Source organism: Leptodactylus fuscus, chromosome 9 (genome assembly GCF_031893055.1).
Source record: "Leptodactylus fuscus isolate aLepFus1 chromosome 9, aLepFus1.hap2, whole genome shotgun sequence".
Lineage (NCBI taxonomy): Eukaryota > Metazoa > Chordata > Amphibia > Anura > Leptodactylidae > Leptodactylus > Leptodactylus fuscus.
The window spans coordinates 24,159,934-24,232,022 of NC_134273.1; the positions used below are offsets into that span (position 1 = coordinate 24,159,934).

Sequence of the window (72,089 nt, forward strand, 5' to 3'; positions counted from 1 at the left end):
AGGTGTATTGTCACTGTGGGATGCTGTGGCCCTGACATCCAGTCATTAAAAAAAAAAAAAAAAAAAAAAAAAAAAGCTTGATTTTTCTGTAACTAGAAATCGCAACCCCAGTGTTTGTATATAATGAATGCCTCTACAAACATGGACGCCTCAAACTCCCAGCTTTGCTACGTAGCCACGTTGTTTTACTATTCTCCTCTCCCATTGGTTGACTGAAGAGCCGAGAACGTCCATTGGTTCTTACGCTGAATATTTGAAACACTCTCTCTGATTGGCTGCAATGTCATGTGATCTGGTCGCTTCGTGTGACGCCTATGCATTGCCCGGGGCGGGGATTGGCTGTGAGTGGCCAGCGCCTCGGCTGCTCATTGGTCGGGGTGACAGTTCCGCCGTAAGCTGCACCGTGTCCTGGTTGGGAGGGAGAGTGTGATGTTGGCAACCGGAGGCAGAGCACCGTGTGAGGGAGGAGAGAGGCGGAGGAGGGACGGCGGCTGTGGAGTAGTGTGAGCAGGTGAGACAAGTCCATAGTGTTATATGTATATGGTGTACCGTGTAGTGCTGGAGACTCCATGAATGGCTGCTCACATCTATCAGGCAATGGCAGGAACAGCCCGAATGTGGCCATTACCCCTGTACTGGGGCAGTGTTATGTGTCATACAGGTGCAGGGGTAGCAGCTCCCTGCCACAGTGTAGTATGGGATGGTAGTGGCGCCCTGGCATCACATACCTGTCTATTAGAGGTGCTCGGGGGCCCCCCATATGTGCCCTGTCTGTGATGTCATATATGCACATTACTGCCCCATTGCACCCCGAGCTTGGAGCGCCGGCCACCTCCTGCAGCCTCATAGACATGAATGGAGCGACGTGCACTGTCCCACCTGACGTCCATTCAGACATGGGGTGCACACGTGATCGGGGGGTCTTAGGGGTCAGACCTTCCATTACGTTATCTCTTATCCTTGGGGTTGGAGCGTGAGTCACTGTGTTATGACCGTATTAATAAATATATATGTATAGTCAGCGAGAGTTTATTTCCCTCCGCTCCAAGATATTCTTCATAGATAAGAGAACCGGTTTGCCAGGCCATAAAGAGAAGTCTTATTAAAAGAGTTAACCCTTGAGAAACATTTGATGTATGCAAGATAGGGGGCAAATGTAGAATTCCTGAGGGTCCCATGGCTGACTAATGCACAGTCTATGGGACTGATGGAGATGGCCGAGCACTGCACTCAACTAGTCCCTTATAGACTGAAGGTGTAGCACACGTGTGACCACTACTCAGTTTCATTAGGAGACATGGGACCTACGTTCTCATTATTAGAGGACATTACAGCGGTCAGACCCCAGTCATCATCTATATGGTGCAGCCACTTAAAGACATAACCACAGTGTCAGACTGCCAGAGGATCCTCTAATACAGGGGTAGGGAACGTACGGCTCTCCAGCTGTTGCAAAACTACAACTCCCAGCATGCATACTCGCTCTGCTGTTCTTGGTACTCCCATGGAAGTGAATGGAGCATGCTGGGAGTTGTAGTTTCACAGCAGCTGGAGAGACAAAGGTTCCCTACCCCTGGTCTAATAGGTCCAGGCTCTAACACAGTCCAGTCCAGTGAAGACACCCAAATTTTAAGTGTATGGTCTATTTAATAGGGGTTATCCGGATGGCCACAGAGTCTTATGTAGTGGGCCAAAGCATCATCAACCCCACTATACACTACCACGTGCTCCTTTATCGTCCTCTCATTTAATTTTATTAAAAACACCATAATCACAAAGGACATTGACCTGACTAACACATACTCAGTGGTATAGGTGACTGATGACACCCCAAGGCTGAAGCCATGTTACTGGGACATGTGCAGAATCCAATCCTGAGTTTCCTAACAAATGATGCACTAGGAATATCTTATCTGTAAGGCCAGTTTCAGGCAGCCACAATGTATCGATGTCACAAGACTCTCACCTCCTAGAGTTCTGCTGAACCCAGCTTAAGTCCCCATAGCACAGGATTGGTCCTTGTATTATATAAGCACTCCAGCTTCAGCACTGTATAATGGAAAGTTACTCAGTTTTTTGTGTCTGGTGTCTCAAAGTTTTAGGTGAAGGCTCCTATTAAACAGGAAGACTTTGAGAGTAAGTGTACTGGAAACTGTACAATTCTTCTCTATGTAAAAAAAAACCCCATAGATTTGCTGATATTAGAAAAACCCCTCTAGGATTTGTCCATAAAAGATGGATTTTCTGCAGATTTTTCACACCATTCACACCCAGATCCTCTGTCCTGCAGCTGCGGAGTTTGCAAGAATGTTTAGGCAGAGTTTCTATGTTCAGGTTTTTTGTAAATGTAGATAGTGAGCCCCATATAGAGATCACAATGTACATTTCTTTTCCCATCAGTATGTCTTTGTAGAATGGGAGGAAATCCATGCAAACACGGGGAGAACATACAAACTCCTTGCAGATGTTATTCCTGGCGGGATTCGAACCCAGGACTCCAGCGCTGCAAGACTGCAGTACTAACCACTGAGCCACCGTGTTGTCTCCAGGTTTTTTTTTTGTTTTTTTTTTGCTGTTTTTGAAGCCAGAATAAGATGTGGATCATAAAAGAGAGAAATATAATGGACAGAAGTTGCATGTAGCTCTAACCTTAACCTTTGAAGGGGCATCTCCACACCCTTCTGCCCTGCCGTGGGTATCTGTCAAGGCCACTGTCCCTCATTTTTAAAATACTTTTATTTCTAGGACCCCAAAGGCCAATGGTCAGCCATTTAGTGTATTGGAAACCTTTCCCAATCTTTGCATTTTTTTGGCAGTGAGAATACAGAAGACTACTAGTGACATGAATGCAGCCTTCTGATTGTAACCTGAACTTGCTGGACATGGGCAGTCTGCCTGCCGCTACTTATCTGTGACCTGCTCCAGTATGTGGATCCATTATATTACTATATGTGACTATTGGAAGACTGAATCTAGTCATCACACAAAACCTACAAATCATACAATCAACCTAGAAGTGCATGACATCTGTATAAAGGAATTTGCTACAGGGCTCTGCAGCTCGTAGTTACGTTCCTGCACGTAGATATTGCCCTGGAAGGGGATTGAACTTGTAACCTCAGCCATGCACTGCAGCGGTGCTGTACAGATGAATGGAGCGTGTGGTATCATAGGACATTACTGTATGATTCTGAGCTTAAGAACTGCCTGTACTAAAAATCCTGAAATTGTGTCTGGTCAGGGAACATGGTCAGTCTTGAACTGGTTAAACAGATCTCTTAGACCTATAGGGCTGGTGTACTATACTTTGTAAATCGGAGCCAGAATGGCGGTGTAATCCTACTGATAACGCTCCTCGTCTGCAGCTGCTTGTTTTAATATCACATTATACCGCCATTTTGACATAGGTTTTTGGAGTGAGTCGGTCAGCTGCGTCAGGCCTGTGATCTGTTTAGTATTGTATGTCATTTATATTGTGATATCTGATCACCGGTCCTCTTTTAGGGGGAATATCTGGCTGGCCAAAGCTTCCCCTGACTAAATCGGCTGTGGTGCCTGAAAACCAGGTTCATAGGGATTGTCTCAGATGAAACCGTCCCTTTAAGTAATAGTAACACTAGGTGTAATTGAAGGTTTGGCAGGTTGTATTAGAATTTCACCCAAAATCCAACCAGATCTGACCACCTCTAAGTAAAGGGTGAAATTTGACAACGGCCCTCCAGTACTGTCATTGAGGTATAAAAATTCAGAAATCTAGCATCCACCTATCTAGTTCCATGTGCACTTAGCAGTATGTACATACATCAGTCTCAAGTGTTTCTCTTGGTCTTTTCTATAGGTACTACTGAGGGTCCAGCACGGTGATGTCCTGTATGTGTACCGTCGGCTTCTCTCAGTCTTAGCCCACATCTTCGGGTCACCATGAAGTTGAAGCAGCGAGTTGTGGTCCTGGCTTTGCTGCTGGTCATTTTAGTCCTCACTAAGCTTCTGCTGCTGGACAGACTGGAGACCTCGGCAGCACAAAGACAAGACCAGCTGTCCTTCCAGCGGATGATGTCTGGCCTGAGGCTTACCATGGACTCGCGACTGGAGCACACTTTACAGTCCCCCTGGGAAATTGCATCTCAATGGGTTGTCCCTAGAGAGGTGTATCCTGAAGATACTCCGGAAATGGGCGCTGTCCTGCATGCCATGGCCACCAAGAAGATCATAAGAGCGGACGTGGGGTACAAAGGTACACAGCTCAAAGCCTTGTTAGTCCTGGATGGAGGACAGAAGGTGGTGTTCAAACCAAAAAGGTAAGTGCTCAGTGGAGGAGTGGATGACAGTACAACCCTCCTTACCCTTAAAGGGGTTTTCGAGGAAATATATTGATAAGTTATCTGTAGGACAGGTGACCAGTGGGGGTCCTGATGCCTGGAACCATTAACAATCAAGTGGTTGAGGATCCATAGTGTTTGGATGAGCGCTGCAGTCTCCAAGCACATCCCTGTGTGTATCTTAGGGTCTATGTTCAGGCTCATTCACTTGGGATTTGTACCTTGTGACTGAGAGTGTGAAATTATCACCACATGGTGCTCTTGAGCGACGCAGTTTCTTCCGACAGCTGATTGGTGAGGATCCCAGATGTCTGTCCCGTATTGATGACCTATCTCCTGTGCCCTGCTCCTCTTGAGGCTACGAAAAGTCAGATAGCAAAATTGTCATTGCCAGTTGTGTCCAGCTCAGGCATAAGACAACTGCCTGGACACAACTGAATCGGTTTTATATAGTCTTCCACCACTTAGCTACAATACATTGCATTTAGCTGGAAGCGAAGAGTTGGATCCATCATCCTTATATGGGAGGTCTGAGCCCGTGATAGGATTATAGTGCCATAACTGCTAACTATGGTTGATGTAGCCAATCCCTGGAGGTAGTGGAGGATGGGCATAGCTGGCTGATATAAGAAGACAACAGCACACACATTGATTATGATCCTCTGTAATGTGTGTGACCACCTATAGACATTGCTGAGATATCATCACTGACTGAGACAATAGAAATGATGTATCTGCTGCAGGTGAACCTACCTATAGAGCCGGTTAGTATCCGCGGTACAGTGGACATCTCTGCTCCTGTCAGTCAGAAGGGAAGTTACTGTGATGGGATAGTATAGCATTTCTATGTATTATTTATAGTGTATTATTCAATCGTTTCATGGCTGGGTATATTCCGCTTTCATGTGCAGTTTTTCTGACCCTGCATTTATGGGATTACAGATACAGCAGAGACTACGTGGTAGAGGGAGAACCCTATGCGGGCTATGATCGGCATAACGCAGAAGTGGCTGCCTTTCACCTAGATAGGTAAGTGACTATTGTCTCTTCTCTGTAACCATTCTTACATCCAGTAAGAGTGTAACACACGGACACCCTGAGAGTGCCAGAGAAGAAAATTGTGTCAGAAGACCTGGACTGAAATGAACAGAACACAATAGCGCACAGACTGCTTTTAAAGCGGACCTTTCACCACCTCCACCACTTCTATACATTTTGACACCATTGGAATTTTTTCTCTAGCCCCTACAGTTCCTGAGTAGTCACAGCTACTAGCTGCAGCGCTCTAAATTGTACTGTCAAATGGGTGGTCCTGGTCTGGAGCAGACACTCAGGAACCGCCCACTTGTTAGAGAACAATTAGCATATTGGATTCTGATATTAAGAGGGCAGATGGCTCGGGAACAGTAGGGGCTAGAGAAATTCTTTGAAGAATCAATGACGTGGCATCTACTGAATGATGCAAAGAGGTGGAGGTGGTGTAAGGTCCTTTTTTTACGTCATGTGGAGCCTCAGCCGTAAAGTGGTCGTCACATCAGAGACAATTCCTTTCAGAATGTGGGTGCTGGATAATAAGATGGTCCTGCACCCCCAGCAAACAGCGGATTTTGGCAGGGATAGCCAGGATTAGCAATCACATGAATACTCAACCATGTAAGACATGACCAGCTCAAGTCCTCAAAATGGGGGGGATACTCTCCATATCACCATTTTTACTCCTAGAAGGGTTTCTTAGGGGCAACACAGTGGCTCAGTGGTTAGCACTGTAGCCTTGCAGCGCTGGAGTCCTGGGTTCGAATCTTGCCATGAACAACATCTGCAAGGAGTTTGTATGTTTTCCGCGTGTTTGTGTGGATTTCTTCCCATTCTACAAAGACATACTGATAGGAAAAAAAATGTACATTGTGATCCCTATATGGGGCTCACTATCTACAGTAAAAAAAGAAGGGTTTCTTGAGCAAAGCACGCACCTCTGACGTCCATGTGCCCTATATGAGCAGGTTGTCTCCACCACTTCGGCTCACACAATGTTTCAGTTCATTCCAGAACATTTCTTAAGACAACAAAGTGATCTAACCTGGGGTGTTATCCATACAGTGCCCAATTGTTTGTGATGCGTGCCACACCTTTGCTGTATTGAGCAACTTTGGCACAGCACAGGCTTATAGAACTCCAAATATTAAACCAGAAAACTCTTTCTGCCTTTTTCCATTTCTTACAGGATTCTCGGCTTCAGACGAGCCCCTTTGGTCGTTGGGCGCTACGTGAATCTTATCACAGAGATCAAACCTGTAGCGACGGAGCAGCTGCTTAGCACCTTTCTAAAGCAAGGTGAGTATGAAGGGAGTCATTGTGTGCCATAAGACTGACGTCTTCCCTTCTTGCATGTAATGTGGCACCAATGAGCCACAAGGCCACTCAGCCATTGTTGTTTCCTTCTCGGTCTCCCACAGGGAACAATACCTGCTTCTATGGGAAGTGTTACTACTGCCGAGAAACCGAGCCTGCCTGTGCAGAGAGGGAAGTCATGGAGGGCTCAGTTACCCTCTGGCTTCCTGATGTGTGGCCTCTTCAGAAGCACAGACACCCCTGGGGCAGAACGTATCGGGAAGGCAAGTTGGCAAGGTAAGACATAAGATGGGCGTCTTTACTTTCTTAGTATTTCTGAAGTCTTCCGTAGCTGACGTACGTGTTACTGGCAGGTGGGAATATGATGAAAGTTACTGCGATGCTGTGAAGAAGACCCCTCCTTATGATGCTGGGCCCCGCCTCCTCGATATTATTGATACAGCCATCTTTGATTATCTGATTGGAAATGCAGATCGGCATCACTATGAAAGTTTCCAGGATGACGAAGGAGCCAGCATGCTTATACTACTGGACAATGCCAAGAGGTCAGTGTACGCCGCCATCTCTGCTCCCATCATAGATATCTCTACTTACAAAGAGCAGGCTTACAGTGGGGCAAAAAAGTATTTAGTCAGTCACCAATAGTGCAAGTTCCACCACTTAAAAAGATGAGAGGCGTCTGTAATTTACATCATAGGTAGACCTCAACTATGAGAGACAAAATGAGAAAACAAATCCAGAAAATCACATTGTCTGATTTTGTAAGAATTTATTTGCAATTTATGGTGGAAAATAAGTATTTGGTCAGTAACAAAATTTCATCTCAATACTTTGTTATATATCCTTTGTTGGCAATGACAGAGGTCAAACGTTTTCTGTAAGTCTTCACAAGGTTGGCACACACTGTTTCTGGTATGTTGGCCCATTCCTCCATGCAGATCTCCTCTAGAGCAGTGATGTTTTGGGGCTGTCGCTTGGCAACACGGACTTTCAACTCCCTCCAAAGGTTTTCTATAGGGTTGAGATCTGGAGACTGGCTAGGCCACTCCAGGACCTTGAAATGCTTCTTACAAAGCCACTCCTTCGTTGCCCTGGCGGTGTGCTTTGGATCATTGTCATGTTGAAAGACCCAGCCACGTTTCATCTTCAATGCCCTTGCTGATGGAAGGAGGTTTTCACTCAAAATCTCACGATACATGGCCCCATTCATTCTTTCATGTACCCGGATCAGTCGTCCTGGCCCCTTTGCAGAGAAACAGCCCCAAAGCATGATGTTTCCACCCCCATGCTTTACAGTAGGTATGGTGTTTGATGGATGCAACTCAGTATTCTTTTTCCTCCAAACACGTAAAGTTGTGTTTCTACCAAACAGTTCCAGTTTGGTTTCATCAGACCATAGGACATTCTCCCAATACTCTTCTGGATCATCCTAATGCTCTCTAGCAAACTTCAGGCAGACCCGGACATGTACTGGCTTAAGCAGTGGGACACGTCTGGCACTGCAGGATCTGAGTCCCTGGCGGCGTAGTGTGTTACTGATGGTAGGCTTTGTTACATTGGTCCCAGCTCTCTGCAGTTCATTCACTAGGTCCCCCCGCGTGGTTCTGGGATTTTTGTTCACTGTTCTTGTGATCATTTTGACCCCATGGGGTGAGATTTTGCGTGGAGCCCCAGATCGAGGGAGATTATCAGTGGTCTTGTATGTCTTCCATTTTCTAATTATTGCTCCCACAGTTGATTTCTTCAATCCAAGCTGGTTGCCTATTGCAGATTCAGTCTTCCCAGCCTGGTGCAGGGCTACAATTTTGTTTCTGGTGTCCTTTGACAGCTCTTTGGTCTTCACCATAGTGGAGTTTGGAGTCTGACTGTTTGAGGGTGTGCACAGGTGTCTTTTTATACTGATAACAAGTTTAAACAGGTGCCATTACTACAGGTAATGAGTGGAGGAAAGAGGAGACTCTTAAAGAAGAAGTTACAGGTCTGTGAGAGCCAGAAATCTTGATTGTTTGTAGGTGACCAAATACTTATTTTCCACCATAATTTGCAAATAAATTCTTACAAAATAAGACAATGTGATTTTCTGGATTTGTTTTCTCATTTTGTCTCTCATAGTTGAGGTCTACCTATGATGTAAATTACAGACGCCTCTCATCTGTTTAAGTGGTGGAACTTGCACTATTGGTGACTGACTAAATACTTTTTTGCCCCACTGTATCTAAAGCCCCATATACACAGGAGGGCATGTTCACACTTCAGCCAATCAGTGGTCTGTGTGAACATGCCCCGATCGTCCGGCTAATGAACTGTAATGGGAGCCATGTAGTACACCACATGACCATTGCTTTGTTGACATGCTGCATAGACCTGGGGGCTCGCTGGAGGGTCTGTGTTATCAGAAAGCTGCCCTAAGTGAACAATGTTTCAGGTCCAATAGAATAGTCTATACTAGTGACGAGTATAAGAAAACAACTCTCCGTGACACGTGCGATCACAGCTTTGGTTGTGTAAAAAGCACCAGTGTATTATTAAGCCCCCCTTACCCCTTATATATCTACCCTGCTGTCAGTTCTGAGGAGTCACAACTGCTCACAGATTCTGTTTAACATCCGTCTATTGTCATTATCTTATTGTTTTTTTCCACTATTTTGCAATGACCTGGAATCAGTGGAAACATTTCTTAGCACTGATCTATGACAAAGCTGGATGTCTTAGGTGCTGGATGTCTTACACTACAGGTGTATTGTCAAGGTTGTAGTCATACGAGCGTCTTATCCTGTGTAATTGCTGCCTGTGACCTAAGTCCATGGGGTGAGGTTCGGGAAGGAATTTGTGAACGCAGGTAACTTGGGTTCACACGGCTATGAGAAGGAGATGAATAACCTGCATTAGGTCATCTTCACTGGTCTGAGGCCATTTCTACCATTCCCATTGATTTGTATACAGAGTTGACTGCCCTGCTGGGTTTACTGCGCCAATCTTACCAAATGAGTCAGTTGGGAGGAGTCTGCTAAATGACAAACACAGGATATAGGTCATGTGATTGGGTAGAGTTTGCTGTATATCATTTACCAATAATACTCTGTATTATTTTGTCTTTCAGTTTTGGCAATCCCTCAATGGATGAGCGCAGTATCCTCGCCCCCCTGTACCAGTGCTGCATGTAAGTCTATGGGCTCTGCTACATTTTAGTGGAATAAGTGACTGATCACAAGAACATGGGGCCCAATTCCTTCTGTTTGAATGGAGTGGTGGGTCGCACATGCACACTGGCACTCTGTTCTTTCTATGGGGTAAAAATATAAAATAAAAACTGGGATACAGAAGAGCGCCACTGACTGAAGAGCGAGTCCAACGGTTAATTGGTATCATCACTATATTGGTTCTAAATGACAGGAGTAAAATAGGCTACGCGTTTCGACACTGGTCTAGCGTCATCTTCAGGTCAATGTGTAGTCCACTGTCAGAGTGTGGGAACCTACCCAGTGGCGCTCTCTCAGTATCCCGGTTTTTATTTTATATTTTTTCCTGTATATGTCCACCACCTTCCAGGTTGCAACTGCGAACATATTAGTGTCTGTACACAGGCGCCAGTTTTTTTAATTTTTTTTCCCTTCTCTGGGGTCGCAGTATTTAGCTTTCTGTTAGCAATCCCATAGAGGTGAATGGAGTGTCGGAGTGCATGTGCCAATGCTGCTCAGTGCAAGCTCAGGAATTTGGGATTTTGTTCTCATAATTAGTGGTTTTGGGGATGTTAAAGAAGTTGTCCAGAAATAATAATAAATATTATTAATATGTATATGTGTGTATAATATATATATATATATATATATATATATATTTTTTTATTTTTAAATGGCCTTTCCTTAGGATAAGCCATAAATGTCTGATCAGTCAGGGAGGAAAGATGGCTCCCACATGGATCAGCGGGACGAGGCTGCTATTACCTACCTGTACTAACCACAACACTGTGCTGGAAGCAGTTGTCTCTGTGCCCTTTATCAGTCCTGCTGCTCAGCTCCCATTGACTACGGCCCCCATGATCAGTTATTTATGGCCTATCCTAAAATAATTGCTGGACATTCTCTGTCAATGAATGAATTCCTTTCATGCCATATATCTTTGTAACATTGCATTCTGGTTTGCAGCATTCGTGTCTCCACCTGGAACCGTCTCTCTCACCTGAAGCATGGCACCCTGCGCTCCGCTCTGCTCTCTGCCACAAGTCATGACCCAATCTACCCTATCCTATCTGAAGCTCATTTAGAAGCCTTGGAGCGCCGCCTGCAGGGCATAATAGGAACCGTCCAACAGTGTATAGATCAGTTTGGCACAGACGTAGTGATGGTGGAGGACCGCATGACCCTTTCTCATGTGTAACGCTGGCATTATCCGGAAGAGACTATATACAGCAGTGCCCAGTTGGTGTGAATATTTTTTACCGTACACCTACAAAACTGGTATAAAACAGCACAGTGCCCCCACAGACTGCAGCTGGTATCAGCGGAGGGCTGTACACTGGGGAGGACTCCTGAATGATGTAGACGTCTACAGATAATGACTTTTATTAGGGTTAAGGGACAACACAAGCCCTTAAAGTTTACGTTGCGACATGAACGGAGGAGGGAAATGTTTTCAAATTCTAATTTATTCTGTTGCAAATCTTGTCTCTCTTTTCTTGACGGTTATTTGCTTTTTTATTTTATTTTTTAAAGAGAAAAAAAAAATCTTTATGGGTTGGTTTCCAACCAAACAATTTGCACAGTGTCCACATGGTGGCGCTGCTACGTCTCACAGGAACCATGTGGTGCAGAGTCTCTATAGCCGGTCCTGCCGAGCTCCTGCTAATCCTGGAAAGCGATTGGACGTCTCCTTTATAGCGCTGGCATTAGAAACGCAACGGGACATTGTTTTACCGTCAGTCTTTTAGTTTTTAAGTGGCAGCTGCAGAAAAGATCCCATTAACCCCTTCCTTACTTGAGTCCTGGAACATGTTGATTCACTGTATTCTGTTCATCTACTTTACTTCGGTTGACTCTAAACGCTCTCACCCCGCTAAATTATAACTCTTATTTCTGTAAGCAGCCCAGAGTGTTCCTCCCTTATAAATAGAGGACGGGGACAGACACAGAGCAATATTTTTGGTGCAAACGTTTTTACCGCCCCGGTTTGAGTCCTGCCAGTAGATGGAAGATAAAGTGTCATGTGTATGCCAATGTCTTTTATTTTATATTGTTATTGAGCTTAAGCGCTAAACTGAGGACAGAAAGCTAGGCTCAAATGTATTGCAATGGGCCTGAGCTGCACAACCCCCATATGTCTTGTGGGGAGGAGGAGTGCCATAGTTTTTGGATTAAAGCAGCCATGCTATTCCAATTCTAGACAACCCCTTACCTATAAGGACTCCGATTACAGTATTTGGTTGCCGTTACTGCAGGGACCTTCCATTCCATTAGCTATGCCAGTCATGTTTATGGCTATGACCCAAACCGGGACAATTTATAATGGGAGAGCCAACCAGAATGCTTGTGTGTTCACTATATACTAGTGCCGGCTTTACATGGTTATATAACAATCACTTAGGTGACCATAGAGTTCTGAAGTGTTAAGCATTACCCCTATGGCCGGTTTATTATTACTACTAGCGGACGGAGTATTGAGGCCATTATGTAGATGCTAAATTGTCCTGATTTTCCCGCATGATGGTTGCCTATAGCGGGAGGTATAACCTACCTCATGGCTCAATCCTTCCAGTTTTTAATGAACTGGATATTATTATTGATAATAGAATTTGGGAGGCCGCTGATGTCTTGGCTACTGCACAGTATGGAGATGTATATGATGGATATAGGATCTGCTTTCTGAATACGGTGAGCCATTACGTCATGAGTGTCAATACAGGGGGGCAGATTTATTAAGACTGGGGTGAGTTAGAATGGATATGTTGCACCAAGGCATCCCCATCTCACCCACATTTGTACACTGTGGTAAGCGAATGGGGGTTGAGGTGCACATTTGGAATAACAACGGACCTTGTATCGAAATATGCAGAAAACTGAGTCTATTGGCAAGTTGTGTACTGTGCCCGCTGATGGTCCGTGAGTAATAACTGTGTAAAATGACATATTCATTACTTATGGACAGACTATACTGGCCGCAGCTTAGATGAAAGCTACAGGTTAGGGTGGCCGTACACATTAGACGTATAGGGGCGCCCTAACATCACAGCATGCCTCATAATCTTGTTCTTAGGAGATGAGCTGCTGTCAGTGTGTCTGGCTGTAGCTTATCTATTCACAGGGCACATGCATACTTGGCTGAGCTGAGGATGCATGTGTGTGATATGAGCAGGAGTGATAGCTGAACAAGGATTTAGTTGACATAGAATAGAAGGAAAGTAGAAAATGGCAGACATGTTGGCTCATGATATCTCAGTAGAAAATAAAGTATGTGCAACCTTTTCTACCACAATAGCTGGCGCCTCTCCCAGGTGATAAGTCACCGTGCACGCAGTATTATTCATAGGTGAAGTGGAGCATGCCAACCACATGTCTATTGTGCAGTGTGTTAGTGTTTCACATTCATCTTGAAGGGGTCGTCCACAACCCAACAAAGTTGGATATTGATGACCTAGCCACAGGAATATGAAATACAATTTCTGTATTTGGGATCAATAGAATCTCAGATTATTTAGGGCCCTACACCAGGCCCCCGATCAGTGAGCAGAAATTATTTACAAGGTATGTGTCCCTGTGCAGTGCTCTGCTCCTATAAAAGTGAATGAGACAGAGCGGCCGTTCTAGGCTCACTGCTATAGCGTATGGACAGGGAGTTGTATGGAGTCTTAGGCAGAGTTCACACGGAGTAAACGCGCTGCGCATTGTGGCGCGTTTACGGCACGTGTACGCCGCGTTATTTTACGGTGCGCGATTACGCCGCGTTAACGCCGTGTTTACGCGGCGCTAACGCGGCGTAATCGCGCACCGTAAAAAAACGCGGCGTACACGCGCCGTAAACGCGCCACAATGCGCGGCGCGTTTACTCCGTGTGAGCTCTGCCTTAGAGGGGGCGCCAGGAAGGCACCTGAGTACTTATACATATATGAACAGCTCTGTTCCTAATATATATATATGGCTTCCAGCAACCTAAACAGCTGATTTGCTTGGGATCCAGGTGTCAGACCTATCCTGATATCCAACTTTGCAGGGTTGTGGACAACCCCTTTAAGTGAATGTGCTCTCCTACCTGTACAAGGCCTCATTTTCTGTTGCATGTCTTTTTCACCAGCACAAATCAGGAGGGAATATGTTTTCTTTGTTTTTTTTTTCCTTTTCCCATTATGTGTTATGGAAACTTCATCGTGTCTGCACCTTCTATACTGAGGGTAGTTCGTCTTATTCATACAACCCCTTAACACAAGGAATACAATGTGACAATCTTCTTTTTTTAGATTTTATATGTAGCATGAAACAATGCAGTGTCACCCCCTAAGTTGCCCCTGTAACTGTCTCTGTGCCATGTTCCTCTGTTTTCTTGCAGGTCCTCAGTCACACCACCATTTTGCACGATTCTGTACCTTTTTGCGGTAGTTCTTAAGTACAAAGCCAGAAATAGATCCCAAATGAAGGAAATGTATAAAGGAAGACCAGTCCCCGCTCCTCTCTGACCCGGTCTCTGTTTAAAAACTTCTTAAAGAAATGTAGGATTACCGTCTTAGGAGCCCGTTCACATGGTGGAAAGTGAAGAGGAATTTGAAGTGGACTTCTGCCTCAACTTCCTCTCCACTTTGTGGCCCTCGGCTTTCACTCGCTGATTTAGCCCCAGATGACTAGGACTAGTCAGCGGAGTGTCTTGTGCCACAGATTTTGTGGCCGATTCAACTGCGGCATCCACAGCAAGATTGAGAAGGGTTGTTTTTGTTTTTTTTGGTATAGCATTCTGTTTTTGTCTCTACTGCATACAATGGGAGGTAGATTCAGTATGGAATGAACAGCGCCACTCTGGTCTGTAGACCGTCTGTGGTATTACAGCACAGCTCTATATAAGTGCAGCACTAGCAGATACAGGCCATACACCAGAGTGGCACTGATCCTATAACATAAAACCCCACTTTTCTAATCCTACAGAACACCTTTATTTGGTAGCACGTGCATTGAGTATGATTGGTTGTCCTACAAGATAACATCCTGATGGCCGTACGGTATAGATGGTTTTGTCACACAGACCCCCGCCCGCCCCTTGTGCTCCTCCTTACCTATGGACTCCGCTTTTAGCACCCTCACATGGTCTTGTACTTTCTTCCCCTCTCACTGGCAGTCTCTCCAGACTTGTTAACCTCAGTGTGCACTTCTGTTCCAGATCTGACTTCTGCCATATTGCTCTGTGTCTCCTTGCGTGCAGACGTTTACATGTCACGTGTAGTACAGTACGTGTCACGACTCAGTAACGGTTCTATTATTGTGAAAAAAAAGCTGCTATGTTCTTACAAAGTTCAATATAAGAGGATTTCTATACTTGTGCTCCGGACTAGACGGAGTTAGCAAGACTGGGATAGACTATAAAATAAAATGCTATCAACACAAAGTGACTTTTTGTAAGTATATAATGTATTATCTGATGTCTAAGGAGGAGACGCCTGGTCAGAATGTTCTAATGTCATAGGTACCCTACATGTGAAGAGGCGACATGGATGAGGTCTATGGTCTTACAGCCATTGATCTCCAGGGTGAAAATGCTGTGTACAAAGCTCCCACCAGCTGTATGTGTGGTACGTGTCCCCGCAGCTGCTGTAGGTGGGGTACGTGTCCCCGCAGCTGCTGTAGGTGGGGTACGTGTCCCCGCAGCTGCTGTAGGTGGGGTACGTGTCCCCGCAGCTGCTGTAGGTGTGGTACGTGTCCCCGCAGCTGCTGTAGGTGGGGTACGTGTCCCCGCAGCTGCTGTAGGTGTGGTACGTGTCCCCGCAGCTGCTGTAGGTGTGGTACGTGTCCCCGCAGCTGCTGTAGGTGGGGTACGTGTCCCCGCAGCTGCTGTAGGTGTGGTACGTGTCCCCGCAGCTGCTGTAGGTGGGGTACGTGTCCCCGCAGCTGCTGTAGGTGTGGTACGTGTCCCCGCAGCTGCTGTAGGTGTGGTACGTGTCCCCGCAGCTGCTGTAGGTGGGGTACGTGTCCCCGCATCTGCTGTAGGTGGGGTACGTGTCCCCGCAGCTGCTGTTTGTATGATGATACATGTCCCTGCAGCTGCTATATGTGTGGTATGTGTCCCATCAGTTTACCGCCAATACACAGAACACCGCACCACCCTAAGTAACTGACAGAAAATCAGAAATTCTGATATTAAAATAGAAAAAAAACAACATCTCAAAAGCTAAAGTAAATGCAGACATTATTGCGACATGGTATATTTCGATTGAAGATAAAATATATTTCTCCATCTTAAAGATATTCGAGAGACAGAACCCAACCGAAACCACATGGCTAGTAATCCAGATCAGACGGGAACAATCTATCCAATAATGCATATAGGTTATATAGTAAGACATATCAAAAACAAATACCATGGCAATATATATGATAGATAGATAGATAGATAGATAGATAGATAGATAGATAGATAGATAGATATTATATCAAGGGGAGTACTGACCATGGAGCAGCAAGGGGTTAAGATCGGTGTATTAGGGATTATGTGTTTATAACCTTTTTATGGGCCCCTATTATATCTCTGTGTCCCCCACATTTTATACAGGCGGGGTTCACATCCACGTTGGGGGGGTCACCGCACCTAATCAGTTTCTGGGATCCGTCAAAAGATTGTAAAATCTCATTAGAACAGTCCATGTGAGAACCCATTGATCAAGATGTGCGTTTGGAGCATTTCTATCATGTATCAGCTTTTTGGACAGAGACAATAGTCGATCCCGGTGACCTCCATTACATGCCATGTGGAAGAGGTTTTTGTCCTTTAAAAGCATTACTGGCAAGAAAAAGGTTAAAGGGGTCCAGGAATGACAGGAATTGGGCAGAGTCCCAGGGAAGGTAAAATATGGGAAAAGTCATACCTGTTATGGGTTGCTACCCATTCCTGTATGAGCTAACAGAAGTCCAGGTTAATGGATCCAATGATGTGACGCCATCTGACCCTCATGTCTTGCTCAGGACCATTGACCTCGCGCCATCATGTTCCCAGCACCTCACGGGTCACAGGTGGAGAGAAGGCCGGCAACGCAAGGCAGAATATCTAATGGCCATCTGCTCCACCAGGACCCTGGAGCCTGAGGGGGCCAAAGACCTCTCTACAACATAAGAAGACTCCATGATTAGTGATGAGCAAACCAATTCCTTTAGAACTGGATTCAACACAAAACTTTTGGAGTTTTTCACCCACGATACACTATATTATACTCAGGAGACCCCAAAGTATAAGAATAGCACCTCGTACTGAGGGATATGCTAAGTAAGAATGAAGCAAAAAGTAAAATGATTAAAAAAAAATAAATCCCTAATTATGTTGAGCCAACACAGGAAAATTCTTAGCCCCATCCCTTATGTCTAGGTCATACTGGATATATTAAAATAAATGTTCTAAACAAATAGAAATCTATCTGTATATATACAAGGGGTTGGTAAGAAGGAGAAGAGAGACGTGATGTGTAGAGAATGAATAGAAGGGAACCAAGGAAATGCTGGGACTTATAGTTCTCTCACACCCCTTCCCTGCAATGTCCTCTGATCTCTTATAATAACAGCGGCGATGCTATGACATCATCATGCCTCCTGTGCTGAGATACAGAGGTCCTATGCACAGGTCAAGAAGAAGAAGAGGAGGTGGCGACGGGGGCTTCATCAAGGCATCAAAGGTAGGTGAGTATAATGAGCCCTATTTACTTACCTATCCCCGTCCCTGCTCCTGGTCGCCTCCATTTCCCCAGTGGCGGATCCAGGCTTTGTGGGGCCCTGGGCAATTGACTTTGGCTGGGCCCTACTTACTGGGGGGTATGGAAAAAATTAGCCCTAAAAATGCATTTTTCATATTTTCTGCCATTACATTCTGACATTACAATAAATACAATGCAGTAATACTCACAGGAGACATCTCCCCACGTTTCCCGTCTCTTCCCTTTGGACCGCCATGACCACTTCTTTCAGCTGTGACTTGACTCTGTAAAGTTTGAAACACAGACATCTTTGACTCCTCACTTCTCCACGCACCCAAACCCTACCACAGCGGCCCCTGCAGCCTATATTATACTCCACAGTGGCAAAATAGACTGTGGGGCATAATAGAGGTTACAGGGGCCACAGTGGACCCTTCAAGCTCTATTATCATACTCAGTGGTCTTTTCAGACCCCCCGAGTATAATAATCAGAGCCCCAGGGGAGGTGAGGGAACATAATAAACAATGTTACTTACCTCTCCGGGATCCGATGTTAATCCTAGCTGGCTTTGGGCCTATATGATAATGCCCAGACGTCACGTGGTCTGGTATATTACCAGCGGTAGCTCTCCTGCACTGGTTCAAAGAAAAAAAAAAGAAAAAAAAAAATCGCCCGGGCTGCCGCCCACATTAGAGGTGCGGCGCTGGGTCTGGGCTGCGCCGCGGGGCCCCGGGTGGTTGCCCGGCTCGCCTGGCCCTGGATCCGCCCCATGCATATCTCCTTCTGCTATATGATGCAGAAGCTGTTGTGAGCAGGAATGGGGATCAGTAACTGAGGCTGTGAACCCTGACATATACAGTGGGGCAAAAAAGTATTTAGTCAGTCACCAATAGTGCAAGTTCCACCACTTAAAAAGATGAGAGGCGTCTGTAATTTACATCATAGGTAGACCTCAACTATGAGAGACAAAATGAGAAAACAAATCCAGAAAATCACATTGTCTGATTTTGTAAGAATTTATTTGCAAATTATGGTGGAAAATAAGTATTTGGCCAGTAACAAAATTTCATCTCAATACTTTGTTATACAGTCCTATGAAAAAGTTTGGGCACCCCTATTAATCTTAATCATTTTTAGTTCTAAATATTTTGGTGTTTGCAACAGCCATGTCAGTTTGATATATCTAATAACTGATGGACACAGTAATATTTCAGGATTGAAATGAGGTTTATTGTACTAACAGAAAATGCGCAATATGCATTAAACCAAAATTTGATCGGTGCAAAAATATGGGCACCTCAACAGAAAAGTGACATTAATATTTAGTAGATCCTCCTTTTGCAAAGATAACAGCCTCTAGTCGCTTCCTGTAGCTTTTAACCAGTTCCTGGATGAAGGTATTTTGGACCATTTCTTTCTACAAAACAATTCAAGTTCAGTTAAGTTTGATGGTCGCCGAACATGGACAGCCCGCTCTCAAATGATCTGAAAACAAAGATTGTTCAACATAGTTGTTCAGGGGAAGGATACAAAACGTTGTCTCAGAGATTGAACCTGTCAGTTTCCACTGTGAGGAACATAGTAAGGAAATGGAAGACCACAGGGACAGTTCTTGTTAAGCCCAGAAGTGGCAGGCCAAGAAAAATATCAGAAAGGCAGAGAAGAAGAATGGTGAGAACAGTCAAGGACAATCCACAGACCACCTCCAAAGAGCTGCAGCATCATCTTGCTGCAGATGGTGTCACTGTGCATCAGTCATCAATACAGCGCACTTTGCACAAGGAGAAGCTGTCAGGGAGAGTGATGAGAAAGAAGCCGTTTCTGCAAGCACGCCACAAACAGAGTCACCTGAGGTATGCAAAAGCACATTTGGAGAAGCCAACTTCATTTTGGAAACAAAGATTGAGTTGTTTGGTTATAAAAAAAGGCGTTATGCATGGCGTCCAAAAAGAAACAGCATTCCAAGAAAAACACTTGCTACCCACTGTAAAATTTGGTGGAGGTTCCATCATGCTTTGGGGCTGTGTGGCCAATGCCGGCACCGGGAATCTTGTTAAAGTTGAGGGTCGCATGGATTCCACTCAGTATCAGCAGATTCTTGAGAATAATGTTCAAGAATCAGTGACGAAGTTGAAGTTACGCCGGGGATGGATATTTCAGCAAGACAATGATCCAAAACACCGCTCCAAATCCTCAGGCATTCATGCAGAGGAACAATTACAATGTTCTGGAATGGCCATCCCAGTCCCCAGACCTGAATATCATTGAACATCTGTGGGATGATTGGAAGCGGGCTGTCCATGCTCGACGACCATCAAACTTAACTGAACTTGAATTGTTTGTCCAAAATACCTTTATCCAGGATCCAGGAACTGATTAAAAGCTACAGGAAGCGACTAGAGGCTGTTATCTTTGCAAAAGGAGGATCTACTAAATATTAATGTCACTTTTCTGTTGAGGTGCCCATACTTTTGCACCGGTCAAATTTTGGTTTAATGCATATTGCACATTTTCTGTTAGTACAATAAACCTCATTTCAATCCTGAAATATTACTGTGTCCATCAGTTATTAGATATATCAAACTGAAATGGCTGCTGCAAAACACCAAAATATTTAGAACTAAAAATGATTAAGATTAATAGGGGTGCCCAAACTTTTTCATAGGACTGTATATCCTTTGTTGGCAATGACAGAGGTCAAACGTTTTCTGTAAGTCTTCACAAGGTTGGCACACACTGTTGTTGGTATGTTGGCCCATTCCTCCATGCAGATCTCCTCCAGAGCAGTGATGTTTTGGGGCTGTCGCTTGGCAACACGGACTTTCAACTCCCTCCAAAGGTTTTCTATAGGGTTGAGATCTGGAGACTGGCTAGGCCACTCCAGGACCTTGAAATGCTTCTTACAAAGCCACTCCTTCGTTGCCCTGGCGGTGTGCTTTGGATCATTGTCATGTTGAAAGACCCAGCCACGTTTCATCTTCAATGCCCTTGCTGATGGAAGGAGGTTTGCACACAAAGCTCACGATACATGGCCCCATTCATCCCCAGTCGTCCTGGCCCCTTTGCAGAGAAACAGCCCCAAAGCATGATGTTTCCACCCCCATGCTTTACAGTAGGTATAGTGTTTGATGGATGCAACTCAGTATTCTTTTTCCTCCAAACACAAAAAGTTGTGTTTCTACCAAACCGTTCCAGTTTGGTTTCATCAGACCATAGGACATTCTCCCAATACTCTTCTGGATCATCCAAATGCTCTCTAGCAAACTTCAGGCAGACCCGGACATGTACTGGCTATAGCAGGGGGACACGTCTAGCACTGCAGGATCTGAGTCCCTGGCGGCGTAGTGTGTTACTGATGGTAGGCTTTGTTACATTGGTCCCAGCTCTCTGCAGTTCATTCACTAGGTCCCCCCGCGTGGTTCTGGGATTTTTGCTCACCGTTCTTGTGATCATTTTGACCCCACGGGGTGAGATTTTGCGTGGAGCCCCAGATCGAGGGAGATTATCAGTGGTCTTGTATGTCTTCCATTTTCTAATTATTGCTCCCACAGTTGATTTCTTCAATCCAAGCTGGTTGCCTATTGCAGATTCAGTCTTCCCAGCCTGGTGCAGGGCTACAATTTTGTTTCTGGTGTCCTTTGACAGCTCTTTGGTCTTCACCATAGTGGAGTTTGGAGTCTGACTGTTTGAGGGTGTGCACAGGTGTCTTTTTATACTGATAACAAGTTTAAACAGGTGCCATTACTACAGGTAATGAGTGGAGGAAAGAGGAGACTCTTAAAGAAGAAGTTACAGGTCTGTGAGAGCCAGAAATCTTGATTGTTTGTAGGTGACCAAATACTTATTTTCCACCATAATTTGCAAATAAATTCTTACAAAATCAGACAATGTGATTTTCTGGATTTGTTTTCTCATTTTGTCTCTCATAGTTGAAGTCTACCTATGATGTAAATTACAGACGCCTCTCATCTTTTTAAGTGGTGGAACTTGCACTATTGGTGACTGACTAAATACTTTTTTGCCCCACTGTACTACTATTACTATAATAATAATAATCGGAGACCCACCTCGCCTGCAATCTGGTGCTACTCCCAGCAGGCTTCAGGCCTCTATGGTGACGTCCCAGATGACATGTGGGCCAGGCTGCCGTCATTGTGCATCACCATGCCACCAGCAGGCTCCACCCTACTAGGCCGTGGCTGCCCACAGCAGTATACCAGCCATTCTGCAAGAGGTTTTCCTTCATTTGATTTATTCTTTTCACCGTTCACTAAGCTTATGGAGAGTTCCAGCAAAGGCTGCTGGGAAATTATGCCAATTTTCAAGTTTCTATTGGCCAATACACTTCACATAAGTAAATTATTCAAAATGGCTGCCAGGTAGGATGTGCATGTCAGAAGACAATACAGCTCAGCACCAGGAGAATGGTCTTCTGTGATACACAGGCTGCTCCTTGCTGGCCATCATCCGGTTCTCGGCTGGCGATGGTAGCACAGATCACTGATCGCAGGGATCACTTAAAAGGATGCCATTGTCAGATTAGTCTGAGCATCTATAGATCTTTAAGGGAGTTATTTAGGTTTGGAGAAACATGGCTGCATACTTCTAAAAACAGCGCCACTCCTGTCCATGGGTCATGCCTGGTATTGCAGGTTTCATTTATTACCAGACATGATAAGGAGGACTCTGATTCTGGAAGAAAGCAGCCATGTTTTTACAATCCCTCTAAATTTTTATCTCTCCATGGTTGTTTAAACCTAAAATCAGAGACTCTGACCTCGTGATCGTCCAGAAGCGGCGACCCCTAAATAAGTAAATAAGGGGTCATACTTTTATTTTGGTGATAATTTGATCATATCTTATTGTAATACTCTATATCAGTGATGGCGAACCTATGGCACGCGTGCCAGAGAGGGCACGCAGAGCCCTCCATGCTGGCACGCGTGCGGTCGCCCGGATCGCTCACCAACAGGGAATCCGGTACAGGATTCCCCGTTGATGAGCGATCACTGCCTTCAGTTGTATGTGCAAATGCACATACAGCTGAAAGCTGTCAGGGTAGGCCGCGGATCGCGCGACCGCGGCCTACACTAGCTGCAGAGTTTGACCTCTGCCCCGACGCGGGCGCGATGACGTCATCAGCGCCGCCAGTGACAAGAAGGTGGATGCCGGCGGCTCTTCAGGGGTGAGTATGAGAGTGGCTCACTGTGTATATGATGTTGGGGGGAGCGCTTATAATACTTGGTGGGGTGTATGATACTGGGGGGGAGTGTATAATACTGGGGGGGCTTATAATACTGGGTGGGGTGTTTAATACTGGGGGGAGTGTATAATACTGGGGGGAGTGTATAATACTGAGGGGGCTTATAATACTGGGGGGAGTGTATAATACTGGGGGGGCTTATAATACTGGGGTGGCTTATAATACTGGGGGGTGTACTAAAGAGCATATAATACTGGGGGGGGCCCATTTATAAGCACACAATACTGTGTGTGGATGCCACTGTGGAGTATATAATCCTGGGGGGGGGACACCTACTGCGGAGCATATAACACTGGGGGGCTACTGTGGTACTGTGGAGAATATAATATTGTGTGGTGGGCCCACTGCAGAGCATATAATACTGTCTGGGGTCCCCTCACTATTTATATCACACAATATCTGTTTTATAGCAGACGTGATATTAGTACAGGATGTAAGAATATTACACGGTAACTATAAAACAGATCCTGTGCGATGTAAATAGTGAAAATTAATTGTTCAAAGTACCAAATGCCGAGACCTTTACATTTCAGTACAACGTTGTTTGTATTATTGAAAGCTCTGTAAAGCCCCACATGACTGTAATTTTTGGTCAGTAACTGTCCGCAATTGTGGATCCGCATAGTATTAAGTCTATATTGTCGTGTTGGCACTCCGCGAAAATTTTGTGGGTTTTGGGTTGCAGTTTGGGCACTCGGTCTCTAAAAGGTTCGCCATCACTGCTCTATATGGTTTTTCACTTGCAGTACCGCTCTCCACCACTGACAACAGCACATTCTTATCATGAACACAATGCAATAGCGCCCCCTGTTATAATCTAGCTATAACACTATAGTATAGATTTATTCTTGTTATAGTTATTGTCATACAACTTTTCAAGCCTCCTGAATGGCATGGGTATTTCCTAAACAGCTCATCACATGTGTTGTCACCCAACTTTTCTAGAATCTTGAATGGTAAATCTGTCCTGTTATATGATCACTAAACTAGGCACAACTTTCATTCAGGATTCTAGAAACACTAGTTGACAACCAATATAGTGTCCATCACAGCTCACCCAGCTTTCCTAGTACTCTGAACAACATATATAGCTTGTTTTACATGAATACAGAACACGCACTGGACAAGTAGACCGTGTTGCCATTCAGTACTGTAGAAAGCTGAGTGAAAACCTCTGCGGGAGCTATTACTGTAACCAAATTGGTTGTAATTCAGCTGTCCTGAATGGTAAGTCTGCCTCTGTTATAAATGTATACATTCCCTATCACTGTATAACTCTCTTTTACCATTCAGGACTCAAGGAAAGCTGTGAAAGGTCTCGGCTGCCACTGGGGTCTGCACAAAAAAAGGTCTTGCCATACAGTGATTTATTTATGTCGTTCAGGATTCCAGAAAAGCTGGGTGACAACCATAAAAGGGGGTTGTATACTATGTGGGGATCTTTTGGCTGTATTTTTTTTTTTTTTGGGGGGGGACGGGGACGCCTTTATAGTTGGCCTCAGGCAGCAGACCAGCTAGGGTCACCCCTGACTATAAACTACCGCTACCTCCTGTTCTTTCTTGTCCCGGCTGTCAGGATCTTGTCAGCTAACACTAAGTAAACTTTCACCGTCGCTATCCTGTTATGTAAGATGTGTCGGAGAAATGTCTTCCTTGCCTTGCTTTTAAACAATTCCTAAAAATCCTTTCCCACTGAAGGGTTAATCGCTGATGTTGAGTCACAGAAATATCCGGAGCACAAGTGACAGCCAGAGAGATGGCGACACTACTACAGAGGGGAGTGACAGTAACAAACTGAGCGAGAAGGAAAATGTGACACACTTAATGCAGAGGGAGGAGAGAGACTGCGGACCTGGCGAGGGAGGAGACGGAGTGAGGACGTATTATATAAGACACAGACACATGGATGCAGGGATATAGAGGCAGATGTCAGACGAGACAGGACATTGCACCAAATAAGATCTCCGAGGATCTGATCCTACCCCAGGGATGGTCAGGGCTGCTCCACTCTTACTACTCCTACTGATCAGTCCCAGCGTACATGGCAGTCTGGATGTTTTGGGCCTAGCAGAACTAAAAGGGGAAGACACAGAAGAGAAGAAAGATGGCCTGTGGCTATCGGGTGCCCAAGAAGTGCAAGACCTGGCACAACTTTCTTGGGAGTATATGCAGGACCTGCAGTGCTGGCTGTGGCCGGACAAGTGTGACGATAAAAGAAGCCATACGGGTAAGTGTGCAAAGTGCCAATATGTGCAAGATCTTGGGGTCCCCTCTCATTGATTATAGGGGACGGTTGTGAAGGGATCAATGCCTAAGGATAGTTTCTAAATACTAGAATATACCAGTACAAGTGGTTGTGGCCGCACACAATGACATCAGGGGCCATAGTCTGAGCAGACGACCTGTAGGTGCCTTGTTACTATAGACCCTACAGCCAGGGCTCTATACCAGGGATGTAGTGTCCTTACCTCGGGCGACCTCAGCAAGATGTCTTGTCTTTTTCTCAAGTATTATCCTGTATTAACCCATGGTGTTGTATTCCAGAGTGGAGCTGGCGCAGCTTTGGATGGGACTCCCTGCACCTCCTGACGGACTTGTATGCCAAAGTACTGGAGAGCAGAGAATATACACGCGTGTCCATTACTAACAATTTCACAGGTAAGGAAGAACATGGCTGAGCATCTTATTGCCAAAATAAGGAAATGGATTAAGTCAAATAAGTTTTTTAAATATCACAGTTAGAGATGGGTGAATAACTTGTACCAAGTCGGGTTCTACTCGAATATTCCAAATTGTTATGTTTTTTACAAAACCTAACACTTTGAAATTTGTCTTGGGTGAACTAAAAATAGCCGCCTTAGTTATACCCTGGGGGTCTAAGAAGAACCGAGAGTACAACAGGTGGAGGTCCAGGGGAGGAGAAAGAAATAATAATAAAAAAAAAACATTCATACTCCCCTTCCCTCACCTCTTTTAGGTCTGCAGTGCTCTTCTAGTGATATCATGTGCCCAGGGTCACTGCTGAGGCCTATGTTTGGGCTATCAGTGGTCACACAGGCAAACCGAATCCCAGTGGTGACCCCAGGCGCATGACGTCAGTGAGGAGGCCCAAAAGATGTAAGGGAAGGCGAGCATGATTTTTTTTATTATATTTTTTTTGTCCACCTCCTCTAGGCCTCCATCTTCATACACTGAGGTATGAAGATAACCCAGAGTATAATACTGACACTTTCACAATAACATAACTTTGGCTGTATTTGCAGATAAAATAGTTAAGATTAGATAGATAGATAGATAGATAGATAGATAGATAGATAGATACCTGAGAACCCTAAGAGTATTCTACACTATGTTTTATAGATAGGTTCCTAGGAGCCCTGACAGTGTCATACACTATGTTTTATAGATAGGTTCTTAGGAGCCCTGACAGTATTCTACACTATGTTTTAAGTCAATACATGGTGTGGTTCATACCAAACCAGACACGAAACGAATCCTGAGAGGTTCGCCTATCACTATTTATAATAGAACATTTCCTCTTAACCTTTTCTAGGTCTGCAGTTTGACTTGGACAGGAGAGTTCATGGGCAGCACTTGGCTGTGAAGCAGATTTTAACTTCTCTAAAGAGGTTTCTAAAGGAAGATAGCCAGAAAACGACATTGGCGCTGGCATTCCATGGGTGGACTGGTACGGGGAAGAACTTGGCTGCCAGGATAATTGCAGAGAACTTATACTGGGATGGGCAGCGGAGCCTGTGTACCAGAGTGTTCATCCCACAGCTGCACTTCCCTCACCTCTCACATGTGGAGGCCTACAAGGTAAATGTCTCCCACACCGCCCGATCACACAGCTTTAGCCATGAGTTTTGTAGTACAGCTAAACACCTATCCCTAACTTAAAGAGGACATTTCACCACCTCCACCTCTTTGCATTCTTCTATAGTGGTTACGCCACTGATTCTGATGCAGTTGGAGTTTCTTCTCCAGTCTCCTGCATTCCCAAACAATCATGTTATTTTCAGCACAATTATATGTCAAGGGGGCGGTCCCCACCGGTCTGCTCCAGGCCAGGACCACCCACTTAACAGTAGAGTCTAAGTAGCATATTAGGTATAAACTTAAAGCACTGATTGCTCAGGAACGGTGAGGGCTAGAGAAAAAATTCCAACTGCATCAGACTCAGTGGAGCAGTCACTATTGAAGGAGTTGAATTTGGTGGAGATGGTGAAAGTTTATCAATACATTACACTACCACCGTTAGTGGATGCAATTGGTTATAGTCACCACTTCATACAGCTTTGCAGCATTGATACAGAACACTACTGCAATGTGAAGGACTGTACTAAGATACTAAGAAATCATACTTCTTTCCAGGTCCAGTTAAGGAATCAGATCCAGGCGGTCTCCTTGGCCTGTTCGCAGCCCTTGTTTGTGTTCGATGAGGCGGACAAGCTGCCGGAAGCTCTTCTCCAGTCCCTCTTCCCTCTTATAAGCCCGGAGGAGACACAGGACACCAGAAGCATCTTTATATTCCTCAGGTAAGAGATTGCAATTGTTAGTATTTACACACCAATATTAATATACCATGTTGGCTATGGCATAAAGCACAATCCTGATATACAGTCCTTAGCCAAACTAGCCCTGCCGCCAGACTGTACTGAACTGCAGAAATGCCATGGTCTACTAGACAGCTATGACATTGTTAGTTTGGGCCATTAGACCTGTGATGTGGCTGTAATATGCGCACTAGTGTGGTCAATTTATAGTCATGAGACTATGGCCTTAGGGTGCATGCAGACTACGTAACGCCGGGCGTGTATGAGAGCCGTACACGCCGGCATTACGGCAGACTGCCGAACACTTCCCATTCACTTCAATGGGAGCGCTCGTAACAGCGGCGTTTACGAGCGCTCCCATTGAAGTGAATGGGAAGTGTTCGGCAGCCCTGCTGTAACGCCGGCGTGTACGGCTCTCATACACGCCCGGCGTTACGTAGTGTGAATGCACCCTTAGGGCTTAAAGGCGTTTTCTGGTCCCCCAACGAACACAAAGACCCCACATTGATCAGCTGCTCCAGGCTGACTTGGGCGCTAAAATCTACACAGGGGAAACAGAAGGCGCCATCCCCTGAATCTAGGCTATGCTGTAGTACTGTAACTCTGGTCCTATTCACTACAGTGACCCCTTACAGGATTCCAGAGCAGATTCGGCCAAAAACATGTCCATAGGGATTTAGGTTGTCCCATCTTCTGGTTATATTGAGCTATTTATGACTGCTATGACGCTGTTATTCTCCATGCATCATGTACATGATATGTAACACCTGACATACTTCCTGCTTACCTCTTACACAGTGGAGTCGGTGCCAGCATGATCAATGAGGTGGCGCTCAACTTCTGGCGAGCCGGGCGTCATCGTGAGGAGATTACATTGGATGATTTACATCGTCCATTGAGAGCGGCAATATACCAGAGCAAAGGTAAAGATAACCCTGTGAAGTACAGCCATTACACAAGCGTCTGTTTATATCAGTGTTATCTGCGAGTATACAGCAATACAGACACCTCTGGGACACTTTATCGTGAGAGGCTTCTCCGGCGCTGATCACGTGATCTCCTGATCCGATTTATGATCAGATGTGATCAGCTAAAAGGTGAAGGTGCAATGACCGTATTATAGCACCAGCCATGAGAATTTAACAGCCTAGTCTGATCTGCAGCGCCAGGGCAATTTATGATGCAGGTTTTAACCCTTTCAATATATAGGGGTGAAATGCACATGGTGGATAAGTGGATTTACTACTGTAAAATCCCATCTTTATGAAGTGCCCTGTAATGACTATACTCACATACGGATTTGTTGCAGACAATGTGGCGACTGAATATAATATTTAGTGACTTAGATGGAATTGGTTTGGTGCTTTTCTGAAAGCCCCTTTAAAGGGAATGGGAGAGACTCAGAAATTTTCTGCAATAAACCTGTCTTGAGTGAATATACCCCAATAGATCAAGACCCATATCTGCCAGTTTTTTGGACCAATAGTCCTCCAATGTGAAGGGTTTGTACGGGGATACTATTATGACTTATAAGCGCTTTTAGATACTGTACCTGGGTTTAGAGATGAGCGAGTACTGTTCGGATCAGCCGATCCGAACAGCACGCTCGCATAGAAATGAATGGACGTAGCCGGCATGCGGGGGGTTAAGCGGCCGGCCGACGTCAAAGCGGAAGTACCAGGTGCATCCATTCATTTCTATGGAGCGTGCTGTTCGGATCGGCTGATCCGAACAGTACTCGCTCATCTCTACCTGGGTTCCAGGTTGGTGTTGACCCGAGCCCCAAGTCATTCCACCTTCTTCTGCCTTCACACCTGTGGTATGGGGGCTGGTAATTGTAGTACAGCCAGCCCCCTATAGCACAGGTGAAGTGACTCAGGTGCTGATCCGATCATATGATGGATCAGCATTGTACATGCACAACCATTTCATTTACTTCTATGGGACTGATGGAGTGCTGGTCTTATAGGTGTGAATGTGCACCACTGGCTCCATCCATACTGAGGATCCTCTTTCTCATAATTAGTAGGGGTCCTAATATACAGCCCCCAGTCAAACACCTTGTTGCATGTGGGAAAAGAGGAGTCTTCAAGGAGGAACGCCTGTAATGAAGACGCTGCAGCAATAGATAGCACTCGGGCCCTCGTTCTCTTGAGTTGTGTGGGTCCCAGCAGTCAGCCCTCCGCAAATCTATTATAGCTTATCCTATGGATAGGGGATAACTGGTTATTACTAGAATACTCCTTTACGTCTGATAACACCAAAACCTTTGTGTGACCACTGTCTTAGTTATCCTACAGTATATAGGGTATTCCTCCATTACATCTAATGTCACCGTGGTTGTTCCCTACAGATCAGTCCCTGACACATCAGCTCTGGACTCAGGATCTCATCGATGAATTTGTGCCTTTTCTGCCCTTGGAGCGTAGCCATGTAAAGCGGTGTGCCCAAGATGCTATAGAGGCCCAAGGCCTACCCTACAGCGAGAACGCCCTCGAATCTGTTATCCAAGAACTTCTGTTTGTGCCAAAGGAGGAGAAGATTTTCTCAGCACAAGGTTGCAAACAAGTGGCCCAAAGAATTAACTTCATGAAGCTTTAAGTCAATGGCAAGAGACTCTAAGGAACTTAGCGAGAACTGACCAAACAGAAGAGGATCCTTGGCATCGGTGGTGGTCTAATAGATACTGTTGCCTAAAATCTGCAAATTCAGCTGGTGCTGCTATGAACTGGTTTACAGGGCAGACAAGAGATCGCCCGACTACACGTTACATCTATTGTATATTAAGTCCTTATTTATTTATTATATTTTTGGAAAACTTTTTACTGCTAATAAATGATTTTTTCTATACCTGACTGTAGTCAATGGGATTTCTCACGTAGTGTCTGCACATAGTCCTCTGCGTTATCTGTCATTGGGTTCACGCTCCAGTCATCTTCACAGACAAGCCCGTCCTGTAAATGGAGATATCTCTTTAACCCATCAGGCTGATGATGCAAGATATGCGTGTCTGTCTAGTGTGTAGTGCAAAGACCTCGCAGCTATTTGCTGTCTGTATCCCGGCCTAGCGGTACAGGCAGAGTACACATGAACATGTAATGCTCTCAGGGTCAGAGGTGGGTCGTATTGACCCTGATACTACACACGAATTACAACATCGCTCATGACTTGGTTACAGATTTGGTGACTTACCTCTCTCTGGCTGTTGTGAAACTGCAAATCCCAGCATGCCCTGAACGGCCTGGGCTGTCCATAGTCTATCCCCATTACCTTGCACCATATATAATGCCATTTTGTTAAATTTTCATTATTACCGTGGTTTGTGCCATTCTCAACTGAGCCCCCTGACTCTCCTGCTTAATGCACAATGGACCCCACATCTACAGTATACATAATGCAAACCCCTACACTAGGCAATGACCCTCGTAGGGTGCAAGTCTTCCTGTTTGCCAATCCAGTGCCAAGGGTCATGAACCCCCTATCTAAATACACTCATGTTAATAAAACATCACACTGCAGCCAAAATCCAGTGACCCCTATACTTTGTACCCATGCCATCTTCATCCAGTAACGGGAGGTGATATTGTGAAGCCCTAGTTGGCGGCCTCCCCACTACCGTGTGTATCTAACATTCAGCAGATTATATTTATACAGCGAGCTTTATCTGGGATGTTGCTTAATATAAGCACATGGAGGACGGTGGACTGGGACAAGCAAAATCTGCGAGCGCCAACTACAAAGTAGTATCATGGCCGATAAGAAACACTAGGACATGTAGTCTCATCTCAGCTTGTAAGAAAGTATCCGCACCACATCTGTCCACGGTCTGCTTAGATATTGCAATCTGTATTAATAGACAAGCCATGGACAAGAGTGACTGCCATAACTTTGGCAGTGCATGTGTTATAAAAAAAATCTCAATCCTTTGCAAATCTGCATTGACACCTTTCAGCAGCAATGTCAATAGCTAAAGGCAGAAACAATGGAGTAACTACCACCATAGCAGCAGAGGCAGCTGCCACAGGGCCCGGGACATTAGGGGCCCGGTGACAGCTGCTACCGCTGCTATCATTATTCTCGGAGGTCTTTTCCGACCCCCGAGTATAATGATCGGGGCCCCCTGTTGGTGGTACTTTCCACCAACAGGGGCCCCGAAGCTGCAGCAACGGCTGACACAGGAGCTGCAGGTCTGGCTCCTGTCAGCGCTTCAGGACGCTCCCCCTCTCCCCCCCCCCATCTCCCCCCCCCCCCTTTCTCTGCCTGTCCTCTGCCCACCAATGAGAGGGCTGAGGAGAGCCCAGGAGGCGGGGCTTATCCCTGCCGAGCTCCTGCCATCCTGCACTCAAGAGGAGAAGAGGAAGAAAGGAAGAAGGAAAATGAATCTAAAGAAAGAAAACGGGTACATACTGGAGTTACTATACTTATTAATATCAGGTACACGGGTACATACTGGAGTTACTATACTTATTAATATCAGGTACACGGGTACATACTGGGGTTACTATACTTATTAATATCAGGTACACGGGTACATACTGGGGTTACTATACTTATTAATATCAGGTACACGGGTACATACTGGGGTTACTATACTTAATAATATCAGGTACACGGGTACATACTGGGGTTACTATACTTATTAATATCAGGTACACGGGTACATACTGGGGTTACTAGGCTTATTAATATCAGGTACACGGGTACATACTGGGGTTACTATACTTATTAATATCAGGTACACGGGTACATACTGGGGTTACTATACTTATTACTATCAGGTACACAGGTACATACTGGGGTTACTATACTTATTAATATCAGGTACACAGGTACACACTGGGGTCACTATGCTTATTAATATCAGGTACACACTGGGGTTACTATACTTATTAATATCAGGTACACGGGTACATACTGGGGTTACTATACTTATTACTATCAGGTACACGGGTACATACTGGGGTTACTATGCTTATTAATATCAGGTACACGGGTACATACTGGAGTTACTATACTTATTAATATCAGGTACACAGGTACATACTGGGGTTACTATACTTATTAATATCAGGTACACGGGTACACACTGGGGTTACTATACTTATTGATATCAGGTACACGGGTACATACTGGGGTTACTATACTTATTAATATCAGGTACACGGGTACATACTGGGGTTACTATACTTATTAATATCAGGTACACGGGTACATACTGGGGTTACTATGCTTATTAATATCAGGTACACGGGTACATACTGGAGTTACTATACTTATTAATATCAGGTACACGGGTACATACTGGGGTTACTATACTTATTAATATCAGGTACACGGGTACATACTGGGGTTACTATACTTATTAATATCAGGTACACAGGTACATACTGGGGTTACTATACTTATTAATATCAGGTACACGGGTACATACTGGGGTTACTATACTTAATATCAGGTACACGGGTACATACTGGGGTTACTATACTTAATATCAGGTACACAGGTACATACTGGGGTCACTATACTTATCAATATCAGGTACACGGGTACATACTGGGGTCACTATACTTATCAATATCAGGTACACGGGTACATACTGGGGTTACTATACTTAATAATATCAGGTACACGGGTACATACTGGAGTTACTATACTTATTAATATCAGGTACACGGGTACATACTGGGGTTACTATACTTAATAATATCAGGTACACAGGTACATACTGGAGTTACTATACTTATTAATATCAGGTACACGGGTACATACTGGAGTTACTATACTTATTAATATCAGGTACACGGGTACATACTGGGGTTACTATACTTAATAATATCAGGTAGACAGCTACATATTGGGGTTACTATACTTATTAATATCAGGTACACAGGTACATACTGGGGTTACTATACTTATTAATATCAGGTACACGGGTACATACTGGGGTTACTATACTTAATATCAGGTACACAGGTACATACTGGGGTCACTATACTTATCAATATCAGGTACACAGGTACATACTGGGGTCACTATACTTATCAATATCAGGTACACGGGTACATACTGGGGTTACTATACTTAATAATATCAGGTACACGGGTACATACTGGAGTTACTATACTTATTAATATCAGGTACACGGGTACATACTGGGGTTACTATACTTAATATCAGGTACACAGGTACATACTGGAGTTACTATACTTATTAATATCAGGTACACGGGTACATACTGGAGTTACTATACTTATTAATATCAGGTACACAGGTACATACTGGAGTTACTATACTTATTAATATCAGGTACACGGGTACATACTGGGGTTACTATACTTATTAATATCAGGTACACAGGTACATACTGGGGTCACTATACTTATCAATATCAGGTACACAGGTACACACTGGGGTTACTATACTTAATAATATCAGGTACACAGGTACATACTGGAGTTACTATACTTATTAATATCAGGTACACGGGTACACGCTGGGGTCACTATGCTTATTAATATCAGGTACACATGACATACTGGGGTCACTATGCTTATTAATATCAGGTACACATGACATACTGGGATCACTATACTTATCAATATCAGGTACACATGACATACTGGGGTCACTATACTTATCAATATCAGGTACACAGGTACATACTGGGGTTACTATACTTATTAATATCAGGTACACGGGTACATACTGGGGTCACTATACTTATCAATATCAGGTACACAGGTACACACTGGGGTTACTATACTTAATAATATCAGGTACACAGGTACATACTGGAGTTACTATACTTATTAATATCAGGTACACGGGTACACGCTGGGGTCACTATGCTTATTAATATCAGGTACACATGACATACTGGGGTCACTATGCTTATTAATATCAGGTACACATGACATACTGGGATCACTATACTTATCAATATCAGGTACACATGACATACTGGGGTCACTATACTTATCAATATCAGGTACACAGGTACATACTGGGGTTACTATACTTATTAATATCAGGTACACGGGTACATACTGGGGTTACTAGGCTTATTAATATCAGGTACACGGGTACATACTGGGGTTACTAGGCTTATTAATATCAGGTACACGGGTACATGCTGGGGTTACTACGCTTATTAATATCAGGTACACGGGTACATACTGGGGTTACTACGCTTATTAATATCAGGTACACGGGTACATACTGGGGTTACTAGGCTTATTAATATCAGGTACACGGGTACATACTGGGGTTACTATACTTATTAATATCAGGTACACGGGTACATACTGGGGTTACTATACTTATTAATATCAGGTACACAGGTACATACTGGGGTTACTATACTTATTAATATCAGGTACACGGGTACACGCTGGGGTCACTATGCTTATTAATATCAGGTACACATGACATACTGGGGTCACTATGCTTATTAATATCAGGTACACATGACATACTGGGGTCACTATACTTATCAATATCAGGTACACAGGTACATACTGGGGTTACTATGTTTATTACTATCAGGTACACAGGTACATACTGGGGTTACTAGGCTTATTAATATCAGGCATTTGGGGTGATTACTTTTGTTTTAGTAACTCCATATGCCTCATATTAATAGCAGTTAACCCTATCATGTCCCTCACATTAACCCCTGTGTGCCTCACCATAAGAGTTACTGATATGTGAGACATATGGGGGTAATAATAATGAAGATACTTTATCATTACCTTCATGTCTCTCACATATCAGTAACTTATGTGAGGTACACAAGGGTTAATGTGAGGGACATGATGGGGTTAACTGCTATTAATATGAGGCACATGGAGTTACTAAATTGTAATGCACATGACCAGACTTTTTATCCACAATTGTCCTGGTAGCGGTCAGCGGGTGGCGTGACAGTATTTAGTCCTGTAGGGGCCACTATGGGACATAATACTGTGTGCAGTGGCCACTATTGGGTATAATACTGTGTGCAGGGGCCACTATGGGACATAATACTGTGTGCAGGGGCCTCTAAGGGACATAATACTGTGTGCAGGGGCCACTATGGGACATAATACTGTGTGCAGGGGCCACTGTGGGACATAATACTGTGTGTAGGGGCCACTGTGGGACATAATACTGTGTGCAGGGGCCTCTAAGGGACATAATACTGTGTGCAGGGGCCACTATGGGGCATAATAGTGTGTGCAGGGGCCTCTAAGGGACATAATACTCTGTGTAGGGGCCACTATGGGGCATAATAGTGTGTGCAGGGGCCTCTAAGGGACATAATACTCTGTGTAGGGGCCACTATGGGGCATAATAGTGTGTGCAGGGGCCTCTAAGGGACATAATACTGTGTGTAGGGGCCACTATGGGGCATAATACTGTGTGCAGGGGCCACTATGGGGCATAATAGAGCGCGCAGGAATGCGTAGGAGGGACTCGGTCGAGATCTTCGGTGTCGGGGGGGCCCCATGTCAAAAGTTCGCCACGGGGCCCCGCCATTCCTAGTTACGCCACTGGGCAGAAACCATATTTGCCAAATGGCTTACAAAAAATAAACCCATCTAGTGCTATACATAAGGACATTGATCTAACAATAGCGCCCCCTATAGGTTGTTACAGCTCTGGTTTCTGTCTCAGTGAGGACAACAACCACCAGGCTTTTCTTCTTCCTCGTTCTAAAATAATTTTACAATAAAGTCCAAGTCACTTCCTTAAAGGAGCTGCCGAGGAAATCGAAAAAACAAGGCGGCTTTTCTTCTAAACAATGTCATAGTGATCCAAAGGTTGGGGGTGGCATCGCAGCTCGAGACAATTCACTTCAATGACCTCCGATACCAGGCACGGTCCATAGTGTAGGCCTCGTTCTTTCCCCATCATCTCAATGGGTGGGAATCTCGAAGGCTGAATCAGCACTTATGAAATGTCATCAATGTCCCAGAATGTTATGCCCCCTTTAGGATAAGTTCCACCATTTTTGGAGGGTAGCCCAGGCTTCTCTGGTGTGACTATGTTCACCAAAGCCTGCCTGCCCCAGGTAAGAATAAAGCAGTGGCTACGTTCAGCCATTAACAAAATAATCTCTGCAGGCCTTAGAGGGGTTTTCAGGGACACAATGGATGACCCTTAGACACCCCCCCCCCCCTTCTGAATCAGCTGTCTGAAGTGGCAAACAGGCCAAGTGACAATGGTCACCAAAGTCCTATGAATGGCCTGAGCTGCAATACCAAGCACCGCCACTGCACAAATGTACGGCACTGTGCTTGGTAAGTAGTTAGTAAGCTGCAGCCTGGACTGGGGGGAGTCATCAAAGATTAGGTCCTGGAAAACCCCTTTAAGGAGGGGTTGTTGCAACTATAAGCTACGTATTACAATACCTGCAAAGTGGATGAGATTCGCCGGAATACTGTACTGTAATAAGTAGCGTATTCACACTGCAGGAAAAAAAAAATCAGCGGAAATGCTGCAATTTCAAAACCCCTTGGAGTGTGTTCTTTTCCACAACATTTTTCATTCGCGGATCGCGACGTAAAGCCTTACCCCAAATAACGATAAGAACGTAAAAGGATTTGCTTCCAAGAAAGAAACAAGACACGAAAAAGCAGAGGCTTCAAGTTTATTTGCGATAAAATATTGCAACATCCTTTTCTCTTTTTTTTTTTGTTGATTTTTTTTTCGTAAAAATAACAAAAAAAATGATATATAACATGGCATCCATCCAAAAGTCACATTCACATCACATTTAACACTGTTAGCTGTTCACAGTCAGAAAATAAACCAGTGAGAATTAAATAAAAAAAAAAAAAAAACGGAACAAAAAAAAAAACCACCAAAATATATTACAAGAACTATATATATATATAAAAAAAAAAAGAAACACTGGTGGATTGTAGGGAGCGAGGCGGAGGTGTGCAGCACCGGCCATCTCTAGAGCGCGATCTCCTGCTTTATGGACTGCTAGTGACATCACAAGGGGTAGACTTATGGGAAGGGGTTTCGTTACAGGGATCTAGGAGGATGTTATATGGTGTTAGGCTGACCATACACTATAGATTGGACACTGGATTGGGCATACTGAAATCCAATCGTCTGATCCTTATGTCCCCTGAATACTGCTGTCAGGCGTGAGGCACCATACATATTGGATGGCCCTGCCGAAATAGGTGCAGACGCCATTAATCTAATATGTATGGCAAGTTTAGTGTTATATAACAACCCACTCAAATCATAAAAATATGGACTCCCACCCATTGGGCTCAGCATATTTGGGCTCCCATGGTAGGCTCTTGTCAAACAGCGTCACATAGCTAAGCTCCCCGTGAGCGTGACATGGCAGAATGGGCAGAGTGCCATAGTGGAGTTCATTCAGGATTTGAGTGAAGTCAAAGGGGTTGTATACGATCGAAAAAAAGGTCTGGTTCTTACCCCCTCAAAACAAAAACTTCCTACATTGTCCATGGCCCGTGTCTGGTATTGCAAGTCAGGCTCATTCGCTTGAATGGGATTAAGTCGAAATACCAAACACGGCCTGTAAACAGAAGGGGGGCAATTTTTCAGATAATTATACTCCTACTTTTTCTAATCTCCTACAACTGTTAAAGGGAGTGTGTCACCAGAACCCGGCCCCGCAGATAGATAGGTTAGTGTCACCAGAACGCGGCCCCGCAGATAGATAGGTTAGTGAGACCAGAACCCGGCCCCGCAGATAGATAGGTTAGTGAGACCAGAACCCGGCCCCGCAGATAGATAGGTTAGTGAGACCAGAACCCGGCCCCGCAGATAGATAGGTTAGTGAGACCAGAACCCGGCCCCGCAGATAGATAGGTTAGTGAGACCAGAACCCGGCCCCACAGATAGATAGGTTAGTGAGACCAGAACCCGGCCCCGCAGATAGATAGGTTAGTGAGACCAGAACCCGGCCCCGCAGATAGATAGGTTAGGGTCACCAGAACGCGGCCCCGCAGATAGATAGGTTAGGGTCACTTGAATTAAGCAGTGTTTTCCCCTTGTGAATTGCTGTCCCTGTTGGTAAAGATATCGCTATTTCTGTCAATATGCAAATGAATTCATTGGAGTAATAAGGATGTAGTCATTGCTCCAAATAAGTAAGCAGCAATAGCCTCATTGCTCCAAAGATCTCACTTACATATTGACAAAAACAGCAAAACCTTGGCAATGGAGGTGGCAATTCACGAGGGGACAGCACTGTCTGATTCAGGTGACCCTATCCTATATCTGCGGGGCTGGGTTGATATTCCTGGCTCTGGTGACCCTATCCTATATCTGCGGGGCTGGGTTGATATTCCTGGCTCTGGTGACCCTATCCTATATCTGCGGGGCTGGGTTGATATGCCGGGCTCTGCTGACAGACCCCCTTTCAGCTTTTAGTGTATGTTTAATGGCTCCTCCACGTGAGTCAGCGTAGTAACCTTCTAGTGCAGAAATGGACTGATCAGCAGTTACTGGCCCGAGTGTCTGGTTTGGCAGAGAAATATGGCAGCAGACATTCATGATGTGCACATAGTAGAATATGTGCAGAAATGATGGCACTGGCGGACGCAGAGACGGGAGCGAGGTCGCCTCTGTGACCCAGTAAAGGATGAACAGCAGACCACTATTAGTACATGCAGCATAGTTTTCAATATCAAATATCAATAATACTACATTCAGGCGGCTATAATGTTACGTGCTGTGTTCACTGAGGTGGAAAGGTGCCAAGGCACTGACACTAGATAGCTATAATAGACAATTCTATAGAAAAGGTGCAATCACTGTGCTAAATCCTGCAGTGGTGGGTGATTGAACCAATGAATTACAGGACGCCGACCACCCACTTATAACCACGTATCACCTGCAGATAACCTGTGCTGACATTTATGGTCTACATTCAGAAGATTACCCTTTCCACTAGACGGAAGAAAACCGATCCATGCAATTCCAATTCTGCAATCTGCAATCCATCCACCAGATGGGCGAGGCCATAAAACTCCCTCACGGATTTCATGTGGATTGTGTTAGATCTTTTCTTGGACCTTTACATCTGTACAGAAACAGTCCACAGCATGGTATGATCTAAACGGTCACCCACCAGAAATCCATTCCACGCGGACAGTAAGAATACGTTCACATGGAGGAATTTGGAGCCGATTTTAAAGGCAATATCAAATTCTGGCCTCCAATGGAAGGCAGTGGTGGACAATTCCTTTAAGAAGATGCCGAAAAAAAAGAAGCATCCTGTTCGATCTTGCTGTGGATTCAGTCACAGCGTGAGGCGACCACTGACTAAACCCCAGTGTATCTAGGGCCATGCAGAAAGCCTAAACTCTATATATGGCCGCCTCAGATTCTGCCATGTAATGGTTTTTAATTGTCATAAAAAATTTTTAATAATAATTGACCCCTTTATGCTACAGGCTATGGATTAGGCCAGGGGTTGGGAACCTTCTCCAGCTGCTGTGAAACTACAACTCCCAACATGCTCCATTCACTTTCAAGGGAGTTCCCAGAACAGCAGAGCAAGTATGCATGCTGGGAGTTGTAGTTTTACAACAGCTGGAGAGCCGAGGTTCCCTACCCCTGGGATTAGGCAAACTACGTTGCTCATCTGTGCTCTCGGCGGAATTTAGGACCTATCCTTGGAAAAGGTTAGTGTTATCAGATCGGTGGGGTGCGACTCCTTACTGACAACCTGCAGCGTTCTGTATATTGTGTAATGGTTGTGGATACGCCGGCCGCTCTCCTCCATTCCCTTTAACGGGACCAGGTATAACCATTGCACAATACACAGAGCCGTGTAGGCTTCTAGGATGCTGCAGTCGTGCCTCAGTGGCGCCCCCCTCATATATGATCTGGTTAAAGCCCAATTCAGGTCAATATGGTAGCACCCATCCCCCACTTGTCATGTGAATACATTCATAGAAATGATTGTAGTGTCATACATTGTAGTGTGAATAGCTAATGCCTAGGTGTCCAGGCACTACAGTGCACCCATAGTAAATGCACCCCCTATATCTGGAACCAGCACGTGACGTCTGTCACTCGGTGTAATGTGGCTTTCAGACTCCAGTTACGACCGTATTCCAGTACTGCCCAGTAACAGCATTTCAGACCATTGCATTCAATAACTAAGTGTATACAGACAGTATTACCGTGATCACAAAACTCCCATATACATATTTTTGCAGATAATGCTTTACAGAAAGAGAGGGCATACCCAAAAGTGAGGTTACAATAGATCATTCTCTGTACAAAATCTGAAGAAGAAAAAAAAAAACATTGTAAGGAACATCGTAAAAACTCAATGAATAAGTGGCATCCATCATGTTCGGGTGTACGCGGACACGGTGTAATGCTGACGGCGGCCAAAGCAGTCACATTGCGCGGTGGGTCAGAAAATGCATAGGAAACATGCTATGCTGCCACGGCACGTGGCAACACAATATCCAGCTAGGAAATTAGAAAAAAAAAAGCACAATCTCCTTAAAACGTCAGATTCCAGGACATCTACTTACATTGCAGCAACATTACTAGTGTTCCCATTGCTTACATACAGTGGAGGCAGCGGATTTGTAGCCGAAATAAATATTCAAGAGAAGGGCACCTACCGATAAAATAGGAACTGGGAGCCAAAGTGCTTAGTCCCTGTGAAATCATAAGATGGCTGATGGTGATCAAAGAATGGCTGCACCAGTCAGGACTGTGACCCTCCGAATAGCAGAGGTCACCACCTACCGAGGTAAGCAGGACATGGCGGCCTCCGCTAACAGGGGTCGGATGAGCTAAATCCATTCATACAGGGACCCCACCTATATACACAGACCTCTGTACCCGGCCTAAGGAGAAGGAGGTGCCAAACCCAACCTTGCCAAGGTTCGCCATCTAGACCAATACACGTTGAAGGGCTTTCTAACATCCCTAACTGTAATTTTGGACCCATGGAAAAAAAAAAAAAAAAAAAAAAGCTCCGACTGGAGGAAAATATATTAAACCTGAGATGTAAAAGGACAAAATAAAAAAAAAAAAAAAGCAAAGCAAACATGACTTTAAAAAATGAAAGTAAAAGGTTTCTTAGTGTTAAAATGTATTCTGCTGGATTTTTTATTTTTCGGCCTAAACCAGCATAGTAAATATTTTTTCCTTTAGTGACGAAGAGGCTGAATCCTTCTATGGTCCCCTCCAAAGATGAGGTTACTAGCCATCTGGCCCCCGCTTGCCAGTGCATCAGATTGGTGGCAGTCATTCTATGGTGTCTTGTACAGGAACGGTCGCCGTACATCCGGGAGATCAATAGCTACCTCTGCACCACGTCGCTGATCTCCTGCACGCAGGACAGTAAGTTATTCAGTACAGGGTTCGGACCCTGAGAGGCAGACGACGTATTTCCTGCCCCTGAACCTGCGGAAGACACCTGCAGCTCCTGCAAACTAACCTCTAAGCGACTGACAGCCTCGCGAAAGGCAAATTTGTTTCGCGTTTGGGGTATGGAGTCAACGTATCCAGTGCAATAGTCCAAAAGCTGGTGTCCGGTGTCAACCAGCTGGCTGTTGGGTTGGGGAACGGTCAGTGCACTGGACAGCATCCCGGCACACTGCAAAAGAGCTTCTTTACTTATTTTTTCTGCAGGAACCTTCTCCGCAGGTTGCTTGGACTTCCTTAACGCTCCGCGACCCCCGCCTGCTGCCCCATTGGAAAGTTTTCCTACTTGGCTAACAGGTGGCGGTGGTGGCAGCATGGGCCGGGAAGGCTTGGTTGCCCTGTCAGTGACTGGCTGTGTAGGAGTGGATGAGGTTGTCTCTTCTGCAGGTGGCTGTTGCAGGAATCTTACATTTGGAGGAGGCGGGGGAGCACATTTAGGTTTCATTCGGCGATGAGAATGGCGGTCTTTTTCAGAGCCAGCTGGTGAAACGTGTTCCTGAAGCAATTTGAAGGTGTGCCCTAAAGAATCCATGCCAACCAGCTGAGTATCCGTCGATGCGTTTCTCGGGGAGGGCGAAATGAGAACCGGCACTTTGTGGTTGTGAGTGGCAGCAGGGAAAGACGAAGAGGCGCCCCCTATATGCTTGCTGGGTGATGACCTCTCATCTGCCCCTGTGCGCAGACCACCATTTCGCTCACCACCTCCAGTCCGTGGAAGCATTTTGGGCTTTACTCTATCTCTATTTGGTTGTGGTGGTGCTATATCTAATGCAGTTCTTGGAAGTTCCTGCTGGTTCTCATCTGGTTGTGAGGACACCGAAGCAGCGCGATCCAGCTGGATCTTAGTCCGATGGCAGTTTCTGGGTAGTGTCATGGACATCCTGTCTTGCTCAGGAACAACAGGAGACATGGAAGATGTGGAATTTGACCTAGGGAAAGGTTTGGACTGATCCTCGGTGCTTCCTTGTTTTCCTGTCCGCAATCCAAATGTCTTTTTTATGAGACGGGGTGTGAAGAAGCCGGATATTCCAGTCCATCCTCCACTGACTCCCCCTATGGATTCCTCTGCAAAACCCCGCTGAGATGTGCCGCCATAGCACTTATGGGAGCCTGGAGAAGCAGGAGCGTCTAGGCCATCGAGTGCCTGGAAAGCAGCAAGTTCTCCAGTTAGCTCCGGCCTTTTGTGAGGTTGGTTCTCCATTTCACGGAAGGAGCTGCTGCGTTTCGGAGGTTGCGGGGCACTCTTTTTCTTCATGAAAGAGCTGAAGAATCCTCCCTTTCGGTCACGTGTGAATGTTGTTTCTTTAGAGTCTCCTAGTAGGCTGCTCGGAGATTTGTCCCTCTGTTTGCGTGGAAGAGCCGGAGAGCCACTTGCGACAGGAGATCCACGGAGAATGCCTAATAAGAAAAATGTCAAGATGTTGCTCTAGATCACATAAAATCAATGAAAGTTGACAGGGCAGCGCCACACATACATAGGATAGACACGGCATTGTCTATACAGCTGACATGACTCCATTACCTGGCGTTGTGCTTGAGGTTGAGTTATCTGATGAATCGCCGGTGCCTTCAATATTCTCTTTGTTCTCTGCTTTCTTCTTCAAGGTACGGGATTTAGAGGGTAGCATGGGAAGACGACTCTGATAGGATGATGTAGAAGAAGCGGTGCGGCCCAGCTCCTCAGCAACCTCTGCAAGTAAAGAAACATGTCAGATGAGGAATAAGCTTAGTGCTTAACATATACCTTCTACAAAATCTGTATCCAAACAATGCCACCTCCTTTGGTGGGAAAACGCCTTTACATGTGTTTACCAGGACCAATACCAATAATCTAGTTTTAGGATTGGTTGGGGTTACTTGGCCAGATACAATATATATGCATTTGTCAAATTTGCCAATTTTCGCCAGTCAACCATGCAACGTGCACCGGGGTCTTCTGACTCATCTGCCCCATTTGCTTTTTGGGAAAACGGTCAGTCAGTTGGATGTCATCTGTCCAAGTCCTTAAGGGCTCGTTCACACGTGAGCACAGGGGAGGTTTTTGACAGTGGATTTCACGTCAAAAAACCTCCCCTTACAATGGTGGTCTATGCAGACTGCCAGGCTTCTTTTCTCCGCTAGCGGCGGGCTGCTGCTAGCGGAGAAAAGAAGCGACATGTCCTTTCTTCAGGCGGAAGCCGCGAGGGCTTCCGCCCCGGCAGCACCCTCCTATGTCGGCTCATTCATTTGAGCCGACAGCGGAGGGGAAAGCCGCAACCGCGATGGTCGCAGCAGGCGGGTTTTGACCAGAGAGAGACGCGGCTCGCCGCGGCTCTCTCGGTGTCAAAACCCGCGCGGGCAGTTCACGTGTGAACTAGCCCTTAGTCCTCTAAGAGATAAACCACTGCCACAGTGCACGTACTGGCACTAATGTAAGTAGAAAGGTTTCTTGTCAGCCCATAGTCAAAGTCAGTACCAGACCTACATTGTGGGGCTATTCATAGTAACTCACCCTCATTTATATTGGAATCATGAAACATGGTTTCGAAGGCTTGGTGCGTCTCTGCAAAAGAAGGTCTGTCGGCGGGATTCCACTGCCAGCCTAAAGGAGCAAACAGTGCATCATAAGAAAACGCTTTAGAGACATTAAGAAGTTGTGCTAACATAAAGTAAGATGTGTATGCACATATGGCAGTGACTAGGAAGAAAACTCATGCTGAACTATAAAACACAATGTGTCATAATATGCGCAGAATCCACTACTATCACTTAGGTGGAAATAAGGGGTTAACAGATGTAATGCCAAGTAATAGAGAATATGTAGCAATAAAACACAGAACACAACGTGACTCACATGCTCGCATTAGTTCGTAGACCTTCGGGGGACAACCTTCTGGTTGCTCCATGCGATAGCCTTTCTCGAGTAAGTCATAAACCTGGGATAGGTCGATGCCAGGGTAGGGGGACATGCCATAGGTAGCAATCTCCCACAAAAGGACTCCAAAAGCTATATAAGAGAGATAAAACAGCTATTGGTTAGAGCAAACCGCAAACATAAAGGGAATCTGTTCTACACAACCAGCAGGAACATTAAGACGCAGTCCCTTACCCCAGACATCTGACTTTATGGAGAAGGTGTTGTAGGCCAGGCTTTCGGGTGCGGTCCATTTTATAGGGAATTTGGCACCGGCATGAGCTGTGTATGTGTCTCCGGTCATAAGGCGAGACAGACCAAAATCGGCCACTTTCACCACGTGATTTTCGCCAACCAAGCAGTTTCTTGCAGCAAGATCCCTAGGAAGAAGAGATAACCTATTACAAATCTCTGAAGGCGCCATATGATCTATTCGCCCAGCGAAGCAAACAGGAGGTGCACGCAGCTCACCGGTGGATGAAGTTCTTCCTCTCCAGATACTCCATAGCAGAGGAGATCTGTGTGGCCATGTAAAGCAGAACGACTGCAGTCACTTCCTCCCGGTTACATTCCCGAAGATAGTCTAGCAAGTTCCCAAAGTGCATGTATTCGGTTACTATATAAAACGGGGGCTCCAGTGTGCAGACACCTGACGGGATGGGACGGGAAAGGTTAGCAGGGGCAGATCTCATACACATTATATAGGTACAGATTATACAGGCCTTCACATCCAGTTACTTTCTGTACTGACCTAAGAGTTGCACAAGGTTGGGATGCTTTATCTCTTTCATGACAGCAGCCTCCTTCAGGAACTCCTCTACCTCCATAGTGTCTTCCTGCAATGGATAGCGATAATAATAACTATTTATATAGCGCCAACATATTCCGCAGAGGGAACATGAACAGACAGTATATAACATTACAATGCAATAAAATTAACATATCAAACAATAGGAGTGAGGGTCCTGCTCATGAGCGCTAACAGTGTACAAGGAAATAGGGAGCAACAAAAGGTAAGAGGGCTTGTTTGGTACAATGGTCTGGCCATCTTTTATTACATAAGGTCATATAACTGAAGCTGGATGAGCCATCACCAGACAATATCTGTATATTCAGAGTATACACCCAAGTGCAGGTAACTTCTAGATGTAGTGGTCAGGTTTGGAGGAATAGAGGAGGAAGGATAGCTTATGTCAGTGTAGTGTGCGGAGGAGTAGAACAATGGGATCAGGTCAAGTGATAAGCCTGTCTAAACAGATGTCATTTTAGGGTCCGAAGCTGCTGTAGTTGGGTGTTAATCTGATCAATATCACAGGTATAATGGCTGCAGACAGAGCCACCTACTAACCAACCTACCTACAAATAATCTCTATTACAATCAATGAACCAGCACGTCAACTAAAACCAATGCACCGTGATATACCTCATGCTGGGTCCAGTGAGAAACGTGAAGATAGATATGAGGGGATCAAAGAAAAAACAAAAACCAGACCCCTATTATTCTTACCTTGAGTGTTTTTACAGCTACTGTAAGGCTATATTTTTTCCAGACCCCAACATAAACCTCTCCGTACTGTCCCCCTCCCAGCTTGTGCTTCATGGTGATGTCTGTGCGTTCCATCTCCCACTTATCGTGGATGGGGGACACTCCATAGACTGTGGGCTTGTTGCACTTAGGTGCAGGGTAGTGTAAAATAGTGACAAGGCCATCGGCCACGGTGGAGTGATGGTGGACCAGTTCAGCCAGTGTGTTGAAACGGCTTTCGGCAGTGACATAAACCTGGAAGACAAAAAAAAAAAAAAAAAAAAAAGAAAATGTTATCAACTTCAAGGGTTCTACACATAACATGGGCTCTAGGTAGAAGCCCCCATATACAATGTCTTACATATTCCAGGAAACCAATAACTATATAAAGGGGTCTAACAGGATTTGTATACTGATGACTGCCACTCAGCTCCCTCTCACTTGAAGGGGACATGAGCTGCAGTGACCAGGAGCGGCCACTAGATGTGTACACTGTATTAGTACCGGCGTCCATGTCTCCTATTACCAGCTGAAGGGTGTAGATGGCAGGTTGATAGTTCACCAATCTGATATCCTAATGATAGCTCATCAATATCCAAATTCTTTAAACCCCCTTTGAATGCATTAGGCACGTCACTATATTCGTACACAGGTCTCACCTTGCCATCAGAGGCCGTGTTTATGCGGTAGTGGTAGACTCGACCCTCGTAACGCAGGGATATGGAGAGCTGACCAGGGCTGCTCTCGCTCTCTCGCACCAGGAAGCTGCCATTAATAAGACTGCTGAGAAGATATTCTGCGGCGCTCCTAGACACGGGGCCGTGGTACCAGGAGTGTTTCTCCAGGCTGTTGACAGGAGTGATGTAGTTACTGGGCACCCAGCCCTGGCCGTTCTTAGACAGCACCTCACACCATTCTCCATTCTGGTTGTAACACAAGACCCGCAGCTTCTCTCCTGCAATGTGACAGAAAAGAAGAGAAATGACGTATAAAGATTATTATTTTTATGCTCTGAAATCTTAAAGGAACAGTATTAGTACAAATGATAGATTGTATTATTCCTAATGCAGGGCCTGACGCAGAGGCACAAAAACAAAAAAAGATTTAAGGAGAAGGTAACACATAATAAATAGGCTGAGCTGTGATACCAAGAGAAGCTGCTGCACTAATGTATGGCACAGCGAGGAGGCCGCAGAACTCACAGGAACGCTACAGACTCCTCAGACACCTGATAGGTGGGGGTCTCAGGTGTCAGACCCTGACATCAAGCCCATTGCCATTCCCATATATGTGCTGTGACAGACACTGTCTGTAAAACGCTGTGGAATACGGTGCATTTTTTTGGTTGCAGATTTTGATGTTCTCTTGAGCCAAAGACAGAAGTTGATTTAGCAGAAGAAAGAAGTAAACGTGCCCATCAATATACACTAGGCCGGACAAAGAAGTCAAAGAAGAGACCAACCTTTGGTGATGCTCAGCGTGTTGTCTCCACTGGCCACAAAATCGTAGAGAGCGAGGAAGAGATTGGGATCGCTCTCGGTGGCCCCCAGCAGGTTCTCTTTGGAGCTCCAGCGGATGGCGTCATTGAGCGCTTGAGGTTCTGAGTCACTGCCATAAGGACGGTGCAATGCTTCTGGGGAGAGAAAAGGAGAGCGGAAGAGCTTAAGATAAGATAACCAGTGACATAACAGTCTTATACTCAATCCACTAGGGAATAGCACTAAGTCAACAACACTCCTAAGTCATATTATAAAGATAACACACTAAGTGTCAAGGAATGTATAAGGAACAGAAAGTGAATGTCCTATTATAACAGAACATGAATTAAGTGTAGAAATAATGGATAGCTGGTTGTAGATTTACGATATCATTGACTTTGTAAAGAATTATCGGATCTTTACTGTTCTATCCGAGCAGGATTGGATTGGATACGATCTATGGAAAAAGAGAGAGGTTGGTGTTGGATTTTTGGGGTACCAACTCCGCAGGCCTTCATACTAGAGAAGTAATGTCTGAACCTGCAAATACAACAAGACCGACCAAACACCTAATGTGTATGGGGCCTAACAACAGCCCAAGGTTCGGGCTATTTCATTTCCAACATAACTGATCCTTTTGTTCCCGAGACAAGCCAATGGCGGAGATGTCTGTGAGCGGCCTACTCTCCTATTGCAGTGCTACAAAGCTCTTTCTATATAGTCATAGCCCCTAGGGGTGTAAAACAAAAGAACAAAAGACATCTTTAAATGATATAATGCTGGAAAAAGATGAAAGGCTCCCAAAAGAGGTCGTGTGCAATTCCCTGTTTGATCTATACCAGACAGCAAAACCCTCCTGAGTCTATAGGTCCCCCATAAAGACGTCGGTCAGGTTTAATGGCCTGGTCAAGGTGGGGGTGACCCCAGGTGAAGTGAGGACCCCAGGCCATGTCAGGTCTCCGGCCCCAGTGACTTTAGAGGTCTGTCATTTAGGGAATTCCCTAACACAAACCCAGCAGTCTGGATGCTAAAAGAAGGCAGCAATGTTTTGTGAGAAGAGCCAGACGCTGAGAAGCCGGGAGTCAGACACCATGATAAAAATAAATGACATAGAAAGGAAGAAAACAAGAGCGCAGGTTTCCAGGCTCCTCCGTGACCACTAGACAGCGTTTATTTCCACCATGACATCACCCCCATCGTGTGCCAGTTATAGACTGGACGTGTGTCATCTCCTAAAATTATCAAGTCCTGCACCGTTTCTCCGAGCCAGACCATTCCTTGAATACAGGCATCATTTATGAGCATTCTGGACGGCCAAAAATAGTTTACACAAACCCAATATACCCCAATATACGGGACTGGCAGGATCTGTTACCGGAGCGTAAGGCTTCTTATAACCTTGCATGCACACGCAAGACACTAAAGACGTCTTAGGTCAGGTACAACACTTTAAGGCCTGCGAGACGTCCATGTGATATTCATCATCAGGACGGGGATCTCACTCTATGACCATAATGATAGGGAACATGAATGAAGTGGGGGTCAAGAATGTGTGCTCCCCCCCTAATATAAGTCTATGGGGCTGAAAGCTTAATACTCAGCTGTACATAGACAGTGAATGGAGCGCAGGGCACATTGGCACAGGGCACCAATCTATTCAATCTTCTCCTTAATGTTATTGTGTAGCTTTAGGGTGGGGGGTGGAAGCAAGGATTAATTTTCGGATCTGATATTGTTGACTGGACAAGCTCAACATAAGATCCAGCTTTCCAAAAAGGAAAATTCTACTCTGGGAATATATGACCAAAAACAACCCCAGCCTGCAACAGGTTAAAAACAGCCTCCTGTCCTATAAAAGCAGCATCCATAACAATGTGAACGGCTGTCAACACAACGTATCTCTACAGATGAGGATATTACTCGTGCCTCGCACAAATCTCACTCACTGATGCCCGTTCACACTTGCGTCTGCTGTCTGTCTGTCAGACATGCAGGACTTTGTATCCGTCCAAAAAAGCAGATTCACAGCGGACACCTGCGGATTGTTTTAAAAAACCAATCGAAGTGAATAGGTTTTTAAATGGACCGTTTGCAAACCGTTCCCAATCTGGATTTCTGCAATTTTGGCAGATTCACGACGGATGGACTCCAAGTGTGAGTGTGAACGACCCCTGACACACACGACATCTATGGCATATTTTACTGGGGGGACTTCAGACTATAAATGTCGAGTGATCATTGCGGCGCAGTTTATTACCATACCCCTTATATTATATTATTACCATACCCCTTATATTATATTATTACCATACCCCTTATATTATATTATTACCATACCCCTTATATTATATTATTACCATACCCCTTATATTATATTATTACCATACCCCTTATATTATATTATTACCATACCCCTTATATTATATTATTACCATACCCCTTATATTATATTATTACCATACCCCTTATATTATATTATTACCATACCCCTTATATTATATTATTACCATACCCCTTATATTATATTATTACCATACCCCTTATATTATATTATTACCATACCCCTTATATTATATTATTACCATACCCCTTATATTATATTATTACCATACCCCTTATATTATATTATTACCATACCCCTTATATTATATTATTACCATACCCCTTATATTATATTATTACCATACCCCTTATATTATATTATTACCATACCCCTTATATTATATTATTACCATACCCCTTATATTATATTATTACCATACCCCTTATATTATATTATTACCATACCCCTTATATTATATTAGCATACTCCTTATATTATATTATTACCATACCCCTTATATTATATTATTACCATACCCCTTATATTATATTATTACCATACCCCTTATATTATATTATTACCATACCCCTTATATTATATTAGCATACTCCTTATATTATATTATTACCATACCCCTTATATTATATTAGCATACTCCTTATATTATATTATTACCATACCCCTTATATTATATGCATACCTATTATATTACTACCATACCCCTCAGCAATATTCCTTATGATCACCCTTGACCCTATTTATAGTTGTCCATTACACGTGCCTCATATACGTCACAGTTCACATGGGATTTATCAGGGGAATCTCTAAAGTCAGTTTTGCAGGGTCTGCGCGGTCACACAATGCATGATAAATGTGGCAGATTTCTAAGTGTAACCCTGCTACCGTGAGATGTTATTCCAATTTACATCACACCAACTGGATCAAAATTTCTAAATTACAATCATTTTTGTCGCTTTTGAAAAAGTTGCATTTTGATAAATCCGGTGTACACGAGGACCACAGGCGAACCAGCCACCAACACATTTGCAAATATGGGGTAAAAAGGCAAAATGCTAAATTTTCTTATGCAAGAACAGTCTGTAACTTCTTGCATGTTTATGCCATATCAGACAGGTGGTCTCAAGATTAATCCCACTGCATTGCCAGAGTCAGAGACCCTCAGTCCTGGATTTCTGGTGCAGACTGGTCAGTACAAATACCTGTCTAACATTTCCTACTTGTCCTTTATGTCATGTGGACATACCCTAGGACTGACGCGGGGACTATTAAAATAGATGTATAAGGCTCTGTACACACTAGTGTCATGACATTCGTTCTGAATACATCCTAAAGACGGATCCCTTTGACTTGTATTAGGGGTGGACGGGATTCCAATATTGACTGCGGACTAGATTATTCTTCATTGAAAAAAAAATAAAAAAAATAAAAAAAAAAATATTATATATATATATATATATATATATATATATATATATACATACACACACACACACACACACACACACACACACACAGACAGACACATATTATACATACACACACTTAAAGGGGGGGGGGGAACACACACAAAACCCAAATCTCTACAATTACAATAGAAATATTCTAAACTTGTATATATCTTGCTTGTTAAATCTAATAGGACTGCCAAGTATCACAGGTCGCCATCACATCTACGCCGGAGTCTCCGCTTGTAGTGCGGCAGAAAACCTGTACGAAACCCTTCCAAGCCTGACTTTTTCATCCAGCAAGGTCCGTTAAAAAATAACATACACCCGACGGACTCCATTATAACCACCTGGATCCCTCGGGATCCATTGCTGCCATTAGGTGGATTGTTTTACTGCTTGTCTGGTCTGTCCCTACAAAGACACCGTCACAGGTGTGAACATAGCCATAATATACTTGTTACAGGTCTATTCATATAGAAGAAAAAGCAATGAAGAAAGTCACAATTCCATAAAATATAAAGAAGCTGAAACAACAACAACATCATCATCCTAAATAAAATCTCCAGAAGCAGAAAGAAGACAGCAGATAAGACAACACCATGCCGGAGAGCGGGGTAACAGTATATAGCAGTAGTATAGTAATAACCCAGCACTATAAGTATACCGTAGAAGATGGAAGATACAATTCCCCACAGTACAGCAGAGTATCAGACATGTGAAGGCGTGATAGCCAAGAACATCCTAAAGAAAGTCCTCAAGGAAAAACTGAAAGGGGGTCAGAAAGTAAAGACACAAGTTTACCCGATCTATGGACCTTGTGTTGCCGGACGGCCTTTTCCCAAAATGCTGTGCTGATCATGTGCCCTTTTCCATCCAAGACACCAGGAGAGGCCGGGACCGGGCCAAGTATCATGACCGACAGACTAAAGTGGCAGCCAGCGGTGTGACATGGATGCCGTGTGTACCCTCTGTGAGTATGAGCAGACTGGCACAGCCGAGGAATCTGAAGAGCTGGGCGGGGACGGGTGGAGACAGATGGAGGAGGACGGGGTCCGGTTACAGGCAGCGGCTTGCAGCACCAGTTGCTCAGTTTATAGGGAGTGTGGATGGGAAATGTGCTGGAAAAATGTCTCAAGCATTTCTTAAAGTCAGGAGGGATGGCTGGGAAGACAATGGGGCGTGCAGCATGTAACTTATAAACCAGCACCGTGGTCACATTCACTGACAGCCAGCAGAGATCCTGAAAATCTCCTAAACTGAAGCCCACAATCTATTAGAAAGTTCCGTCACCTTAGGGAGATGTATCAAGCCTTACACTGCCAGCAAAAGTTGCAAAACGCTTATTTGTATTGCAAAAAAAAAAAATTGAGTTTTTGCACTTTTACTCTACTTGAAAATGGACGTGGTCATGGCAGGTTCACGCTAGTGTCACCCGACAGGCAAACCGCTAAAACTGAGGTTATATACAAAGCCCATTGACTGTGATGGGGCCCGTCAGGTATCTGCTGTTTGATATCTAAGACTTTTTTGTGCACCAGTTTTAGGTTGATGATACGACGTAGTCTCCAATGCAAATGTGAACATAGCCTTAGACTGTCTAGTGGTCTGTGCACCAGATTTATCAAATGCAACTTGGTCTGTAAGACTTTGGGTGTGTGTCCCAGAGGCAGATGTCAAACATCATATCCATCACGTCCATTCGTCACGTCAAACATCATATCCATGTTGCTTTCCCAATGTCCATACTAAAAACAGGATTACAATATGGCTGCTGGGGAGCAGGGACATGTAACATCACATGATGCCGGGCGTCCATGTCCTGGCTCCAATTGCAACCACAAATCCAAGGGTGTTGGAGGTCTCCATGTGATTCCATTGACAATCATTGGACGTGACATTGGGCGATACAGGTAGCCCTAGCCTAATGCTCACACGTTTCAATACTAAATGGATCCGTATACGCTGTCGCAACCATCATATATATTGCAGTATAGGTACTGCGCACTAGGACTGAATATATTGTATATGTATTACTTGTCCTGCACTAACATACTCCGTAGCGCTGTACAGAGCCCCTCACTATTCACTTATCATCAGTCCCTTGAATCTCCCCATATCACCCACAATGTTAACTCTCTGGTGCTCATTGGGGAGATCCAGCTGAGATCTAGCAATGTAAGCCATATACCTACAGGGGGCATTAGAGAGCCAGCTTTGTATCTGGCTTCTGGGTGAGTGCTAAGCAGTATACTTTTGACATTTGCAATCCTCTTTATTTATGGGGTTGTGTGGATTACAGTCCAACACTTCCTCACTCCTCTTCTCAGTAAAAAGCCCCATTAGCGGGGGATCCGCTTCTATAAAGGCAGGTGCTTGGAAACCGCAGCCGTGACTTCCAGCCCATTCAGTAAATCTCATGTGCACTGCACGACTTGTACATTTTCCAGGAAGGCAGAAGCGGCCCACACGTCCGAGAGAAGCCCAGACAGCAGCTGAGCGGAGAAGGAAAGTGCATGTGTGCCGGTCCGTGCCTCTCGGGTGTATTGCTTCCCTAGTACAGCTGTCGTCCTGATACACCCATATGCAACAGGCATTTAACAGCTGGCTCAGACAAAGCCTCTGGGACAGGCCAAAAGTCACCAGCATTTAAAGGGACACTACACCTAGAAATGGATGAAGGAGAAGAGAAAGGAAAGAAAAGGATCTACTTGATGATCTGATAATGCCGCACTTGGTCCCATTAAAATTAACGGGACTGTCCAGCTCTTCTCTCTGTGTCTAATCCTTCAATGGGCTGCAGCAGGAGCCTCCCCCCCACTGTCCTGTCTGTAGTTAACCACACCCCATTAGCCACTCACCTGATAAAAAATGGGGCAAACTGATACACAATACTGTAACTGCTGCTGCACAATGTAGATGAGGCTTTATTCCTTCACATGAACCAGTCATGGATGGAGGGAGAAGGGGGCAACAACCGAAACAGGGAGAAGTCTTCTTAGCACCCTTTGGATTGTGACATGGGACAGAACAGGAATCAGGATGGCATCATGTATTCTAGCATGCAGTAACATACACCGACCTATACACCGCTCATGTTTAGTGGGAATCTACACAGCACTGCTCCGAGGCATCCTACAGAGGAAATGAGAGACGACTTGTCAAAGTTCATATCCTAAACAGCTTTGCTGAGACAAATAATACCATCTTACATTCACGTGTATAGAAGTTTTATTTCCCTTGAACTTACAGAGAATTGTTGCGGGGTATTCTACTGAAGAAACTACCGGAATAACTATCCAAACATTGCCAACAAGTCTGAGTTGAGCCCATAGAAGTGAATGTGAGTTACGGAAACAGGGTAACTCACTGTTGGACACCGTTTCCATAACCCTCATTCAACTCTGTGGGAATTACAGAAGCAGCACAGCTCAGAGATACGCTGTTGCCCTATAGCCTGACTATCAAGGACCTCACGGTCAGGAATTATTATTATTATTATTGTTTATTTATATAGCACCATTAATTCCATGGTGCTTTACATTTGGGGGTTACATACAATTCACAAAATATACAGGTACATATCATACTAACAGTGATCGGCTGGCACAGTGGGGTAGAGGGCCCTGCCCGCGAGGGCTTACAATCTATGAGGGAAGGGGGTAGAGACAGAAGGAGAGGGGGAGACTATACAGATGGGGGTGCGGTGATAGTGTTATTGGAGGTTGTAGGCCTTCCTGAATAGGTGAGTCTTCAGGGCCTTCTTGAATCCTGTGATTGTGGGGGTCAGTCTTATGTGTCGTGGTAAGGAGTTCCAGAGTATGGGGGATGCACGGGAGAAGTCTTGGAGACGGTTGTGTGAGGAGCGGATGAGAGCAGAGCGGAGTAGGAGGTCGTTGGAGGATCTGAGGTTACGTGTGGGCAGGTAGCGGGAGATTAGGTCAGAGATATATGGAGGGGACAGGTTGTGGATGGCTTTGTATGTTAGTGTTAGTAGCTTGAACTCAATTCGCTGGGCTATAGGTAACCAGTGGAGGGACTGGCAGAGGGGAGCAGCTGATGAAGATCGGGGGATGAGGTGGATTAAGCGAGCAGCACAGTTTAAGGTGGACTGGAGGGGGGCGAGGGTGTTAGCTGGGAGTCCATGCAGAAGGGTGTTGCAGTAATCTAAGCGGGAGATTATGAGGGCCTGGACGAGCATCTTGGTAGTTTCTGGGGTGAGGAAGGAGCGGATTCGGTGGATGTTCTTGAGCTGGAGGCGACAAGAGGTGTTGAGGGTTTGAATATGTGGTTTGAAGGGTAAGTCGGAGTCCAGGGTTACCCCAAGGCATCGGGCCTGTGGGACAGGGGTAAGTGGGGTTCCATTAACTTTGATAGATGGGTCAGGTGGAGGGGCCATACAGGATGGGCTGAAGATGATAAACTCTGTTTTCTCCATGTTGAGTTTGAAAAAGCGGGAGGAGAGGAAGGAGGCTACGGCTGCTAAACAATCTGGAACTCTGGCCAACAGGGAGGTAATGTCTGGTCCAGAGATATATATTTGGGTGTCGTCGGCATAGCAGTGGTACTGAAAGCCATGAGATTCTATGAGTTGGCCCAGGCCAAGGGTGTAGATGGAGAACAGGAGGGGTCCTAGGACGGAGCCCTGGGGGACACCTACAGAGAGAGGGCGTGGTGAGGAGGTGGTGTGCGAGTGGGAGACGCTGAATGTGCGGTCAGAGAGGTATGAGGAGATCCAGGAATGGGCCAGGTCTGAGATACCAAGGGATGAGAGAATTTCTACCAGGAGAGAGTGGTCAACTGTGTCAAAGGCAGAGGAGAGGTCGAGGAGGAGGAGGACAGAGTAATGCCGCTTGGCTTTGGCGGTTAGCAGGTCATTAGTGACTTTTGTTAGGGCAGTTTCAGTGGAGTGCCGGGGTCTGAAGCCTGACTGAAGTCTGTCAAAGAGCAGGTTGGATGAGAAATAGGAGGAGAGTTCTGAGTGGACGTGTTGCTCGAGAAGTTTTGAGGCGTACGGGAGCAGTGAGATGGGACGATAGTTGGCAGGAGAGGACGGGTCGAGGGACGGTTTCTTAAGTATAGGAGTGACAGTGGCGTGTTTGAAGGCTGAGGGGAAGGATCCATTGGTTAGGGATAGATTGAAGAGATGGATTAGGGCTGGAGTGATAACTTCAGTGAGCTTGGGGATGAGATGTGATTGAATCGGGTCGAGCGCACAGGAGGTGAGGTGGGATTTGGAGATTAGGGAGGAGAGTTTTTCATCAGTGATGGAGGAGAAACAGGTCAGGGATGGGGAGCAGCGAGTAGTTGGGTGGATGGATTGTCGGGGGAGTAGGGTGAGGCTGTTTCTGATGGTGTCAATTTTAGTTTTAAAGTAGGAGGCGAAGTCGTCAGCTGAGATAAGTGATGTCGGAGGGGGGGCGGGAGGACGGAGTTGAAGGTGGAGAATAGTTGTTTGGGGTTGCGAGAGAGTGCGGATATGAGTGTGGTGAAGTAGACCTGCTTGGCGGCTGTGAGTGCGTTCTTAAATGTGAGAACTGCCTCTTTGTACCTGAGGAAGTCCTCCTGGGAGTGGCTTTTCTTCCAGAGGCGCTCTGCAACCCGCGAGGCACGTCTCAGTTTTTTAGTCTGGTCAGTGTGCCAGGGTTGTCTATTGGTTGGTCGGGCTCTGGAGTTTGTGTAGGGGGCCACAGAATCAAGGGCTGAGGTAATGGTGGCATTATAGAAGGCAGCAGCGGCATCTGTGTCCTGGATTGAGGATATGTCAGCGAGTGATAGGAGAGAGTCTGAGAGGGTGCAGGTGTCAAGGCGGTTGAGGTTCCTGCGGGGGCGTGGTGGTTTAGTGGAATGATGAAACCTTAGAGGTAAATGTGGATCCTAGACTCACATCTATCAGGCAGTTATGGGGTATTCTGTGGATATGCCGCAAATGTCTTTTATGGGAAAACCCTTCTAAATGTAACTGTATTTTGCTACAAATTTCCACATGAAAACCCACGAGAATCTGGGCATGCATGTATCCTAAAGAGGATGGGGCTAGGTAGGGAGGGGGTCTGACAATCGCCAGGAGAGATTTGATAGGTGCATGTAATCCTATAGATCATAGGAAGTCAGAAACAGGAGAGTCTGACAACCTGACCCAGGAGAGCAGGCCCTGGACTGGGGGTCAGACCGGTGGTCACATGACTCATAATGGAAGGGTTCAACATGTACGGCTGGAACTGAGCTGGGGTGAATATCACATTATAATAATATTCCTAGTGAGCTAGCATTGTATGTGCAAAAAAATAAAAAGTGTCTGGCACAGATCTCAGCTATAATTTGTGCCAGGTCATGGTTTAAAATGAGAAAAAGTCACTTTTTTGTCCAAAAAAAAACCTGCAATACTTCTCATGCCTTGCATTCATTTTTCTGGCATGATATATGGGCCACGTCTAATGTATTGTTATGAAATGACAGAGCCTGGAGAATCTAGAGAGAATGAAGTGTCTACTAATAAAGTATGAGACAAGGAGCGCTCATCCCTCAGTGTACGTCAGGCACAGAGCCCCAGGCGCTCACAGTGATCTGCCATGACAATACCAGCGCCCCGGCACATCCTGTACTGTGGGGTTTTATAGGCACCTCTCAGTTTCATAAGACTTGGACGCAGATGTGACAAAGCTTATCCCCAAACTACGCAGATCCTGGGAAAGAATATTACAATAGAAATGCAAGAGAAAGAAAGAAAGAAAGAGCCTTGTAATGATCTACTCAGTACTATGTCACCCCCTCACAACCCCCCTTCTCTGCAGGGTCCTATTAACCTCCCAGTCCAAATTTCTGGACAAACCTCTATCCATCAATCTGGTTCTCAACCCACAGCATATCATATACTATGGCGGGTTTTAATGGCGGCTTCCAGGCCTTGCAATGCAGAGGCTGAAGGAAATGAGCGAGTGACCTGCCCTGATCCAAGCAGGGAACACCTGACGCTAGGTTCACTAGAGCTGGACTGCTAAAATAGCAGCAATACACAGATCCCATTGACTAGAACGGGGTCTGTCGTTGTTCATCACTTTAAAGAGGAGCTTACATGTCCTCCAACATTGGCGGTATTATATACTGCTAGAAAGCAGACAGGGCACTGAATTCATTAGACTGCTGGTATGTGTCTTGTACGGTCAGGGGGCCTAGTGTAGATGCTAGGAAGTAAGGCCTGCCCTTCTGACAGTGGAGGCATATCAGTGGCAAAACTAATGGCACCGAAATCTCTGTCATCTGACATCTATGATGTCCTCTGACATTGGCAGTATTATATATCGCTAACTAGCTGACAGCGTGCCGAATTCAGCTAGAGATATCGGTGCCATTAGTTTCGCCGCCGACATCCCTCCACTGTCAGAAGGGCACTGTCAGCTTTCTAGAGGTATACAATATCCTCGATGTCAGAGGACATGAAAGTTCCTATTTAAAGGTAAAATCAGCAGAGGAAAAGTCCTCTGCCCAGGACTTTTTCCTTTGCTGATTCTCAGATGGAGAACCTGGCGCACATGTGACCGTAGTATTTTCACCGTGGAGCATATTGCATAGTGTGGGGACTACCATCAGGCATATAGGACTGTTTGGGGGCTATCGTGGAGCATTTTGGACTGTTTGGGGACCACCGTGGAGCAGATTGCAGTGTGTGGGGACCACCGTGGAGCAGATTGTAGAGTGTGGGGACCGCCGTGGAGCAGATTGTAGAGTGTGGGGACCACTGTGGAGCAGATTAGACAGTGTGTGGGCCACCGTGGAGCAGATTGTAGTGTATGGGGACCACCGTGGAGCAGATTGTAGTGTATGGGGACCACCGTGGAGCAGATTGCAGTGTGTGGGGACCACCGTGGAGCAGATTGCAGTGTATGGGGACCACCGTGGAGAAGATTAGACAGTGTGTGGGCCACCGTGGAGCATATTGCATAGTGTGGGGGCTACTATCAGGCCTATAGGACTGTTTGGGGGCTATTGTGGAGCATATTGGATTGTGTGGGGACCACATGCCAATTTCGATCTGAATTTTTTATGAAATTTCCAAAGCCAGATGTGGAGAATAAAGAGGGAGAACCTGTAAGACGTACGGTACTTCACTGTATTGGATTCAAGAGATGCTTGAAAACCTGTACTAGTAAGCTAAAGGTCCTCTCACCTGACTGCAGGGCATTGCACAAGCACCGGGAGAATGAATTTGGTTGAACCATCCCTAGTCTACAGGAATGGCCGTCCCATAGACTGTAACTGGAGCTGTGCACACACCCATCGATGCCCTATCCATGCTCCAGACATGCAATGAGAATGAACTGGGGTATCCGGACCCCATTCCAGCAGCAGGTGACAGTCCCCAGGGACCGGACACTGATAAATAATTGACAATTGTGGGAAATGTACAAATTTAGGGCTAGAAAAGCCGCACCTAATATGGGCACCTTCTCCGGCTCCCATTATATGGCCATTAGCCCCACAGCTTACTGTAAAACCCTATTCACACGCGCTGTACTGCCAAAGAGAAGACTGCGTGACGGCTAAGAAACCCTGTTTGCAAGGGTGGATTTTCTAGTCACCATGGCAACCAAGATAGGCATATAAGGAGTTAACAGATGGAGGAAGGAAGATCTCCTAATTGTGGCTCTCCTATTAGGCAAGCTCAACCTTCAGGAGATCTCGTGTCCTTGCAAACTAAGAACCCTCACGGAGGACTCGGACTACAACCATCTCCCCTTAATATGGACTCGAGATAGCACACAATTTTTAGGCTGTGTTCACACAAGCTAATAAAAAAAAAATCTGCATAACTTCAGAAAAACCTACAAATTTCCATCCTGCAGACATAATCTATATCTTGCACAGGTTAACCCTCCAGATGCCGATTCCTACAGGAGCATCTCCGGCCCCCGAGCGATGTATATGACCCAGTATAAATAGTTACGGCATTACCGGGTTTCTTTTTTTAGACTCGTGCACTTGAGTCTTGTGTGAACAATGCCATAAAAATGTGTAGTAATGTCATGTATGCAGAGCAGGGCTGGGCCCGCCGTCCCCCCGTAGTTATTGCGTTGTGAGACGCACACAATGACTCGGGCTCCAGCGCCGCCTGGAATGTGTGAACACGCACCCATAGACTGGAGAGCCGCCAACAGCAGCTTAGTGGTAACCATGGCAAAGACAGACGGGAGCATGGCATGCAATGTAATGACCTTGTCACCTTCCCAGTGCCCTGCAGCGTGGTGTGAACAGCGCTGTATTGCCACATTGAAACCTTAAAACCTATGAGTCTGCTGGGATCTGTAGTGCTTTACGTGACCCTAATAATGTACAGGAGACTCCGCCACCGAAACCGGCGGAGAAAAGTCTCTGGTTTTAGTCCCTAATTTCAGTATAAAAACAAAGGACCCCATTATAGTCTATAGGGTCTGCCCTGCTCTATTTTGGTGGTCAGGCTTTCCATCGTTCGGATGCCCCGGCGGACCCAAACAACGGGACCCCAGTGCTGATGTGAACCCAGCCTGAGGGTGTATGCATAGCCCTCATTCATAGTGGCTAGAAGAGTGTCCCTTTGGGCTACCTTTTCTTTGTCTGAGGCATCAGTCTGACACGTACATTGAGGAGCCCAATAACAGTATTGCAAGGGGTCGGACCGCTGTGCAATCGTCACATGACCAGGACAATTTTTTATCTCTTGGAAGTCAACAATGATGTTTTCCATTCAATGACTGCAAACAGGATTAAGGAAAAAGCTTAATACAACAGCCAAAGCAGCAATAGCAACCAAGGCTGAAACCTAAATGTGCTTACCCAGGCAGTGATATATCCCCGTATACCTGTCTCAGTACATAGAGGTTAATAATAGATGTTCCCTCTGCTGTATGTGCCAAACTCTGCGCACCTTTGGGTAGCCATTGATCACACGATTTTACAGGTAAAAATGAAGTAGTGCCCTCAAAATTATGCATCACCTGCTATTACCTAGACTGTCCTATTACTGTCTACGAAATAGGTGTTCCCATATTTGGGATCTGGCCAATAAGACCCCCCACCGATCCTGGGAATAAATAGGTCGCAAAACTGTGGGCTGCCGTTCTCCAGTATAGTAAAGGGGCCACTGTGCTCAGTCTCAAGATAAGTCACATGTGCAGCAAAGTAAGGGCATGTCCTAGGGCAATGATGGCGAACCTTTTAGAGACCGAGTGCCCAAACTGCAACCCAAAACCCACTAAATTTATCACAAAGTGTCAACATGGCAATTTAACTTTAATACTATGCGGATCCACAATTGTGGACAATTAAAGACTTAATAATATCACTTGTCTGCTATAACACAGAGAGGGCTCTGAGTGCCACCTTTGGCACACGTGCCATAGGTTCGCCATCACGGGCCTACAGTAACACCACCACATTACAAGATGGAATACCCCTTTAATTGGTACCAATAATTATTAAAGGGGTATTCCCATAACCCTTGTTCACCAACTTGCAGGCTCTGTGCTCTGTTCACTTCCTGGTTTTCTCGGCACATTGGTGGGCGGGGTTTCACTTGCTCTGCTATGTTTGCAGTCAGTATTGAGGGATTGGTTGTAAATGAATTACCACAGTATGAAGCTGATGTAGCAGAGCTGGATTTGAGTCATCTTGCATTACATACAGAGATAATGGACTCCTTATCAGCCAAATTCAATTAAACCAGAATCAGAAATGCTGGAGCTCTCACCTCCCCCTCCCCTATCTGAGGAGCTCTGTTACTTGTCAGACATACACAGCTCAGAGCAGCTCCCAGCACTCAGCCCCTCCGCCCCCTGAGAGCAGGCAGCTACCTCACTTGGGAACTGAGAAGATAAGTCCAGTGGCCATAGAAACTGAGTGTAAACAATGAAGTGAATAAATTTAGATAGCAGCCAAACAAAGCAGTTTTGATAAAGCAATGTCTTAAATACACATAAACTAGCAATATAGATAGGATGCTTTCCATGGGACAACCCCTTTAATGGGGAATTCAGAAAACAAGACCCCTTATGATCCATCCAGCACCAGAAAAGCTGATCCAAGACTATGAACTAGACTTATAGTAGGTGTAAAGTAAAGTCCAGAGGTGGGCCTGGGCCCCAAAGAAAAACTCAGTGCAATTCTGAATAGTGGTACATTTTACGTGGCAAAAGGGACCTTTGAGACCCTCTCATGGCCTAGGGCCCGCTGCGCCCCCTACTGCTACATCGCTGGTCAGCTCTATGTTCTCCAGGGTTATGAATTGATGACCTATCAATATCAGATGGAGGGGGGTAAAGGTCCAACCAGCCTCTTTTACTGGGGTTCCAGTTTATAAGTTTTCTATACACAAGGGCTACAAACATACGTGAGGACATGTAAATATCACATCATAAACATTACAGGATTCCAAATTCCAATTATTTCCTTCTATCCTGACAATCCCACAAAAAGCAAAGTTGTGTACAATGTAAATACGAGCCTAACCCACATGCAAAGCCGAAACCAAACATCAGAACGTTCCTGTGGGGACGGCTCGGCCTTGTCATTAGCCCAAGTAATGAAACGTCTCACATTTACTCTTCTGTTCTACAAGGAGGTTTCTTTTTGATGTCTTTCAGCCTGTAGAGAGCCCCTGGCAAGAGGGAGATTAGACGTCGCCGACTGCTATAATAATCCATCTCTGTTAATAGGCCATAGCACATAGAGATGGCTATAGACATACAATGGACAGGAGCCTACAGCCGTTCTGACCAGTGGATCGTCAGCTGCGGGGAAACCACAACTCCCAGAAAGCACTGGCAGCGTGTGGCATGCTGGGAGGTGTAGTGTTACAATAGCTGGAGAACAATAGGGTCACTTTATTGATATGGTACATGCTAGAGACAGATATTACCTCTATAGGGGTTATCCTGGGCCTAGGTGACACTTCCTCCAGGTTTCTATTCTATCCCAGGCTGGTTCCGATTGTGTCACATGATCAGAACCAGCACCTGAGCCTCTCTCTCTCCTATGCAATGGTCACATTTCCTTGTACTATGGGGGCTGGCTTTATTTTTACAATAATCTAGTCTGCCAGTCCTCATAGTATCGGTAACCGCACAATCACATGACCGCGTTTCAGCCACGTATCCCAGGAGAGGGACTCCTAGCGCTATACTTATCTATGCTGCTAGGAGTCCCTGTATTACAACAACATACTGTCCTGTGCTATCATCACTACAGAGCAGGGACCTATAGGACCATAGATATCTATACTGCTAGGAGTCCCACTCCTGGTATTCCTTTAAGGCCAGTAAATCCAGCCAAAACACGGACCAAGTTTCACAGCAAGTGAATCTGGGGTAGATACTGTGTACAATGATGAAGAGGCGGATTGGATGGGGGTGATGGTTCCAACCACGTGACCTCAAGTTGGAATGAGCCCAAAGTGCAGACAAAATATAAACTCTGGCGGAAGTACATTTTAAAAAAAGGCCCTGGATCACCCTTTTCAAGGGTTTTCCAGGATTTATTGACATCCTACCCTTAGAGACTGGTGGAGGACCAATACTCAGCACCCCACCGATCAGCTGATAGAAGGAACCACAATCTTACAAGTAACCCAAAGCAGATAGCGCCATACTGTGCAGTGGCCATGTCAGGGTACTGCAGCTCAGTCCCCATTCACTAGCAGCTATATCATTCCCAGCACTGGGGTTCCTGCTATTAAGCAACGGGTGAAGGTCCCAGGAGTCAATCCCTTACCTAAGGACAGGTCATCAATATCTAGATCTGGAAGACCCCTTTAAGCATGCACTTTACATTTTAAGAAGTATATCAACACATATAACAGACAAGAAGATTTTATTAAAAGGGAGTCTGCCGTTTTAATTCCTCCAAGTGCCTTGTGCATTCCCTGATCTCCCTGCACTGGGCACTTTTGTCCACCCCAATTTTCTGGCCTGCGTGACAGCTCTAGCATCCAATATGGAGACTTCCATAGCAATCACTCAGTGCAGACAATCCTGGGCACTGCACACAAACGTGCTGCTTCCAGGGCACTTGTGACTGTAGAGCCTGCAGAATTTTTTTTGCAAGACAACCTGCATGACCATCACCCCCACATAGGTTCACACTGCTCTCCCCCATCCCAAATCAAAACTCTCTTTATATAAGATCTTCTTTCAGTAGGAAAGCAAAGACAGAAATGGCAGACTAAAACCATACTATTCTATATAGCTGTGTTTTGCAGCCAGGGCTGCACACAGGGAATCATTGTTCCGGTCAAGTTAAAGAATAAGAGGAAACTGTCTTCCTGACAGCAGGAAAATCCTAAATATTCGGAAGGATTTAAATGCAAATGAACCATTTCCTAAAAAACATCCCTGCATTGCAGGCACCAGCAACCAGGACGCAGTCGGCTGCACATTACAAGTCATGGTGGTGATGGCTGCCGACGAACAGGCAGAGAGATGACAGGTCTCTGCCAGGCTTCCTAATCTGCATTAGAGCGGAGGATTCCTGTACGCTGTTATGTAAGGAGGAAGAAGATAAATATGGAAGTAGGTCACTGGAGAGAGATTCACAGCGACCTGAAGGATTCCTAGACGGCCATTTCTGCAGTTGTAAGACCTGATTTCAACCTCAGAAACCTCTAATATTACAAGGATGATTTCCAGCAGAGCAATGAGCTTCTAAAACTGCCAAGGATCAGACACCTTTCTTGTAAAGAGCGGCACTCTTATCCAGAAGATATTGGTGCCTGGTCAGGTAGCTCAGCCCCATATAAAGAGAGAAGCCTTCCACAAATGTGTAGGGGCACCAGCCAAGCCCTGGACACAATCCTGCACCCAGGAGGAAAGTATTATGTCCAAGACTGTTGTGTCATCCTCGAGCGCCTCATTCACTTCTATGGGACTGACGCAGTTCTGTACTCAGTCACATAGAATACAGCGGTAGTCACACATACAAAACTGTTTGGACCGCTCCCTCGCATATTTTTATCTTATTTAATTTTTTTTTTTTTTTTTTTTTTTAACTCCTTGGCTACCAGTGTCGCCATAGTAGACTACAAACAAAACCAGTCTCGAAGTCATGATCTTTTCTCATCTGCAACCTACTTCCTGCTAAAAGATGGACAGGGGACAGTTCTATAGCTGACCCGTATAGGAGTCGTCTTTAGGGACCAATGTGGACGGCCTGAGAACAGGAACAGCTGTAAGGACAGACAGAACTGCTCCTTCTGGTGCCGGCCTGAGAATTGTATTTAATAGCACATCTTCCCTCTGTCTACAGTATACAGAGTATATACAGTCTGCAGGGTCCATCCGTATCTTGTAGCCAGTGCAGAGCGATGAGATAAGCTCTAGCATTACACACAATGAATCATCCGATCTCTCAAATACTCTTCAAGTGAAAGTCCCTTAGGCAATATATGATCATTTTTCAGATGACTTTCCAGGATCACATCGTACCCCGGGGCTGTAAGCGGAGCCCTTCTTTTATACATACTGGGCCTTTGCAACACAAGAAACTCCTAAGACTAAAGATTCTCCAATGATTCAGTCTGAGGTAACAAAGGCAATGCCACAAAAATGTCCCCGCTCGACACCTTTCATGTTGCATCATCATGGCACCTGACACTACGGCAGCGAATCTGGAACCGCTCCAAAAACTGCATGTGACAACTGACATTGTAGCCAAGACTCTGTTCACACTAGCATCCAGCTAACTTGTCTTTATAATGAGGAATTCACTGAGTACTAAAAAAAAAATAAAAATCAATGGCCATATAACAAGGTGAATAAATCCATTCAAGTGTAATGGCAATAAAAAACATGAATCAATACGGATCTATAGGTGTAAAACAGCCCCTGATAGTGTTGGCCAGCGTGCAGACTATGCTGTTATTGCAATCAAATATATTGGCCCGCCTGACAGAAGAAATAATACACGTGTAAACAGAGCCTAAGACAAGGTATCTATAGACAAAGACAGACGTAGGCGCGCAACATCTCACTACTCAATCAACTTCATTCACACACTGCAGAAAACTGTGGAAAGTGACCTGTGAAAATGACTTTTATTGCAGATTTTACCCTCATGCAATTTCGTATAGTCTGCAATTGGGGATATACAGACCTATTCATTGCTATGGCCCCATACACATGTCCCTAGTTTTCACTGAGCAGGGTCCGGACTATAGAAACGATCTGCAGATTATGAAGCAGACCCTGTTCTTGTTCATATTTGTGCACAGTGCAGGGGATCAGACAAGTCTTTCTGCAGATCTGAGGTTGCAGATGACATACTGACATGTTTTTTGCAGATTAGTATGTGCGGACACTACAATCACTCCAGTCGTGTGCATGTAGCCTTATAATGCAAACAGTGAGATGTGCGACAATTCCACAGAATTTAAGCAAAGAAGTCGGCAACACAGAACATGGCGCTTGGTACATTTTTTTTTTCCTAGTATGGATTTCCAGCAGAAACCCTGCAGCATTTTAGTCCCATGGGAACATATGCTAAAGATGGCTACACACATTAGCTCTCTGATGGCCGAATGAATGATTCTACCATCTACAGTAACAGCTAAACTTGCAATGGGGTCAACAGTGACATGTCCAGTATACAGGGGGAGTCTATATACCTCCACTGAAAGGCCTGAACACTCCGCACAGAGCCTTACGGCACCTATGTAACTACAAAACCATCAGCTCAAAGTGATTCCTTCCTCCGCCTCCACGTACATAGACACTCAGTTTGGTTGAGGACGTATATTTACAATGGAGAGAGTGGAATAAAACCAGCCACACACATAACACTTCATAAGGCTAAGGCCCTACGGGCCGTAATCTCAGCGCTAAAGCGTGAACGCAGTGCGGTTCTTTCCGCAGCGCTTTTAAGAGAAAGTTCACTGAGTTTTCCTCTGCAGACTTTCTCTTCCCATTCTATCTACGGGAAAGTCGCCAGCATTTCCATAGATATAATTGACATGCTGCGATTTGCAAAGCCGCAATGGCTTTGTAAATCGCAGCGTGTCTGCACTACGTTTTTCTGCAAAGTGGGCATTGGATTCGCATGAATCTCATCCCCTTTGCTTGCACTGTAAAACGCTGCGATTTTTCCCGCAGCGTCTCCGTGTTTACATCCCGTGGGGCCCTGGACTAAAGCCGCACAACTGATTCCGCGATCAACATTACCCAACAAACTGCCCAATCAGGGGGTACTTTAATAGTTCATCAAAAATAAAAAGTGTAGCGAATTTGTGCAAGATGGCTGCCGATCAGCCAAACAAGTCCCATCACCCCAAGCAATGATATTTTTTGGCTAATCTTGGACCAAAAATACTAAACGTGAACGACCTTCAATGTTTGCAGTATTTTCACAGCCAATCATTGGTCCTTTGGCTGACAAACATATGAAGCACACATGTGCGCTGGGCCTGACCGCCACAGACACCTGCATGTGCCATAGGCTATAGTGGATTCTGCCATTTTTATATTGAAACTGGCGGAGAGAAAAAAAAAAAATTCTTTTTCACCCACCAATTTCTGCGGCAGCGTCGACTCCGGCCCAGATGTGAACTTAGCCTAAAGTGTATGGCCTGCTATAGGGTACCAGTACAGAAAACTGCGGGCATTTATATACAGGTGATACACATTAGCTAACATGTCCCACATGTAACATCAAACAAAGGGATCAAAAGCGCGTGGATTTTCCCCCAGTGTGGTTTCTGATGCAGTTTTAACAGTAACCATGTGCAGATGAATAATGGCGCAGTGCACCTGGTGTGTCCAGTGTCACAGTAACATTTCTATGGCTGCCGGTGTCTAATCCCAGGCTGGGGCGTCTTGTTAATACATTACATGTCATCGCTGTGCAGACATCGCTTTCTGCTGAGATTTCCTGGAGGTGGCTAAACAATGTAATAGGAAGTGTATCCGATACCAAGGACTGATCCACTCCGTAGATGAGCGGACCTTTGGCTCCAATTTTATACAGTCTTTTTGCACAGTTTGGAAAGGGGTTCCTGGGACTTTACAATAGGTCAGTGGGGGTCCAACACCCCACAAGCCCCACTATCATCTGCCTTTTCTCTGGCCACATTCATGTTGGATGCCTAACTCCTAAACCCTCCATAGCACAGCATAGCGCCTTTGTTTCCCCATAGATGTGATGGGGTTTGTACCTGTCCACATGCTGCAGACATAACCTTACTCAGGTATATGGAACAGAATTTTAATCCCAGAACTTTCTGCAACAAATCTGCTATGAGTGAACATGTCCAAGTATCTGTGTGCCCCACCTAGACATCTCTCACATCATACAATAACATCCAGGCAAGTTATAGAGAAAAGGATTCCCCTGCGCACAGCGGCATCGTCATATACACACAGTCTCATATACATCAAGAAGACATGCAGGAAGTCAATGCTGTAACAGCCTCATTCACAGACATCTCCGGCTTCATTAGTATAATGGACGCTGTATTACCAAGTACTTAACATGATAACAGCCCCTGGAGAGCTCCGGCTGATGTGTGGGCTTGTTACCCTGCATGGTACAATAGCAATATTACATGTAATGGGCTGGAGAGGTGACCACTAGTAAAAGGCATGTCACAGAATGACGGGGTCGGCACTCCAGCGGCTGTGATACTACAACTCCCAGCATGCTCCATTCACTTCTATGGGAGTCCCATGGTCAGCAGAGCAAGTAAGCATGCTGGGAGTTGTAGTTCCACAACAGATGGAGTGCCAAAGTTTGCTTACGCATGTTCTACATGAACTGGCAAAGATATATCAGAACTGGTGCAAAAACAGAGAGGTGTGAGTGCCCAGGACCACCACCAGGTGAAATAACCTGCCAATCTCGTTCACCGTGTGTGAATTTCAACATGTCCAATCCTCTGCGCTCAAGGTATAGAGGCCTACTTCCCTCTTTCCACTGAAAACACATGCACACATGTGACGTGCTTTCCCCTGTCAGAGGGTGCACCTTCATTTATGAGGAGGAGGATGACAACTTGACATAAACGGGGCACCCCCTTTGCCGGGCCCATTATTCCAGCCTTCATAAACATGCGCCAGTGTTTGCACATGCGTGGCAATTGTTCAGAATGAAGGCTGCCACATCATTTATAATCCTGGGGACCAAATGGGCATTCTGACATGGGACTACCAACTATCATGGTCACATCAGCGTCACCTAAGGCTCGGCTCACATCTGTCACAGTATTACCTCAGCTCTGTTTTAGCAGTTGTCTCTCTGACAGTTTGGGGCGATATTGTCCTCCATATTTTTTTTTTTTACAGATTCTTTGATGTATGCTGAGCTTAGCTGGACAGGCTTGTTTTCTTGATAGGAAAAGGGGGATAAGCTGCTGCCAGGCACCTCTTATCTCCCATAAGAACAAAGGATTGGGTTTGTTGAAATACGACAAGCCAAACCCTTCTTCCCCTCCTCAATATTTGCTTCCCTGGAAAGTAGGACACCCCCATGCGCTCCTAAATGAGTATACAATGTTATTGTATCAGAACATGAGGCTCCGACTGGTATCATGGGAGGTCCCGTGCCCCAGAAATGAAATCTATAATTCATTGCAGTTCTCTGGTATGAGCTATAGTAAATTGGACAGGCCGAAGCATCCCTAGAGTGGCCTGGCATAATCCCCCTCCACATGTACAAAAAGTGGCGAGCTGGACGCAGAAAGAGGAACGGGAGGCAGCTTTCATGCAAAAAAAACAGTCCACATCTACGCCAGTCGTCAGAGGTGATTTTACTGTTCTAGACCCAACAATACTTCTGTATGTAAGCCTTTGGTCTATGGCCGTGATGGTGAACCTATGGCATGGGTACCAGAGATGGCACTCAGAGCCCTCTCTTTACCCTTCTGTGGAAAAGATTATACTGTGTCGGGGCCATCGTGGAGCAAATTGTATTGTGTGGGGACCACTGTTCAGCAGATTATACTCTGTGGGGGCCACTGTGGAGCAGATTGGACTGTGTGGGGGCCACTGTGGAGAAGATTGGACTGTGTGGGGGTCACTGTGGAGCAGATTGGACTGTGTGGGGGTCACTGTGGAGCAGATTGGACTGTGTGGGGGTCACTGTGGAGTAGATTGGACTGTGTGGGGGTCACGGTAGAGGAGAAAGCTCTATGAAGTCCTGTTAGACCATATTCTGCAGGTCTGTAACTGTGTGCAATTGTGAATCTGCACATTATTAAGATTAAATTGCTGTGTTAGTACTTTGTGATAAATTAGTGGGTTTTGGGTTGCAGTTTGGGCGCTCAATCTCTAAGAGGTTCGCCATCGCTGGTCTATGACATTCATATGAAATAGATTTAATGCATTATTAGGTGGCAACGCTATAAAACGTTTAACTATTTACAGTCAACATGGAAAGCTTACTCTTCTTTGTGCAGATGGACTCTGTATGGATGAGTCTCCATTACCAGAGGATAACGTATATGTGTGTATAAGCCATGTAGTTCCTGTTGTTACTATATCTCACACACACACACACATATATATATATATATATATATATATATATATATATATATATATAAAATGCATTTTAGTGTGTCTGTGTTTTCAGTGGTACCATAAATCTACTAAAACACAATAGACACAGATAACCTCCAACCTCTTTGAAAGGGCGGATAAGACAGGAAGTGGCGACTCTGCCCCGAGGACATGAGAACAGCTCGAGTATATGGGGTGTGCAAGAAACCCCGCAGCTCTCCCACTTGTGGCATTTTATGACTTGTGTGTATTGAAACCAGATGTAGTGATCCTTCTCTACACAGGATTCGGGCAGAGCCGTGAGAGGGTAACAGCGCCCTGTGAGGGATCGCCAGTCAGTGAGAAAAGAATTGTATTATATCTGTACAACTGTGTGAGGCTATATGGCCACTGCTTCTTTGTATTCTGCATTGTCTACTGACAAAAAGTTCCCCAAACTCACCATCGAGGGTCAGCAAAGTCTGGCATGCCAACTGTTGTGAATAGAGCATGCTGGGAGTTGTAGTTTCACATTTAAGGAAGTTCCAGGAACAGATGAGTAAGTGTGCGCATGGTGGGAGTTGTAGTTTTCTGAACATATGGAGTACTGAAGGTTGCCGACCCCTGCGTGACTAGACTAAAGGGGTTGTCTCACAGTGATCCTATTAAAATCCTTCTGAATCAAAAATTAAAGGTGTTTTTTTCAGGACCTTCTGCATGTTTTTAATACCGATGACCTCTCATCAGGAAAGATGTTCAGTATCTGATCAGCGGGGGTCCAACAGCCATACCCAACACCATCAGCTATTCTGGCTACGCCTGGACACAAGTCTGCTCCTATTCAAGTAAAAGGTGCAGAGATGCAGCCCTCTCCATGATAAGGGGGCATTCACATGGAGTAAAGTGGCGCTGTTTTTGCCACAAGAACTTGCGTAAAGAATCAGCGCTGAAAAACAGAATCCCATTGACTTCAATGTGTTCCATCTTCAGCATTGAAATCAATGGGTAAAAAGCCTCCCATTGATTTCAATGTGTACATCACGGAAAACGGAACCCATTGAAGTCAACGGGAGTCTGTTTTTCAGCGCTGATCCTTTACTTGAGTTATTGTGGCAAAAACAGCGCC

The 72,089-nt window shown here is 45.2% G+C and overlaps 3 protein-coding genes across 4 annotated transcripts in view; 2 read left to right on the plus strand and 1 right to left on the minus strand.

Annotated features, from left to right (window-relative positions):
• Positions 1-339: 339 nt before the first annotated feature.
• FAM20B (FAM20B glycosaminoglycan xylosylkinase) lies at positions 340-13,524 on the plus strand. Its single transcript, XM_075287870.1, has 8 exons — positions 340-511; positions 3,839-4,298; positions 5,262-5,348; positions 6,541-6,650; positions 6,773-6,944; positions 7,022-7,213; positions 9,769-9,828; positions 10,814-13,524. The coding sequence occupies exons 2-8, from the start codon at positions 3,922-3,924 to the stop codon at positions 11,043-11,045; spliced, it is 1,230 nt and encodes a 409-aa protein (XP_075143971.1). The 5' UTR covers positions 340-511; positions 3,839-3,921; the 3' UTR covers positions 11,046-13,524.
• An 11,140-nt stretch (positions 13,525-24,664) lies between these two features.
• TOR3A (torsin family 3 member A) lies at positions 24,665-30,140 on the plus strand. The gene is made up of 6 exons (XM_075287590.1): positions 24,665-25,029; positions 25,347-25,460; positions 26,356-26,621; positions 27,177-27,340; positions 28,157-28,281; positions 29,712-30,140. Exons 1-6 carry the CDS (start codon positions 24,792-24,794, stop codon positions 29,957-29,959), a joined length of 1,155 nt encoding a protein of 384 aa, XP_075143691.1. The 5' UTR covers positions 24,665-24,791; the 3' UTR covers positions 29,960-30,140.
• A 10,959-nt stretch (positions 30,141-41,099) lies between these two features.
• Positions 41,100-72,089, minus strand: part of ABL2 (ABL proto-oncogene 2, non-receptor tyrosine kinase) — a 33,488-nt gene continuing 2,498 nt past the window's right edge. The window contains exons 1-11 of one of the 2 annotated variants that reach the window (XM_075287241.1): positions 52,278-52,430; positions 47,669-47,839; positions 46,866-47,161; positions 46,189-46,461; positions 45,433-45,517; positions 45,153-45,330; positions 44,877-45,061; positions 44,622-44,774; positions 44,280-44,369; positions 43,311-43,478; positions 41,100-43,186 (exon numbers count right to left, since the gene is read on the minus strand). In XM_075287241.1, coding sequence (XP_075143342.1) covers positions 41,664-43,186; positions 43,311-43,478; positions 44,280-44,369; positions 44,622-44,774; positions 44,877-45,061; positions 45,153-45,330; positions 45,433-45,517; positions 46,189-46,461; positions 46,866-47,161; positions 47,669-47,839; positions 52,278-52,389 — 3,234 coding nt within the window. In that variant the 5' untranslated portion in view covers positions 52,390-52,430 and the 3' untranslated portion in view covers positions 41,100-41,663. Of the gene's footprint in view, positions 43,187-43,310; positions 43,479-44,279; positions 44,370-44,621; positions 44,775-44,876; positions 45,062-45,152; positions 45,331-45,432; positions 45,518-46,188; positions 46,462-46,865; positions 47,162-47,668; positions 47,840-52,277; positions 52,431-72,089 lie in introns of those variants that run through there. The other variant, XM_075287240.1, reaches the window with a different exon arrangement.

Excerpts from the sequence above, each read along its gene's own strand:
- FAM20B (XM_075287870.1), top strand. The coding sequence starts at position 3,922 with ATGAAGTTGAAGCAGCGAGTTGTGGTCCTGGCTTTGCTGCTGGTCATT. Across the intron at positions 5,349-6,540 it reads GCTGCCTTTCACCTAGATAG|GATTCTCGGCTTCAGACGAG; the intron begins GTAAGTGACTAT and ends CATTTCTTACAG. Across the intron at positions 6,651-6,772 it reads TAGCACCTTTCTAAAGCAAG|GGAACAATACCTGCTTCTAT; the intron begins GTGAGTATGAAG and ends GGTCTCCCACAG.
- TOR3A (XM_075287590.1), top strand. The coding sequence starts at position 24,792 with ATGGTCAGGGCTGCTCCACTCTTACTACTCCTACTGATCAGTCCCAGC. Across the intron at positions 27,341-28,156 it reads AGCATCTTTATATTCCTCAG|TGGAGTCGGTGCCAGCATGA; the intron begins GTAAGAGATTGC and ends CCTCTTACACAG. Across the intron at positions 28,282-29,711 it reads GGCAATATACCAGAGCAAAG|ATCAGTCCCTGACACATCAG; the intron begins GTAAAGATAACC and ends TGTTCCCTACAG.